General features: G+C 37.7%; 4 protein-coding genes and 1 long non-coding RNA gene across 6 annotated transcripts; 3 read left to right on the top strand and 2 right to left on the bottom strand.

Annotated features, from left to right (window-relative positions):
* Positions 1-2,827: 2,827 nt before the first annotated feature.
* On the top strand, positions 2,828-29,438 carry LOC139734186 (uncharacterized). Of its 2 annotated transcripts, XM_071644990.1 has the most exons (11): positions 2,828-3,083; positions 3,736-4,057; positions 5,917-6,141; positions 8,488-8,565; positions 8,948-9,235; positions 12,230-12,427; positions 13,993-14,208; positions 15,474-15,680; positions 16,784-16,999; positions 24,097-24,196; positions 25,052-29,438. In XM_071644990.1, exons 3-11 carry the CDS (start codon positions 5,928-5,930, stop codon positions 26,301-26,303), a joined length of 2,769 nt encoding a protein of 922 aa, XP_071501091.1. In that variant the 5' UTR covers positions 2,828-3,083; positions 3,736-4,057; positions 5,917-5,927; the 3' UTR covers positions 26,304-29,438. The 2 variants fall into 2 exon arrangements, with proteins under 2 accessions (XP_071501091.1, XP_071501090.1); XM_071644989.1 differs by lacking the exons at positions 2,828-3,083; positions 3,736-4,057 and having other exon boundaries at positions 5,699-6,141.
* Positions 29,439-33,361: 3,923 nt separating this feature from the next.
* On the bottom strand, positions 33,362-42,527 carry LOC139734155 (uncharacterized). The gene is made up of 8 exons (XM_071644960.1): positions 42,515-42,527; positions 40,976-41,212; positions 39,955-40,032; positions 39,106-39,390; positions 38,424-38,642; positions 34,892-35,043; positions 33,970-34,234; positions 33,362-33,372 (listed from the first exon to the last, which is right to left on the bottom strand). The coding sequence occupies exons 1-8, from the start codon at positions 42,525-42,527 to the stop codon at positions 33,362-33,364; spliced, it is 1,260 nt and encodes a 419-aa protein (XP_071501061.1).
* An 8,507-nt stretch (positions 42,528-51,034) lies between these two features.
* LOC139734120 (uncharacterized) lies at positions 51,035-56,852 on the top strand. Its single transcript, XR_011711135.1, has 5 exons — positions 51,035-51,215; positions 51,767-52,091; positions 54,135-54,359; positions 55,895-55,972; positions 56,559-56,852. It is a non-coding gene; the product is annotated as an uncharacterized lncRNA (long non-coding RNA).
* Positions 56,853-58,694: 1,842 nt separating this feature from the next.
* LOC139734119 (uncharacterized) lies at positions 58,695-64,515 on the top strand. Its single transcript, XM_071644936.1, has 5 exons — positions 58,695-59,407; positions 59,769-59,984; positions 60,617-60,835; positions 61,491-61,590; positions 62,014-64,515. Exons 1-5 carry the CDS (start codon positions 59,140-59,142, stop codon positions 63,947-63,949), a joined length of 2,739 nt encoding a protein of 912 aa, XP_071501037.1. The 5' UTR covers positions 58,695-59,139; the 3' UTR covers positions 63,950-64,515.
* A 5,306-nt stretch (positions 64,516-69,821) lies between these two features.
* Positions 69,822-70,868, bottom strand: LOC139734154 (uncharacterized). The gene has a single exon (XM_071644959.1). The coding sequence runs from the start codon at positions 70,725-70,727 to the stop codon at positions 69,822-69,824; it is 906 nt and encodes a 301-aa protein (XP_071501060.1). The 5' UTR covers positions 70,728-70,868.
* Positions 70,869-72,089: the final 1,221 nt, after the last annotated feature.

Genomic DNA, 72,089 nt, shown 5'->3' with positions numbered 1-72,089 from the left:
AGACTTGTAAAGCAACGTCATTCTTGGTTCTATAACTTCCCCATTAATGTTCACTTTCTATTGTGTATACATACCACTTGAGCATGGAGTTAATTTTCGCTTTCATCTCGCATCGGACACGCCAGGGAGAGAGAGATAGTTGGCCATTGTCTCATATCGCGTGATACGTGACAATCCAGGGGCTGTTATGTTTTATTATTAGGTGATCCGAGAATCCTCTCGGATCACCTTCTGTATCTGTACTGATTCTTTGTTCTTCTTCTTCTTCTTCTTCTTCTTCTTTATTTCTCCGCAAAAGTTGTGTAGAGATAAGCTCAGAAAGTGCATTGCCTATGAATGTCAAACTTATACCATATGTGTATCATGTCCCAAAGACGACATGTCAAGTAAAATCGTAGTGATCAGTCGACCGTGACGTCACTATGACGTCATTATATGAAAACACATTTTCAATCATATCTCATTAATGGAGTGGAATTTCTCAATGAAATTTACGTCACATAAATTTCAATTCAAGGGAATTCTACCCATATTTTCAGAATTCCTCGCATCGTAAAGACGTGCGCGTACGCGCGCGTTGAAATATTTGTATGCTCCAATCAAGCTCAAATTTTTTTTGCATACGTTTCAGACCATTTGGAGCATTTTTTGAAAAATTGAAAAAATTGGACGGACGCGTACGCGCGCGCACATATACGCACGTACAGCTCATATGCAACAGAAATTTCCCGATTTTTTACATTTATCGGATGTCTGAAAAGTCAAGGAATATTTCTAGCAAGTTTCAAGTCAATCCGACTCAATATGACGTCATACGGGACTGTCAAAGTTGAAATTCCGCGCGCGCGTCAATGGCGATATACAGTACAACAATGCCCCAAAACCGCCAATTTTAAATCCGATTTTACTCGTCAGGATGGACGGTGACCCCCCATTTTCTTTACATATTCTGAAAGCTGATGAGTTGTACATGTCAGTTTATGGGTTGGCGATACTGAAAAAGTCATTCAAAGATATCAAATTTCTTAATAAAGTTAAAAAAGTAAATTTTCAAAATGACGTCATCAAATTTCAAGTTCATTCAAGCATATCTCACTTTTTCTTTAATTGATTTACGTCCAAATTTCAATATGTTGTAGCTTATTAAATGGTCTTTCAGATATATAATAACAACAATTTGATTGGATGACGGCATCACCTCGTAAAAATGGATTTAAAGTAATCTTGTCAAATTTGACCAGTTTACGTGTTATCTCTATGGGAGTGCAGTTTTTCTGGAAATGAAAACTGACATGACTATCTTTATCGAGCACTAGCTCACTTATGCTTCGGTGAATTTCTCCCATATTTTAGTATGTTGTAGCTGAGACTTTGGGCTATCGTTAATGTGCCCTTCGTTTTTTCATACGGAGTCGGCATCATGCCCAAAAACTTGGTTGAAATTAAAGCTTATCTTCCATGTATTTTCATATTCCTTTCTTTCTGCAACTTTCTTTGCAATAACTCAAGAAAAACAAGCTCTATCAGCCCAATATTTTGCACATGTTTAGTTTATGTCACGTACATTATTTCATAAAATAACAACTACTTGATCGGGCACCTTCTTGGGTATGTAAATTAGGGTCAAAGGTCAAAAATGTTTCATCCTGTATCTTGGTTAATACATGTCTTATCTTTCCCATATTTTGCATACGTAAAGACCATGTTACAAGAATCATTTCACAAAATAACCACTTTTTGCTCAGACGCCATCTTGTCTGTGCAAAGTAGGGTCAAAGGTCATATGTACTTCTTTCTTTATCTTTATTATGACGTGTTATCTCTATGGGAGGGAATTTTTCTAGATGTGAAAATTGACATGATTGTCTTTATCGACGACTAGCTCAATTACCCTTCGGTGAATTTCTTCCAGATGTTAGTATGTTGTAGCCAATGTAATACTCTTTAAGTTTTGTTAATCAAAGTTTTAATCGGATGATGTCTTCACCACGTGAAAATGGATATAATGTAACCTTGTCAAATTTAACCAGTTTACGTGTTATCTCTATGGGAGGGAATTTTTCTGGAAATGAAAATTGACATGACTTTCTTTATCGAGCACTACCTCACTTACTCTTCTGTAAATTTCTCCCAGATTTTAATATGATGTAGCTGAGACTTTGGGCTATCATCAGTGATTCTTCATTTTTTCATACGATGCCGAGATCACGTAAAAACTTGGTTGACATCAAACTTATATTCGATGTATTGAGATATTTCTTTCTCTCTGCAACTTTCTTTGCAATAACTCAAGAAAAACAGCCCCTATCATCCCCATATTTGGCACATGTTTAGTTTATGTCACGTACATTATTTCATAAAATAACAACTACTTGATCAGACACCATCTTGGGTATGTAAATTAGGGTCAAAGGTCATAAATGTTTTAACCTGTATCTTGGTGAATACATGTCCTATCTTTCCCATATTTTACACACGCAAAGGCCATGTTACAAGAATCATTTCACAAAATAACCACTTTTTGGTCAGATGCCATCTTGGCTGTGCAAAGTTGGGTCAATGGTCAAATATACTTCATTCTGTATCTTCTTTATAGTGTATACCGAATTTGGTAACAGAGATAGCAGACCTAACTCTCTTTTCTAAATGAGAATCCAAATATCACACGTCCAATGTCTCTAAACACAGATGAAACCTATATGGTCATGCCTATTGCGATCAGGACTCGAATCATTGATTAAAAAAAATCGGATCACCTAATTTGTCAGTCTTGACAAATTCCAAGTCTAGTTATTATTATTAATCTATCACGCGAAGGGAAGGAAGCTTGTGAGAGATTCTGTCACTCTGATTTGTCTGAGGTGCGTAAGCTTCACTTGGGCGCTGCATTTACTGACGCCATTTTGTTTGTCACTAATATTGGTGCAACACATGTTTCTCTGAGAGATCTTTTAGCCATTCCGCGGTATTTCATATACTTCAACTAGAGATGAAGACCAAAGTCATGACTGTCACTCTAAACAAGTGGATATTGGTGATAATCATGTTGTCTTTTCCTCCTTTACGCTTATCGGAACTCATAGGTAAGTAGTCTTAAGTGTCATTCCTTGTTCAAACAAAATCTTCCCCCTATTTTCTTCTAAGATGTCTAACAATTCCTACTAGAAGAAAAAAAAATTTACCTGTTAGCCCGGAAGGCAGGGGGAGAATTTTCGAATAACTGTGTCTCTGTACAGACTTCGAAGTCCAACCGTAGTTCAGAGAATTCATCATTGATTCAATTGAATGAACTTCAAAAAATACCAGAGTTTTCTGATAATCTGATTATAAAATGACGGATAAGTTCGTCGTTCAAATTAAAAGTCAATAGTTCTAACTATTGGAATATTGAAAATAGCCATCTTTATTTCATTCGTGTTTCATGAGTTCACTTGGAAAAAAAGATTTAAGATGGAGGAATCCCAACGGATACTATCATAATTATGGACCCATTGAAATCTACTTAGTCTAAAATATATTAGGCAAGAGTTTACACAATTATTGTCACTTTAATACCAAGGACTGTGTTGAAGTTACATACAATGTGTACAAAAAATTGTATTCTGTATCAACCACTTTCTGTACAGTACGTCTATCGTCTACTGATGGGTTACTTTAAAAGTCATGATGAATCATGTTATTGTTTTGTTTTATTTTAAATTTACTTGTGTTGTGTTTCTGCTTTTCTGATTTTAGGTCTTACCATCAACTGTTCGATGTATGTAACCACCGAGTTGAGAGTAGACGATCAGAACAGTTCCGCTGCTAACACGTGGGAAATACGAGCATACGAGGGCCAGAGGATTGTTCTATTGCTGCAATCGTTAAACAATGAGTTTGTGAAATTATCCGCAGAGGATGAAATAGCAAGCACCAAAAGTGTGATTCTGCTTACAAATAATGAAAAATCTCCGCCCATCTTCTCATTTGGACACAAGCTGAGACTTCAACTATATAAAAACAATCTCAAGAAACATATATCCAGTGCGAGTCAACGTCACCGCCTCATGTTTAAAAGGTATTTTGATTTTAGTTCTTAAAGTAATTGACACTATGACATATTGGTTTTCATAATGTGAATGGATATGCATGCCGTTTACGACTTACTGCCATAAACAATTACTATCTTTTCAATTCAATTCAATTCAATTCAATTCAAATCAATCTTAACCGAGGCCACGTATAGTCATTTGATCGATAGCCTAACCTGTTGCAGGTATATTGACATGTCATTGCAGAAATAATGATGAATTATGTCATACTGATTAGGTTTGTGATTGCTCTGGTTTTATGTTTATGTCAGAAGTAATTTGTCTTCAGTATAATACTAACAAGTCAAATACATGTGCAAAGTGTGCAGACTTCAGGTGAATTACGCGGATTACTATGGTGACCGTTAGATGCATTCATGAGCAAATGTCGCTAATATCTTCTTACTTAAGGGAAGGATAGCTATTTATAGTTCATCCCACAAGCTCGACGTCGAAAAAAAAAGGTCCGTGAGTCAGACATTCTATAGTGCCAACGAGGTCAACATTAGGCAAACAGGTCTATGATATAACGAGACCGACATTGCGTACATAAAGGCCAGTGCTGGAATGTGGTCGTGTCGAGCTCATGGGCCTCATTTGTCGAGATGGTGGACCGTATAGCTCATGGGCCTATTTTCATTGATGTCGAGCTCACGGGCCTTGTGCACTTAGCGTCTAACTCGTGAGTTGTTATGACTCGTAAGCTGTATGACTCTTAGGCTATTATGACTAGTGGGTTGCATAACTCGTGGGAGTCCAAATTTATGACATGTACCTTATACATGCATGGACAGTACATTGTATAGGACTTGGCATAATGTATGACTGAATGTTGTGATTGAATATTCACAAAGCAATGGTGAGGTTTCAGAAGTAATTGTGTGAGGATTTTTGGCTTTTATTGTTAAAAAAGGTTGATTTAAAGCGTTTTTGTTTTCAGTGCTTACAGCATTTACAGTGTGTAAATCATGAGTGTTTCCAAGTCATTGTTTAAGCAACAGTTTGGAGCTCTATGTGAATTCTATTTCTGCTAAGATCAGTCACGAAGGGAATACCCCATGGTTATAGCAATTCAATTAAGTGTAGATAAGTAGCTCTAAAACTTCTTTGGACATCAGAAAAGGAGAAAAATTATAAGGAGAAAACGAAATGATTAAAGACCAATTTCATGAGTAACAAATCTATGCGAATATGTATGTTTTATTACCATGCACTTATTAACATTTAGTGTTTTGTTAGGGATTTATGTAGTCAGGCTGTAAACTCGAGCAGTGAATTTAGTTGCTGTATGATTTGAAAATATTTCCATTTTGTTTTGTTTTTTATTTCAAATGTAACACAAAGAAGTAATCGATGAAACAAATAGTCACGAATTCAAATTAAATGTGTAACGATTTCAGCATAAGATACGAAATAAAAACACCACTATAAAAAACCATGAATAGGATAATGCAAAGGGGCCGTAGAATGGAAGATACGTAAGAAAGTAGCATGCATTACATATGTGAATACGCTACCATTAGCAGACTTTCTGAATACGCGGAATAGAACGTGATTTTTTTTTAGTTAAAACATGATGCTTCAGAGAAATTCCAAAGTTAAGGCCGAATGGCTGTTGAAAAAGCTGTTTGCAAACAGTACCCTTCTTACGGATAAGAGAAATGAGTTCCATCGTTTAAAAGGAGTGTACTTATGTATCTTTCTTTTCTTCATGAACATATCTAGAACATAGAAATTATATTGGATGCTATTGCCTTACACTGAATTTGTCCATGAGTCTATGTTAGACTCAGCTTCCTATGTTAAAATCAAATTCTATTCTATATTATGTTTATTTCAAAACAAGGTGAACCGGCCATGAAACTGATTGGCGGACAATCTCCTCTCGGCGGTTTTGTAGTTTTGAGATCAGCTACGGACAACTTTGTTTGCAGAGACGGCTTCACTGACCGCATGGCACATTCCATCTGTGGAGAGCTCGGATTCCCAGCATTTCATACCTTTTCTGCCTCAGTTGTACCTTCTCATCTTAATGCAACAAACTGGATCAAGGTCGAAGATTGTTCGCCATGTAAGTGACCCATTTTACAGTACCTGTAGTTTTAACTGAGTGCAATGCAAAATATGAATATTGTTTCGTTTTAAAAAAAGAGAGAATACCCTTTAATACCTTATCCTAAACTTATAATCACCGCTTCTTTGTAAATTTAGAGAAAACATTTGGCGTTTGTTTCTGTTTCTTTTGTACTATTATGCTTCAATCGACAACAGCAAATAATGCCTTGAACATAATTATTTGGTTATCACCAATTCAATTTCACTATTCATAGATTCGGAAAGGATATCCTGTTTCTGTACCCATAAAAAACTATCAAAATAAAAGTAGAAGATAATATTCATGTTCATTTTAAAACAGAAAAAACAAACAAACAAGCCATAATTTTGCGACTTCCCGTTATCAATAGTAATTCAACAATAACATGACAAAAACAGATATATTGTATAGTGCGTTCTTACTGGCAGAAATTGCCGTATATAATCATATAGTTCCCTATCCCGCCCATAGCTCTAAAAATCTGTCGTGCACGCATCAAACTATATAACATGGATTAGTGACTACAGTCATGCACATGTCATACAATCTAAATGAAGTTAAAAAATATGCAATTGGTGAGCTAATGATGAATGTTGCCTGTTTTACATCCACGTACGGAAAATCTTTATTTGCTTCATGTATGTTCATTGTTCCACTCTGATAACTAGCGATATCGGACACGCATACACACAACATCTTTTAAACTTGGCAAAATGTATCGTCCTTTCTAAAATTGTATACGAAAAAAGAAATATAGCTGATTGCACGCTGGAGAGACTTTTATTTTCCCTTGCCATGTACGCTGGAATATGCGAGGCCTGAAAGTGATTGAAGGGAAAAGCAACACATATAGGTCATCACCTTGTTTCTCTCACCAGGCAGTAGGCCTATACATTACGAAAGAAAATGTCACAGATAATGTTTTTATTCAGTAAATCGATGCAAGGCATTGATGGGAGGCTTTTTTGCGTTTCTTGAGGTAGAAGTATAAAATGGAATGAAAAAAATGATGAAAAACACGAGGTCATATAAAAGTAAAAAGACATCTATTGAAATCAATATATAATGGAACCTGATTTCTTTATTCCTTATGTAAATACGTAATATTATGTAATGTAATGTAATGAGGTAAATTTAAAGTTGAATAAGGAAAAAATCCCAAAATAGTGAGATGACTTTATTATAGTCATCTCACTATTTGGGATTTTTTTTTCCTTATTCAACTTTGAATTCACCTCAACATTCCAGCGTAAATAATAAATGAGGAGGCTTTTTTTACGCTTATTGTTGAAATCAAACTAAAATCTAAGTTTATGATGTATAGGAAGTCTATTTATGTCCACTAAAATGACAGGCTATCTAAGTCTACAAACTCTCCAATAGACTAGTGATATAATTTTTTTTTTTAATGTTCTCGCAGTTTCGATGACAAAACTTCTCTTGTTACTTTGTAAACAGATACAAATTGTATGGTGGGCATTTAATGTTTATAAATAAAAATGACTTCGTATTGATTCCTGAGTCCTCTCAATTTTCTTTCCTGTTTCAAGACTAATTTTCGATACTAAACTTTGTGAGTACATTATCAGTTGATCATCATGATATTACACGAATGTGGCATAACATTTTGCCGAGATACATTTCATATTTTTGCCATAAATCAGAATTAAGGAAATAAGAATAGCAATGCAAAACTATAAAGAATGATATGTTTGAACAACTGTAACTAGATTAAAAAAAAAACACCTCTCATAGTCTACATAACACATTTCAAATGCCTCTTGTAATCAGTTTTTCGAAAGTGACAATGTACTGACATGGTCTGATTTACGTCCATTCAAATCGCGGCATTATAGTAAGATATCTATGAACTGCTTTGTAAATGGGCTGTCTCGTTTAAAAATATTTTCAGCAGCACGTCACATCTATTCAGGAGCCATAGTATCTTTGGAAAGAAAATGGTCCCTGTTCCAGCACAGTCTATTAATCTCGCTAATTTGGATTTTCTTTTAATTGTTCAATACTGATTTTGAAAATTGATAGATGTCACATCAATATTATAAAAAGTCAAATTTTTCTGTTTTTGACACCGGAATATCAACTGTACAATAATTGCATTCTAGGATGTTTAGACTTCCTAATATGGTGCTTCTGCTGATGCTATCGTAATGCACTTCACATATCATGAAAGTCGGGAAGAGTATTGCCCATTGTTACCCTGGGAAAAGCAGTTTGAGCTTAATCAATTCAATATCTAGTATAATGTTCATTCTTGATGATTGATAAAATTCATCGAGATGCATTTGAATTTTCGTATCACAGATTCGCGAAGTATGATGAGCTGTTCTTGGACAAATGCCGAATGTAATTCTGGTACAACAGTAAAGCTAAAGTGCCAAGGTAAGGAAACAAGTGGTCGTACCCATGCTGCCTTTTGGGAAGATGAATTAAGAGACCATTAACTTTCTCGTAGAACTAGGAACATTTTCACATGAAAATCAGTTGATGTTTGTGGACACAATGCAAATCATACACCAGTCTTCATAAGATCGGTGTCAGTTATGAAATCAAAAAGATTGTTTAAGAGATTACACTGGTACGTATGTGTGCTGGTTAGCATGTTTAGGCTCTCGAATGAATGCAGTGAAAAGGCCAGTTTGAATAAACAATCTGATGGAGGAAATAATAGCGTCATATAGTCATAGTCATTCATCAGCATGGCGAAAGCATGATTCATATTCAGGGGGTGTATCATGGAGTATTTATCTATTTCTTATCGCAGAACCAGGTTTTCTTGGATGCTACGTGAAATCACCCGCCTTGCAAAACTACAGTCTTCTTTGGGGTTTGCCAAATCGAACCGTGGAGACCGAAAAAGAATGCGTCTCCACATGCCGACAACAAGGAGAGGTCGCTGATGTTATCGCAGTTATCCATCAAGGCGTATGTGTGTGCGTTCCATCAGAGATATTTGCTGTTATATCCTCTTCTGAATCTTATCGTCACGAATGGTCATGTTCAAGCATCACTGAACCTAAGAACAGTAATGATTTGAATAGTGCATTTAATGGTGAGTGTTGCGGAAAAATGCAAGGATAATAACTACGTATGTACGTTTCTGAATGAATCACTTAAGCTACATTGTTTGCGGTTAACTTGTGGGGAAGCTATAAAGCAACCTGAGAACATATACTTCAAAGACAATTAATAATTCTTCTAGTCAATTATAACAATCAAATCAATTCCACCAAAATGTTAACAGTTTGTCTTGCATTTCATCAGAAAATTTGGCTTACACGTGTAGTTTTCACAACCCGTCGCTGAAACCAAAGACGATTTCATGCCTAACTCCGTGATTCATCAACTTTTAAATCTCTTCAAACTCTGAAGCCGTGGTCACAACTCGCCGTACTTGCAAGTGCGTGCTGTCTACTTACAAAAACGTGGGCAAAATTTGGGGATCCGTACGTAGTAAGTACCGCCTCCGCACGAATTTTCGAGCACGCAGACACGCCGTAGCACTTTTAGGACCCGAGGAACTTTCGCTGCGTTCGGGCTACGGATTCACCCTAAGTGCGGGCAACGTACGTGCACTCTACAGCGAACGTGCGTACAACGCACTGACTCCGTGCGTTTTTTTAAATTTTCCCACCGTCACTTGTTCGGCTGACGGCACACGTAGCACGTACGTGTTGAGCACGTAATAAGTGCGCAGCCCGTGCTTATTCGACACTTCCCTGAGTTCAACTGTTCAATAGAGCACGCAGACTGTACCGAACTTGCCGAATAAGCACCTGCTCCGCACTTAAAACGTAAGTTGTGCGCAGTGATCTCTGCAAGGTACACGAACCGAGCCGACGGACGAGTATCATCATTTTCGTCTCCAAGATGTCATGATGATGGCAATCATATATTCATACTGTTCTATTTCACCTACCGGGCAGAAATTCCCTGTAAGGATTATAGGATCGAAAAAATCGCATACACAGTAAAATGATTGTTATATCACTTGAAAGGGCTTTCAAAACTCTTTCGAATTGTGTCACAAATCGAAATTATTATGTTATAGGACCCTTCTGCCTGGTAGGCGATTAGTAATATATTTATATATATGTATATACACACACTTGTATACACTTGTACCATATTTTGTGGCACATAAGACAAAGTAAAAAACTTCTTGAAGAAGCAAAACATATAGAAATCTTGAGCTCTGAATGGTCAATGCATGAAGTGACAGGATTTTTGGAGTTTAAAAAAAATGTTACATTTAAGATCTGCACAAGCGTGTTTAAAGGCATTGATCATCATTGTATATGCAGAACAGTGATAAAGTCAGTACCATTCTCTGAAATTGAGAATGTGTATATTTTGAAATTAAGCAAGGAAGAATTTTCTATGACAGTATTACCTTTTTAGGGCCTTAATTGCAAACGTGACACCTTTAGTCTCAGATGAAACTGCAAACTCATAGGCCTACATTCATTGTTTTATTGATATGCTGATAAATCTAGCTAAAAAATGCCTCCATGTCTGAAATGCCACCACCTCTGAAACTGGGTATAAAGATGGCAGACTTTAATAACAGCAAATTATACGCATCTTACCTCAAGTGCCAATGTGTTAGGATGTTTTAATCCAAATAATGTTATACAATGTCATTGTATACCTGATATTGACATTAGCATATAAGCCTACATCAGGTATACAATGTCATTTTATACGTGATGTAACCTAGGTCCTATACATAGAGCTGTACAGCTCTATGGTCCTATACCTGATAGCCTATTAACCCTTTCTCTGTCAATGAGTCAAATATGCACACATTTCACATATTTCACTTAGTTTATTTATTTCAATCTCATTTCTTTCAACAGAATATATAAAAACCTATAGACATGAAATGAATATGACACACAGAAGGTTAAACTACCATATACATCCATGGAGAAGAAGTATGATTATACATCTGAAGAACCTTGGAAGGTGGTCCTATAATTAGGCTTACCCCTAGTAGCATCTGACGGGAAGAAAAAAAATCATCGCACTTGCACGCACTTACAACATGCGACAGAGTAGGGATACCTTACGTGAGCAGCACGTGTAATTACAGCCTCCGCAAGAGAACGTAGCAATCTCACGCAGATTGTAAGTTGTAAGCACGTACAACTCACTTACCACGTGCACAACGTACGATGCACGTAACCCCTCATTGCCAGGCGTGGCGCGCGGGCCACGTACTTACATCCTGCGCAACCGTGCGAGTGTCGTGCGTTGACGTACTTCCTCCCTACGCTAGTCACTTCCTCCCCACGTTTTTAGAAAAAACGTGAACGCCGTGGCCTCCGCCAAGAACGTACGGGCGAAAAGCACGCACGGCGAGTTGTGACCAGGGCTTACAGGATAATTTTTTTGACTCAGGGAAAAAAATGTATAGAAGACACCTTTCCGGTCAAGAATACGCAAACATTTGTTGGATGCAGTATTTATTCAACTCCGGCTATCAGAAGTTCAGTGCCTCTTCAAATTTTACCGTTAAACGTATGAAACATTAACATTTCTTTAATTTCTAATTACGTACGGTTGACATGAATCCTCTACCATTTTTTTTTATTTGGTCTATATTCGATAATCAAGATGTACATGGTGTGGAATCTAATTGCTAATGCCATCATCTTTTAACACTATATCTTAAGGTCATTAACGACTTTGTTTCATAGATCTGGTATTCAGCTCATTACTCACGTCACCAGGCAATCTTAACCAATGATTTTAATATATCACTGCGAGGAACACGTATGATTGTGAAGATATGCCTGTGACTGAAACAAAATAATGTGATAACTTTTCTTGAAATTCAGATGTCATCATCGCAGTCATCATCGATGAAAACTAGAGTCTGCGGACATCGATGTCCATTGTGTGTCTGCACGTACGTATGTGTGTGTGTGCATGTGTGTGTGTGTTTCTGCTTGTGGGTATGTGTGACGTGTGACGTGTGGCTGTGTAACGTCTTATGAGCGCAAGTAAAATTGACTCTTTTTTTTACTTCCAATCTTTTTAGTTTCCTATGGTTTTTGCGACAAACTTGACATTGTCCCAAATGGAAAATGGGATTCCAACGTCACGTGGTTTGGTTCCATGGTAACTCTCACCTGTGAGGAAGGTTACGTTATGAAAGGTGGCGCCACACTCCAGTGCGTGGCGCTGCCTGGCCGGTCGACGTACTTCCCAGTTTGGAACTCGTCGGTGCCATCTTGCTGTAAGATCTCAGTTTCAGAGTACTCTTCCCCTAAACGCTTACGTTCTCCTGGATCTAAATCCTTTATTGATTTTTAAAAAGGTCGCAATTTCACTTTAGTCTCATGGAGAAGTTTTCGCAACCATGTTTTTGTCTATATTGGAAGCCTATTCTATAAAATATGCATACATAATTTGTATATAAATGATATTTTAGGACACCACAAAGACTGTGATACCCGGATCATCAAAAGGCATCGTGATAATATACATTGTCATCTGTTATTAGCACCGTCCAGCTTGAGGCATATATTTAATATAAAGATGTTGAGGATATTTGAAATCGCTCTCATAGACAATACCACACATTATTGTAGAGATTCTATGTAGACCAGGAAGCACATGGGATTTGGTTTATTCATTCTCCGTATTGCAACATTTACATTTTTTTCAACATAATCAAACATAATGATATACAAATATGAAACTCATTATAGCTAGTTTCAACAATTTCAACAATTTTGATTACAAATGCATTTAAGACAACATTACAATACATGTGTTACGAATTACCATACAGAACGGTCGCCAATAATAAGCTATAAGCTTGACCCTTTGGCAACCGATAATACAATACGTTAATGCAATAAAAGAAAGGGGTCCAACATGATGCTCGCGGGTTAGGGGGATGATAGGAGAGACAGAAAGAGCAGGAAAAAGAGGGTGATAGAAACCTTCCGATACCAGGCTTGCCAGATCAAACTCACAGTAAATACGTACAGGTGTACATATGATTATAGATTACAGTGATGTATTCACATTTCACGCACACATAGACATGATACTGTGTTGCTATTGTCAAATAAATGGGACAAAACAAAATCTGTGGATATTCAAGGCTTTTAAGGAAATCTTTATAGATTTTCTTCCAACCTTCAGTCCTTCAATGAGTGTATTGATATTCTTATTTCTTTGAATCCATACATACATTATGCTCGAGGAACTTAATTCCCTTTATATCAAACAACTGTCATGCGTAACTCGAGGAGAAAAGCTGACGTAAGAGTGAAAAAGACTCCATGCAATAGAGTAGTTCTTGCCGCAGAACAATTTTAGAACCGAAAGTTATGTCATCTAAACCATAAAATCACTACGTGACTTTTCGCACACTTCGGTTGTCTCGGAACAATCGATGACATCTGATACTATAATAAAGAAATAAAAGACGGACAGACACGTAGCGATATGGTGATGCTCAGAAAACACTTATGTTACTGTCCATAAAAAGCATGGGATAATAGAGCAGTTTACCTCATAGCAACCTAACTTCTAGCGGTCAGAATTTTCACACTAGTTTACTAATCTCCTTTTATCTCTTTAAATCGACGAAGATGTCTCTCGCATTTATTGGTGCCATCCTATCTGATCAATCGAAGAGGTATTGCTTTTAATGATTTTTGTGTGGACAAAAGAAAAAGAATATCGCTGCCTCATACTCTTTGTGAATGGTCTTATTTAGTTAATTCAGTTAAATTTCTTATGTAACGCAGTTGCTTTCTCTCATCTACATCACTTCCCATTTCACAGCCTCTTCGATGTTTTGTGATCAGCCTGGTAACGTATCTAACGGAGAATGGAACTCGACCGTGACGTCACTGGCATCTTCAGTAACTCTCAGTTGCGTTGATAGTTACGTCATCAAGGGCAGTGCCACATTGCGATGTATGAGATCTCCTGACGCCAATCTACCTGCATGGAATGCACCAGTTCCAACTTGCGTTGCTGGCCCGACCAAATCTCAGGGTACTTGCCTCTTCTTTTAATTACATACTGTATGATGCACACATTGCGATGTTCTGTGAAACTTTTCATTTCATTTCATTTCATTTTATTTCATTCTTCTCCTTTTTTTCCAACAGAACACAACACAGTATAAATTAGGAATCATATCACAATCGTATACATACAACTTGCAAATGATATCAAATGATACAATAATAAAGTTACATATTAATTATGCAGGTATACGCAAAATAGTGCAAGGTTATGTTTCAGTTGAAAAAAAAAGAACTGAGAGGTCCACTAAAAAGCAAGCTTGTAGATTGTGAACCACTCAAGAAAAATCTAGCGAAATACTTATTTGCGTATGCTTAGCACAAGTATGATTTAAGACAAGACGGAACAAAATAGGAGACACACAGCAATATAACACTCACAGTCTAATAAAATTATAGTTTTAAAAGAGGGCTTATCTGAAGTAGGCCTACCAACTCGAACTTTGCACAAGTCAGTCACGGCAGGTTGTTCACCGGTCTATATTGTCGTTAGGGTGACAAGACGTAGTAAAATCACTTTCTTTTATCTTTTGTCAGGTAATTACTGGTAGTTAAGAGATGTCCTATCGAGATTTTAGCTGTCTTGCCAGCGAAAATGGACTCGAGCCACCGCTTCACGTAAAGGAAGTAATCCCTTTTGTTACTCTGCATTGGTTGCCATTTTTTTTTTTTCTCTCCTGAACATGCGACATTTTAGGGATACAGGGTATTCCCCTCCCCCCCCCCCCCAAAAAAAAAAGCATTACAAGTATTTATTTGTTATTCAAATTCATGAAATTCTTCCTTCGAGATGTTTTCTTTGCATCTGATTGACAAATTGCTCTACATCGACGTAAATGTAGGACAATTTGTCAATCAGTTGCAATGAAAACATCTCGACTTAAGAATTTCATGAATTTGAATAACAAAGCAGTACCCGCTGCATGCTATAAGGATTAGAACCAACACTTGCTGTCGGGCGAAAGCTCGGTGGTCTAGTGGAGATGACGCCTGTCCGGTGATCAGGAGGTCGTAGGTTCGAATCCTGCTCGAGTATGTACGCCCATGATTTTTATCATGGCTACTACTAAAACACCGATCAATTCAGTGCTTATTTACGTCGATGCAGGGCAATTTGTCAATCAGATGCAAAAAATATTTATTTGTTAGTACTATCATTTCTATTATTATCTTGTAGGCCAGCCTATCTCGATTTCATATTGATATCCTTTATGATCATTCCGTCTTTTCTAGTTAACGAGCCGAAATGTAGTTACCCTGGTAATGTAACGCACGGTGTATGGAATTTCAGTACCATGAAGCTTGGATCGACGGTAACCCTGACTTGTGATAAAGAATACGCCCCCAATGCTAGTGCGACGTTGCTCTGTGTGACGACATCAGATATAACACGACCACCAGTTTGGAACGCTTCAGCTCCATCTTGCCTACCGGTTAAACGTAAATGCTCAATCTCATTAGCACTTTTCGTGATAAGAAGGTGTCTTTCCACAGATATTTTGTAGTTGTTGTTGTTGTTGCTGTTGTTTTTGTTAGCAAATATAACGATATTACCTTGCCACTAAGAAAATATTGAAATTATCATATAAGCCGGCAATGAAATGACCGACGGCTTTACATTTTACCCAAAGGTCATGGCAATGATGATGAACGCCAGTGCCTATGAAAATACATTGTTGCCAAGTGAATTGAATCGAGCACTGTATCATAACGAAGAAAAGATTAGGAGGGGACTAAATTCAAGGCATTTATAGAAATCATGGACTAAAAAGCGCCAACTATACAATGCAAGGGAGAGAATACTTCTCTTGTTGTTCCTATCTACGTATAGCAAAGGAATATCTATATTTAACTCATGTTTACAAAGTGGCCTAGTGTGTTTATGCAGCCAGATGTGGACAGAAAGAAAGAAATATCGACAAACATTGCTTACAAATACATTTACGTTTGTTGAAACAGATAGTTGCAACATGTTCTCGTAAATGTTTTACTACAACCACAACGATATTGTGATGCCATTCTTGGTATTGATACAATTAATTTCAAATTGGAATCATCCTTCATTCTATATTATCCACGATGTGACTCCCTATAAAGTAAAGATAGTTGTAGGACTATTGTATAGAGCACATGAAAATTTCGAGTTCAATATTATGATAAGTAACGTAAGTTTGGTCCTGAGAACACAAAATCAGTACAAATTTGTAATTAAGGAAAATACATATGAATACAACTACAAATATTTTGTGTCTTGACACATACAAAATCAAAATTTATTGAAAATTGACCAGACTGATATAAAACAGAGCTTATAGTCTCTTCTTTAATGTGAATGATAACGAATTGCTGGACCAACAATAGTAGGCAAAATGCCTTTAGAAAGAAAAAAAAAAGAAAGGAAATGCACAAACAAATTGTCCTAATCCTAAAAACAGTGAGTATTCAAGGTAATCCAAACGGAAACCAAAGCCCTACTTTTGTATCTTAAGACAGGCCTTCCTGGCTAATGATAATGTCATCTACATTTGTTATGTCTTCTCCAGGTTACAAGATGAAATGTGAGCACCTGCTTAACGTTTCGCATGGAAAATGGGATTCAAACACGACGCAACTTGGTGCCACAGTAACCCTAAATTGTGATGAAGGTTACATCCTTAATGGCAATGCAGCCTTGTCTTGTATGATGTCATCTAACGAAGGTCAAATGCCACTGTCACCAGCCTGGAACGCATCAACCCCATCGTGTCAAGCGGTCAAAGGTAAATCCTTAATCTAACATCTTTGATCATAAACATCAACGGAATTCGTCTGATTCCCTTATGCACTTTGTCTCAATGAGAGTATTTCTACTTCAGCGTAGCAGTTAAGAAAGCAATAATCTGTTCCCAACGACAGCATGAAAGTTTCTTCTCTCAAATTACATAGGAATTTCAAAAAGTCACCGGGAAGTAGTCAGAACTTCCTCTAAAGAGGCAACATAACGACCAACAGCTATTTTTAAGTACTCTCCTTAATAAGGTATAATGTATTTTATACGTCCGGGGCCCGGGTTCGCAGTTTTCCCTTCATGAATGACCTGAATGATGATAGTGTTGAATTCAAAATGGAGCCACTGCTGCACTTAGGGTAATAGAAGTCCACAACTAGGTCACAGAAGCTCATCCGTTGGTTTCACTAGAAAAAATCTGGAGCTAAATTCCAGGGAAATATACGATCTTTTCTGTGGTATGATATACCACAGAAAAGATCGTATATTATACTAAGTAATACGTCCATGTAATGAACACACGAATATATCATATTCGTGTGTTCATTACATGGACGTATTACTTAGTACTTAGTAAGTATTCCCGAGATCCATGGACAATAACGTCCCTCAGCCCTCTCTGCCCTTATGTTAAAGGGAAGCAGTCCTGAGATTTTCACTGTACTGATAATTAAGAAGAGTAAAAAATATAAACTTTCACCAATTTATACGCTTGGACATCAAAAATTGTCTCCGTACGCGATTTTTGAAAAATAATTCTTGCAAGCGATCGTGAAAGAGCCGGCAAAAAGATGCTACGTAGTGCATGCCCTACTCACCAAGTTGACAGCCGTGCCTCTAAAAACCAATTTAAGTGTTCAAATGATTAGTTGCAATTTTATCATATAATGTGAAAGTTTGTGGTTTTATAATTTCAAACAAAATATTTCAAGCTTAGATATATATAATTTACGAAAAATTAATATTGTAAACATAAATTTATATGTATTTTTAAACCAAATATACCATGAACTTGACATCAAATAGGCACGGTCGTTTTCTAGCTTCCGTCCGTGTTGCATACTTCTTAGCGTAGAAACCACTCTCGCGCGCAAATCCTTACCATACCAATGTATAGTACATACACATGCACAGTATACACTCGACTCCGTCCAGTCGATTTTGGCATTCAAACCGAAGATAACCTGTGCATGAGAGAGTCGAATTCTTCAAAGAAAATATTGTTTGTATCTCAATATTTCTGTAAGTAGTCAGATAATCGCCTTTCCTCGAAAAAAAAAATATGACGTGAGCCGGGAAGGGTAAACACAGGGGTCGTAGGGATATGATTTTGCTCCACTTTGCCGAGCATGTCCAGTCGGCACTGGCAGCGCAGCTAGCTCAGTGGCACTGTACTGCAGTCCAACCCCGGCTGCAGGCCCACGGTAAATTAAACATAGCTAGCCACTTTCCTTACCTCTCTACGCTTTTTTCCCTCGGTTCTCTTCGAAGTCGATGCTCGAGGTGTTTCTGTTTTATAACTCATGTGAGCAAATGGTCAGGATTGCATCTGGTTTCAGGAGTTTTCTCGGTTTATAACCGAGGGCCACAGCCTGCCGGTCCACGTAAAAACATCGCTTCACAAATTGTCCACGCACAGGTAGGTCACAACACGATTTCGAGATTTTGTAGGCCCTAAGTTTCTTATGTTCGGCATCGTTGTACCGATATTTCCCAGCCATACAGCTCACCTTTCACAATACTTTTGTTGGTCTGGGACGGAAAAAAGAATTTTCCTGGGAAATTTTCTGCACGATTCGAGCAAAACTACTGATGTAAGATAGCCTGACCAGACGACGCTGAATGCGGTCGCCCCTGTAGTGTGTACTAGCAGGCCTGTGTAGAATCGTTTCTACCTACAAATATGTACACTCTGACTGTACGTACTACTATAGAACATGCATGAGCGGCGACAGGTAGGGCTGCAGCTGCGCTTGAGACTGGAAAAGTGCGAAGGGCAAACCGCGTACGGGGTGCGTACGCGTATCTACCGTAGATCTATCATCTAGTTGTACCGTCCACACGTGCGAATATAATACACAATACATACACACACACACACACACAACGTAGAAACAATGTCAAATACGAGTCGGAGTAGCCACCGACGTCTTCATGCATCCGGGTAAACTAGGGAGCGTACGGATAACGAGCAGAACACGGCTGGGAAGAGTTGTGCATCGACGACGTATGACTCTCCGCCAAGACTTGCTCATTAGCATATTCACCATGCAGAGTCACACTTTTTCAACCAAAATGTACGAGCTTATTTGGTGATTTTAAAGTTTGTTTTTGGTGAAAGTAGTTAATTGGAGGTACCAACAACAACATATTTTTTTAAATTTCGTGAGGACTGTGTCCCTTTAATAGCAATGTCCTGCGTGTCCAGAGTCTGTCCTTGAGTAACCGGGGGGCCAAAAGCTAAAAACAGAGGTCGAGTTCCACTCTCTCTACAAACTAAGACGACCATACTTATTTTCAAGTTTTTATTGTAACAAACAACATTCCACTGGTCTACCTCAAAAAATTGTTGCGAAAGCCTCCAAATCCAAGATGGCATCCAAGATGGCCGCCATATTTACAGAATTTGTTATTTGCATGATAGAATTCGATAGAAACATCAGATTTCAACAAATGTGATGTCATATGAAAGAGAATAAAATTTTCTACAAGTTGATACCATTTTTGTGGGTTATTGTTATTGAGATTTTAAGGAAAAAACACTCATTTTTGATATTTTTCTGAAAAAAAGGAAAATCATGAAAATGCTTGATTCGGCATAAATCAGAGAAAGACTGAGGTTTATCTTGAAAAGTTTCAGTAGTTTTTATGACATATTATTAATATGTGGCGAAAATTAGGGGTCAGTACCGTTTTCGGTTCAGGAGTTATAATGTCTCAAACTTGAAAACTCACTGTGTAAAAATAGTCAATTTAGTTGTGACAAGACCTTGTTTGTAGTAAAAAAAAAAGCCTGAGCGCGCTAAGACTACTTCACGCACCACTGGCACTGGCGCTATAGCAGTGCCAGTGGTGCGTGTAGTAGTCTTAGCAAATGCAGACTTTTTCTTTGACAAACAAGGGTTTGTGCCCGCAAACTAACTTTTCATACCAAGTGGTAGCTCAGGTGACACTGATCGCTATTATTTCAAAGTAGATTGTTCTGAAGCAGATGAGATGGAGCAAAAAATATCTTTCAAATAGAGGTAGTATAGCTTGAAACTTGGCACCAATCATGTTATAGAATTTAGATCAACCGCTCCAAAAAAAAAAAAAATCAAGATGACAGCCAACAAAGTTGACATAGTGTATTGCGCCAAATTAAATGTATTATTTCGATTTTGATACAATTTTGTCTGTTGTGCTATCTTAATTCGCCTTAGCCTCTTAGGAATCACTCGTCACTCTTCGAGTGATCCCCGAGTTCACTCTAAAATGAATGAAAATGAACATTTTCACTCTCGAGTGATCCTGATATCTAATATGGGAAAGCATCTACCAATGGCATACGTTTAGGTCAATTGGGACACCATAACCCACATGATATCAGCCTAAAAACAATGTAAGAAAAATCTAATAACAGTAAATACAGTTTCAGCGTGCTTTAAATATTTGTAAATGTGAATATACAGCACGAATAATCAATTTGGACAGTTTTATTCGAACAATATACTGAAAAGTAATTTCGCACAACACATTTAAAGAGCAAATTTGAGAAATTGCCGCCATGTCGGATTTTTCGGGGGGGGGGGGATCGGATCAGAAGGGCTTTCAAGGACATCTACGGATCAAACTTTATTACACATATACCATCATCATTAACGTTTCCACAACAGCAGAGTAACATACAAGTAAAAAGCATATCTTTGATACAGAAGCATTTCTTTTTTATCAAAGATTTGGCCTTACCCAAACACTGGAATGAACTCCACCCCCACTCTCCCCCCCCCCCCAAAAAAAAAAGACCCTCAATATGGTTTACACAAGTACAATATCGTTCGGATGTATATAGAAACATGTAATACACAGCAATATAAGAAGATTAAAAATATATCAAATTATAAGTTATAAGTTGAGATTTAACTTTGACGCAACACACTACAGGTATTGTTTACCATTGGGAGAGATATCACATTCGATTTATATGTGCAGGTTAGTTGTATCACAAAACATTCTACCATGTAAAAAAATTATAATAAAGCCTAAAACATACGGAGATATCCCCATTTCCTTTCAAGAAACAATAACCATGATAACTGTTGACAGTTTAGTATAAAAACAAAACATTGCTATCAGATCTACTTTGTATATCTAACAATATTTAGCATTAATTATATACTGATTTAAGTTTGTACAATAGTTGTTCTATCCCTAACTCACAGTTTAGAAATAGTTTGAGGAATTAAGTAAAGCTGGATTTTTGTTTTACGTGCACTAATGGTAAATAATGCCTTGAACGACAACCTCGATTAATTACCGCCATCTTAAATTTTGTGTGGATACTATTTTTATCGCTAAATATTACACATTGGCAAAAATTTGTGCCAAATTCCAAGCTCCTATCTCTTTTTGGAAAATACTTTCTGTTCAATCTTATCTGCCTCAGAACAATATACTATGATGAAATGCTACAGTAATAGCGACCAGCGTCACCTACCACTTGGCATGAAAAGTTAGTTTGCAGGCACTTGCAAGTCACTAGACCATTACAGTATTACATGTGACCACGTAAACACATTGTATAAATGCAAAATTTATAATGCATAAATATAATTTTTTTTCAAGTTTTAGATGTTAACTTGTCAACAGTGTATGATATTGTCTGTTATTTCAGAAATATGAATTTTGTCTCAATCTCAGTAAATCTGAATCTCAATGGCAGGTTTCAAAATAATTCTTCAGTTCTTCTTTGATAGATACTAAATCATGCATTTTTACATTTCTTCCTGTTTTTCAAAACAATGTAAAAATATGGATTTCCTACCCCCCCCCCATCAAAAAAAAAAGAGAGAAGCAAACAACCCCCCCCCCCCCAATTTATCACAATATACAGCTAAAGTGGTATCAACTTTTAGGAAGTTTTACTCTCCCTCATATGACATCAAATTTGTTGCAATCCATTGTCTATATCAAATTGTATGTTTGAAATGTTAAATTCAGTAAAAATGGCGGCCCTATTGGACCTCATCTGTACTTTGGAGGTTTTTGCAACAAATCTACTGAGGTGTACTTACGGAACATTGCTTAGTATGCTTAATATTATGTATGGTCTTGTTTGTAGTGGAACTCGAAAAGTAAGCACGATCTTGGATTTGACCCTCTGTGACATCTTTGGGAACAGATGCGTGTAAATACACATTATGTAAAATGGGATTTCAAGTTTGAGGCATTATAACTCCTGAACATAATACAATACTGACCTCTAATTTTCTCCAAATATTGATTATATGGGAAAGATGTTAATTTCTGTATGGTTTTCATAAACATTTTTGATTATATTTTTTAAATACTTTTTAGAGAAATATTTATGGTGCATTCTGAAAACTGTCTCCATAAAAGCCTAAGATGGTTTGAAATAGCATTACAATGTTCAGATTATATAAAAGCCTTATAAATAGACAGCAAAACAGACAAAATTGTATCAAAATCGAAATGATACATTTACTTTGGCGCAATACACTATGTCAGCTTTGATGGCCTGCAATCTCGATTTTTTTTTGAGTGATTGATCCAAATTTTGTTTTGAACTTTCTATAGCAAGGCTGTTTCAAGCTTCTTCCTCTATTTGAAAGATATTTTTTGCTTCATCTCATCTGCTTCAGAGCAATTTACTTTGAAATAATAGCGATCAGCGTCACCTGAGCTACCACTTGGTATGAAAAGTTAGTTTGCAGGCACAAACCCTTGTTTGTCGAAGAAAAAATCTGCGTCTGCCAAGACTACTACACGCACCACTGGCACTACTACAAGCGCCAGTTGCAGTGGTGCGTGTAGTAGTCTTGGCGCGCGCAGGCTTTTTTTTTACGACCAACAAGGTCTTGTCACAACTAAAGTTATTATTTTTACATAGTGAGTTTTCAAGTTTGAGACATTATAACTCCTGAACCGAAAACGGTACTGACCCTTAATTTTCTCCAAATATTAATTATATGTCGAGCAAAATTCTTGAAACGTTTCAAGATAATCCTCAGTCTTTCTCTGATTTATGCTGAATCAAGCATTTTCATGATTTTCCTTTTTTCAGAAAAATATCAAAAAATGAGTGTTTTCCTTAAAATCTCAAGTCAGTTATCACAATAACCCACAAAAATGGTATCAACTTGTAGAAAATTTTATTCTCTTTCATATGACATCACATTTGTTGAAATCTGATGTTTCTATCGAATTCTATCATTCAAATAACACATTCAGTAAATATGGCGGCCTTCTTGGACGCCATCTTGGATTTGGAGGCTTTCGCAACAAATTTTTTGAGGTAGACCAGTGGAATGTTGTTTGTTACGATGAAAACTTGAAAATAAGCATGGTCTACTTAGTTTGTAGAGAGAGTGGAACTCACTCGTTAAGTAAGCGACTTTTTGGGGTTTGGCCCTCCGGGATGTTTGCCGCGCTCTCCCATTAAGTGGCTTCCGGAGCAAAACCGAGTGCAGTGTAACTCAAGGTGTCGTTGAACATCCCCAGCAAGCCTGATTAGGCGCTGCTTTGGAGCTGACTTTTGGCAAATCCCGTGAAGTTCGGCTTAAAGGGAGTAATGATCCTTATTATGTGCTGGCTGATGTAAAGAGCCATCGAGAGCAACCTCATGTAGCAGCCGGCCATCTGGATGTATCTGTGCATAACAAAAGTTTAACACATACACTCAACAAAAAGAAAACACTTTCATGTATTTACTGTTTGATACGAAAAAAAAAAGATTGTGTAATTAGATCACTTGATGGAGTGTGAATGTTAAATTTGTATATTAGTTTACCCTAGGCAGAACTGAATATCATCGTCATCATTGTCATTATAATTATTGTCATTATTGTAACCATTTCCAATCCGCTTCAGGCAAATTTCCTCTTCTGATTGTGCTGACGTCATCATATGTGACTGTCATCACACTTCTTGCCATCATCTATAGGGCTTGGTGCTTATATCAAAGAAAAAGGTGAGTCTTTGCTGAAACCTCTAATTTCGTTTATGTCACTTCCTGTTTCCTAATTACGTGGTTTTAAAGAGCATTAGCCAAATCTTGACACCATGGAACTACAGTTTCTGAAGTCTTATATTATAAAGTAGAATTGGAACCATTGACATGTATAAAGTCATCCACATTTTTGTATTGTTGTGTTCGGATAAAAACAATTTCTTGTTCCTGAAAGAGGTAGCGCCTCATTCCATTCATTTTCCATTGTTATCAAGAATGATCTGCTGCTTCACATGTGTTACAGCTATCTAGGCTATTCATTCGCTTTTGCCCTCCCACCTACCACTCCATCCCCCCCCCCCCCCCCCCCGGGAGAAAAAGCAAAAACATTAGATTATTAAAGGGGATGGATAGTAACTGATTAGTGGGAATCAGTGGAAATGCTGGGGGATGATTGAGGGATTAATTCAAGAGTACATTATATATCTATCATTGTGTGAAAATTATTTGCTTCAGAATGGTCTCATATTCAAAGTTATGTGCAGTTTAATGTTTCCAGGTAAGCATGCCTTTACAGTGACGGCCCATTAATGATCACCCCGTCACTTTACAAGCATGCTAACCTGGAAACATTAAATTGCACTTTACAATATTTCGATATTCTGCTTTGTCTATTCGAGTCTATATCGGGAAATATAAAGAGAACAAATTCATAGATTGTGATTCTTTTCTTCTGTTATTTCATGTTGTCATAATTTACGCAATTGCATTTAAAGAATTGATTAGGCCTTTGAAACTTATAGGCCTATTTCTAGTTGATCAAAAATGGAAGTATATATGTGGAGCTGATAGGCTGTGTCTTCCTGCTCATTGCAGATATAAACCGTCGCAAACTTCAACTCAGAACGATAGTGACCCAAGTGGGGTGCAACCTTCAGTCCAACAGACAGTTCCTGATAATCAAGCTGGGGATGCTGCTTTCCCACTCTGTACCTTGAGGCCTTCAGTCGACCATGCCATATTTCCTGGCGGACACCCTGCCCCTGCAAGGATTGAAGACTCTGCTTTTGATCAAGATGATATTTACCAAAATGCTGAATACGTACGCAGAAATGTTGACAACATGCAGAGGATCTCGGAAGGAGTCGTTTCGGAAGAAGACCATGGGAAGCATTGGTCGTCCACCTCTGAGCAACCAGTTGGTGTTAAGTGTTTTGGGGGAAAATCACATCAGAAGCCATCGAGAAATGTCAAAGAATATGAATGTGACAAGTTCGTTTCAACGGAAATCGGCAGTGTCACATCTGGCGGAGAAACTACGATGCCGCAAGCTCGTCTGTTTGATGAAAAAGAGTACAACTCGCTTGAATTTAATGGGGGTCCTGCAAACGGTCGTTTGGGTAAAAACGCAGAGCCCAGCAGCTGTATCTGGCAGGCTTACGCAGCAGATGAAGAAAGGGCAAAAAATTCCCCCTCTGGTGGAAGATCTGTGGAAACTATTGACTGGGATTATTCTAACAAAGACAATGAATACGATGACATCGATGCAACGGTTGGGCTTCCAGTGGGATCCGTTTTCATTGACATACACCAAGTCACAACAAAAGATAAAGATTACGCCGAAGAACTCTCTGAGCTCTATGCCAAGGTGGATAAAAGAAGAGGAAGTTCTTCACGTGAGAATAGCTGTGTTTCAGCACAGAACATCGAGGAACTGTACGCCAAAGTAGACAAGCGTAGAGATGGACCCTCAAAAGGGCATGATTCCATTGGCAGGCTAAAAGAGATCACACAAGACGAAAGTGGCGTCGAGACAACACCTCTAGAACTCTATGTTAATATGGATGATAGGAGAGGGAGAAATTTCCCCGAACAGGAGAGTTTTGTGTCAGTATGTAGTGGCGAGGAACTGTATGCCAACGTGAATGAGCAGGGAGATGGATGTTCACAAGGAATAAGTTACAATAACGGGCATCAAGACATCACAAACGTAAAAAATGACATCGAAACTGCCGCTGAGGAACTCTATGCACAGGTGGATAAAGGAATGATGTCCCATAAGGAGGTTGGTGATACGGCAGCATTCAGACATGAGGAACTGTATGCCAAGGTGAACAAGCATTTTTGATGGGAAACAGTTTCATTGAAGGGTACAGATTCACCACAGAAGGTCACTTTTGAGGCAAAATCTGTGCCTGTGGAATTCTTTGAAAGAGTGGATAAGAGGAAGGGATACTTTTTATTCAAATGAGGAATGGTATACTAATGTGAGTAAAGATATAAGGGTGCATCTACAAGTTGGATTTTTCCAAGGCACCACAGAAGACCAAAATGACTCACCAAAACTGCAACACTGTTGAAGTCTATGCACAGATGAATAGAAAAGGAGGACTGTTATCCAATTTGGCTAGATCTCGGTCAGCACAGAAGAGAGAGGAACTGTACACTAGTGTGAGCAAGCATTATAGAGAGGAGGTTCAATTTAAGGGGGATCGGTCCCAAACTAGGCCGGTGCCACGTTTTGAAAAAAAAAGGGGGGTAGTTTATATTTCTGGTACCACTTTCGGGTTTATCAGCTAACAAGCAAAGAAAAAAGGAACAGAACGCCTTCAGCGCAACTTTCTGCTGCCACTTCATGCGTGTGATTATTTTTAACGAGCATTTTTTTTTCATAAAACGAGTACCAAAAGCCTTGTTTAAGACTACCGTTGAATCAATGTAAGAATGCCAAAGTGACTACGTGAGCATGAAGAGGAGAGAAAGAGAGAGCGAAACATGATAACAATAAACGTTGAAATGAAATCATTGTACATAAATTGTTTTCATAAATGCATGCACAGTTATTCTGTAACTGCATGTAACACCAAATACAGAATTCGGAAGATGGCACCCAAATGCCTCGTTTATATCATCGCTGAGTCTGTAACTATCTTATAACATAATCAGAGGGGAAGGGTAGAAGGAGGGAGAAAGTATCAACTGAATGTAGACCTGGAATATCTCTATAGAAAACGGAGCGTCACGTCACTGCATCTCTATAGGAAACAGAGACTCCTGTGGTATTAAATGACATTTTCACCATGTTAGAATTGAGTCCACGTGGCAATATAAATAGCACACATCAGTGAAATTTGAAGAAAATCGGCCAATCAGTTCAAAAGTTATCAGTTTTTAAGTTTAGTATCACCGTCGCTGGATGGGAAGACTACATACATAACATGCAATTTGTAAAGATTGATGTTATGTTCAATCATTAATTCTAGTCTTTAACAAAATATTACAAATAAGTGTCGAACACGTCATTTCAGTGTCGAAGTATTGGAAGATGATTTTGCTATTGTTGGATCTGATTCGTTTAATGACCACTGGAAGTTTGACAATGTGATTGGTGATCCTGCCCATTTGAATTTGACACATGTATCATCAACGAAACTTTGCCAACTTTCTGGATGGTTCTTATGGTTTTGGTTATCAAAGTATCAGATTATGTAGTATCTGTACTAAGTCATCCTCAAACAAGTTTCTAACACCCGTCGATCTTTACGTGTAGGACGTTTGACTGGGGCAGTTTGTTCGTTCTTGTTTTGTTGTTATTTGTTCTTTTTTGCAATTACATTGAAGAAAATAATGCAGCGTATCAAAAGTGAGACAAGAATACAAGTTTTGAATACTGCATGAAAAATATGACTTTCCTTATTTTACAGTATGTGGCACAGTAAAAACTGTGATCCACACACTAAATAGAGTATTTCTTAATGTGATATTCATATTAAGTATCGAACTGGAACTAAGTGATGTAGGATAAATCCACTGCTGAATTATTTATAGAAAATCGGCAACGTACATGTATATACAGTCAGCAAAAAATAAAAGACAGTTTACACACCTTTTCAAGTTCTTATTTCTTATAGATTAGTTGACTAATATTAATATTTTAAATGAAATGTTTAAGGCGATCTAAAGACACTATTTAGCATTTGCAAATGAAAGAAAAGCCTAGCTTTAGTGCTTCAAAATAGTTCTAAAATGTTATTATTAGAAGCAACAATGTAAAAATGTTGGCCAGTATAATCAATGAAAAGCATGGTTAAATATAATCAAAAATATGAACAATAGTTATATGGACAGTTACGATCTGTTGAAATAATGATATCTCCTTATATTTTAGGCTTGATTAAAAAATTCATGTGGCAGGATGTTTTGTGATACAACTGACCTACACATATGCATCAGATATGAAAACTCAACCATTTTTAAAATCGCTGCTCCAAATGGTAAACAATACCTTTGATTGGCTGTTAGCCTTCTGGGTCAATAACAGGGGAAAATTTACGCATGAGGGTACACATATTTTTTTTCTCTTTCAACGCACTAAAAGTAAAAATTGCAAGAATGGACAAGTTGTCATTTATGCGTATGTGCTCTTCATTAACAAACGCAAACAAGAGGTAAATTTTACGCGTTTTGAAAAAAAAAGAAGAATTAATTTGCAAAAAACCAACTTACGATCAGTATAATGTATTTATAGCCCCCAAATGTAAAGAAAGGCAAAAAGGGACAAAAATGAAGAATCTTCTTTGAAATCCAAATCCATATCAGAGAAGAAGCAATGATAACAAAAAATGTAGAATTTGAAATGTTATTTGAAATTAAGAAACTTGAAAACGATATTTGGTTCCTGGATTTGTTTCCTAAATTCCATAATTCTTAAATCAAAGGAATGAAATAAAGAATTTGTGCCCATTTAATCGTCTTTCCGGCTTACTCCCTTTATCTTTTAAAGTTTGAGTCGACAGAAATTTCTTATTTTCCCTCTTTAGTTTCCCAATTTGTTTTTGTTTGATGGAGAAAGAGATACAAGAGAACAAAAGGACATTTGCAACATGAATGACAGAATGTCAATTTCTACAATTTTTGCTTTTGTGCCTTGGAGGTCAAAACGAATGTGTTAATTCATATACATAAAACTTCCCTTTGTGTTAACCTATAAAGTTGATAGCCAATAAATTGATAGACTGTTATTTGGTATATAGCATGATAATGTTTAGCAAACATTTTAATGAAAAATATGAACGAAAAAAAGTGCTTACTTTCTTTTTTTCTTCTTTTTGTGTTTACTGAGTGTATGATTCATTAATTAATTTTGTGTGGGTTGATGATGATAAGATAAGAACGTTGTGGTAATATGAATAATCCAGTCTTACCACGCTTACTCTCTAAAAAAGATCGAGTGAAAATATTTACTCTTGAAGGAGTGAATACAAAAAAGAGTGAATTTAGAGTGAAATTAGAGGGAATTTTGAGTGAAAATGTTCATTTTCACTGAGGTCCTCGAAGATTTTGGAGTGATCCCTGAGGTCACTCAAAAAAGAGTGAAAATGAGCATTTTCACTCAAAATTCATTCCGATTTCACTCTAAATTCACTCTTTTTTGTATTCACTCCTTCAATAGTGAATATTTTCACTCGATCTTTTTTAGAGAGTACAAAGAACAATAATCAAAACGCTCAGATTCATCAGAAAAGTACTTATCGCACACTAGTCTTGTTCATAATTTACAGTCGCATATAATGTAAAGCTGGCAATATGCATGGATATCGTATCAGGGCAATTACCCCCAAGGATACTTATCCCCCGGATAAGATACTGCATGGTTAGTGACAAGGTTAGAGTAAAGATTAGAGTTGGGGTTGGGTCTAGGGTTAGAGTCTGGGTTAGGATTAGAATTAGGTTCAGGATTAGGATTAGGGGTTAGGGTCAGAGGAAGGGTTTTGGGTAATTGACCAGGGGTTAAATGCCCTAGACCCATGGAAGCATTATTAAGGAATCCACAATTTCGTGTTTGATTTAAACTACTGTAGGACCTATCATAGTCAAGTAAAGTTATTGACTGATTGAGCTCACAATTTTGTCAACATATTGCACGTATATAGTACTCTCATATTTGACATGTTATAGCAGTACTGTAAGTTACTAGAATTCAGCCAAGCATTCTTCAGATAACTGCATGTGTCCATTTGCTATGTGATTTTCTCCAATAAACACTGCTTCAAACGTGCACCCATGCATTCGTGTCGTCATTGAAAGTAACTTACAGCAATCTACGCACCGTTTCAATCAAATTGTTTAATAGGGCCGCTTCCCTCGCTGAAAAGAATTGATCTCTTCTTTGCTTAGTTGTTAAAGTGTATTTGTGTTGTTGTTGTTTTTTTTTTGCAGTTAGGACAATAATAGATTAAACATTTTGGTATGGATTGCAAAACTGAATAATAAAAGGCACTGAAAAACAGAATTCAAACACGTTTAATACGTTTTCATGTGTGTTTACTTTGTATTTCGAAATTAAAAACATATTCACAAAATATAGCAGCTGTGATGTATGCAATACAACAGTGAGCATTGTATGTTAAAAATTTTGAAGATACGAAGCATGGTCATGAGAACACTTTCTGCCAAGTTATCATTATCACAACCACTCTGTGCTTATTAACACTATTCCTGTACACATAATTTTTATCATAAGCATCCGGCTTAATATTGCGATTGCCCCTGTAGAAGCATGATTTGTTTTGCCAAAAGATAAGACGTGCAGATCACAAAATGGCCTTTCACTGATTGTAAGAAAAAAGGATGAATCATATATATAATGCCCATTAATGCAATATTGGCAGCCAAAGCAATCATTCATAATACAGTAACGACTTTTAAAGGGTTTTATTGGCTTGTAATCATTGAAACAAAAAACAAAAAACAAAACACACAAATATTCTAGCTATTAACGTGTAGGAAAGATGTTACTCATAAGACATCATTGCCCAACATAACTGCTAGCTCATCCATGATTATGTTCCATAGCATCATTTATAACAGGGCGTCGTTTAAATTGCACGCACAATATTGACTAATTTTTATTTATTCCTTGCTTTTTCCCTCAGTGTAACGAAACGGAAACGTTCTTCTTCGTTGACTTTAATAAAATCATTATAACTTGGAACCTTTACGCAATTCTTCGATATGAATGCACCCTGGTGTTCATAAATTGTGATATGTAATTCCAATAAATAAATGTGATCTCTTTTTTGAGTGGATAAACTTAAAAATGTAATATTGATTCATTCCATTTTGATTTACATCGACTTTTGTATTGTTGAGTCTTTGTTTTTGTTTTTCTTTGATTATGTTATTCTCTCTCATTGACAAAAATGTACCACTTTTCCTGCACGATAGTACTCAGCAAAGCTGACAGGAGACGCTCGAGGAAAGATGACATCGTGAAAACTGGGCTGTAATATCATTTGTTTTCTCCTGTATACTCCATCGTATTGTACCGTCTGCTTTGACTGCGTTTGCTTGATGAACTTTCATGTAGTTAACGTAGCTGTCGAAACCGTTCTCACGAGTGTTCTTCATTGATTTTTTTCTTCAATATCAAGGGTGGCTAATTTGTAAGTGAATTGAATTGAATTGAATTGAATAACTGAAACTGGACCGGTCTTACACTCGAGACACAGTAGACAGTTATATAGGTTATGGAATCCTGGCATGGGGAAACTGCTGTACAACTAGACTTAATTCTTTATTATTGATACAGAAAAGAGCTATACGGATAATTAACTTCGCCACATTTTTCGAACACACTAATGTCTTATTCTTTTCCAGTAGAACACTTAAGATCCAGGATTTATATCATTTTAATATCGGGTCATTTATGTATCAATTAAACTCAGGTGGTCTCCCTGATGTGTTTTCTTCGATGTTTGTCAAAAATACTGAAGTTCATTCTTACCCTACTAGACAAAAAAATTCTTTTCATCTTTCTCCTGTACGAACCGTATCTGCTTTAAAAACAATAACCACTACAGGACCTAAATTTTGGAATGAGTTGGATAGAAAAATAATCCAATCTCAGTCTCTTTATTCATTTAAACATAAACTGAAACTAGTTTTTCTGAATTCATATCTGTAGCTATTCTTCAATCCTCCTCGATATTATCTGTTCATACTTCACATTACTGACATTATCGATTATGTAACATGTGCCTCGCTCGTGATTTCTGTATTATCTCCTGAACTTCCTTTGTACACATTTGGTATCTCTGCTATTGTACACTGCATCTGACTTGTACCTCGCTCGGGTGATCACGCAACACTCAAGAAGTCTGTGCCGCGGACATTGTTTTCATTGTTTTCTTTTCTCTTTTTCTTTTTACTTTTTGGCGTTTATATTTCTCCAATTCAGAAATTGTCATTCCTTTAATTACATACCCAAGTAAGAAATAATCTCACATCCGCATCTGGGAATCTACACCCTACAAGCAATGCTTCTATGTAGATTCCTCATATTTCACATGTTTTATTGTCTTACAAGCTGTACGTGACAATTCATCCAGGCTTTTGTATTGTGATGTTTATGTTTTATGTATTTGTTGAAATGTGGAATATGGAACAATAAAAAACAAACAAACAAAACAAACAGTTCCAGCATATTTTTTTTTTTCATATTTCACTTGGGATACATTTCATCGAAATACATTAAAAAGAATACAAACCAAGCAGATACAAAATATGTTATAAATCGGGTCGTGGACAGAAAGTGTGTCAGCGTATGTAATGTACATAAGACAATTCTCTATAACTTGTGAAATATGATGGAACCGCAAAAGCAAAGCTTGTAAACGCAGGTTCCAAGAAAATATACCAGTGTAAATTTGATATGCATTCAATGGAGATAGGACACAAAGTAATAATGACGAAACTATATAAAAACTAAATTATCAAGGTACAAAGGAAAAAGAAAATAAAAGAGATGAAAAAGAAAAAGGGGAAAAAAAGAACCTAAGGAATAAGAACAGGGTAAAAAAAATTTAATATAGCAATAGCATACATATACACAAGTATATACACACATATCAAGAACCCCGAGTGACACCACTCGGGGTGAAATAATTTACGTCATTGCATTACATTCGTGAGTTCTCATTAAAATAATTATCTGTAGGGAGACAGAGGTATCTACTCTTTACACTTTGGTTTTTAAAAGATATGTTCAACTCCTACATCTTTTAAATGTTCATATCGCTTTGTAAGACCTATTCAAATTTTCCCTGATATTGTTAGTGTTATCATAGTATTAGAACAAAAGATAAATTGAACATTAACTAGGTATTTGCTCATGGAAATCACCTCTCACATTGTCACTAAATGTAAAGAGAGAGATAGAGAGAGAAATGTAAGAAATCGAGGAGTTCTTTTTTGACCTGTTATTACATGTGAGGACTTATTCAAGATTCGAGCGTACTCTACAGTTGTGGGTCACCATGAATAATTCTCGTACAGCATCAAATTAAAATCAGCTTTTCGACTTTGTCCCTTTGGAAGGTTTGTTTCAGGAGATATATCAAGTTCATAATGAGATAGGCCTATTTCTCTCAGGGGCAAATTGATATACTTGTCATCGAAAATTTCACCTGTTTTTGCTTCATTCTTCGTTTGTTGTTCTCTTGGTTTATTAGAGCAAGTAGATGGAGAATGAAATGTGTTATTAAGGCCAGCCGAAGGACAGACACGATTTTTACTGTTACTGATATTCGTGCACTCGGAACGAGACAGCGCATTTGATGTGCATTGGTCGGAAGTTATTTCTTCGTACATGAATGACTGCAGATCTTTGTATCTAGGAGAGTACTGTTCAGCTTTGGATTGACTGGATCGACCTTCTCTGGTGGTGTTATGACAGGATGGGGTTTCCATATTGTCACCAGTCTTGGTCGTTTTACGAGCTCCCTGAAGTTTACCTCCTGTAACTCTGCGCACTCCGACACTGGGAATCAGGTAGTCTTCCTCTACATCAATACTATTTTCATCCACAATTGTTTCTGTAGAGTGAGCAAAGATGACACCCTCGGGATCGGGACCCGACCTGTCTACGGAGAGCTTTTTCGTCTCAGTGGCAACATTTTCGCAATCTTGTTTCTTGACGTCCTGAAGAGATCGTGAACTATTGTCAGCTGAGTTTCGAGTAATCCCCTCGCTACTTGTCTCCGCGTTAGGAGCGCAGTCCTGTAAACATGAATAAGGAATAAAAGAAAAAATGGACACTTTATATTGTCGCTTAAATTCTATTATGGCTCAGAGCACACACGAAAGCAAGGAGATATTTATATCTCGTGCATGCTTGTTAACAATGACTTCATCATCCCCAGTTTATAAGGGGAAAATGCAATTGATACTAATGTATCAGGGCTATTAGTCCTCGAGTACACCCCCCCCCCCCCCCGGCTAAATACTTGTTAGTGATAAGGTTACAGTAAAGATTAGGGTTATGGTTGACTTTAGGGTTAGAGTTTGGGTCATGGTTAGGATTAGGTTCAGGATTAGGGTTAGAGTCAGGGGAAAGGTCGAGGGTAATTGACCATGGGGCTGATGCAAGTCTACAACCGATAAAAATATTAACAAACAGGCCTAAGTTTCTGCAAAAACTCATAATTCACTCTATCGTTATTACTCATTATATCCGTCAGTTTAAAACCATAGTCATGCATACGACGTCGACTAGTATTGACAGCGCATAATTTTGAATTTAGCAACCTCCATGCTAAGAGGCACCTTGAATCTTCTTTTCTTTTTTTTTTCAATTCAGCTTAATTGAACCTGAAAGATGTAGATTTTGATTCAGAAAAAACCCCAATCCAGATTAAATAGAGAGACTATAATTACGTTTGTATTGTTGGCACGTTTCTTAATGCACAGTCGAAGGAAACAAATAGCCAACATCGTGAGAAGAAGAATTCCCATCGCCAGCGAGGAGGAAGTGATAGCTGCTGTTTCTCGGATTCCCGATGATGACGTTGTCGTGGGTTCATTACCTTCTGCAATATAAGTTGAACATCATCAGAGAATTGAATTAAAAATCAATTGTATGAGTACGAGTGCAGTCCACATGGTCCAATAGATTCCTTTAAACCTCTGTGTTGATAACAGTAATAAGAGCTACACTAGAAGAGATTTTTTTTTTCTTATACACTCTGTGTATCACCACATTTTCGCATTGCTCATCATGGTCCTTAGCGTTTGTGCCTCTCTTCAAGTAAGGAAAAGAAGGATGTTTTGTTATAGTTAAGTGGATGGAAAGAGAACAACAGCATATCACAGAGCCTGTGATCCTATAGATAAAGTGGCATACGCTTGTTGTACGGTCTCAAAGCATACGATACTTATTAGTGCATTTGGTTAGCTTTGGATTTGATATTAATAGATTGCTTTGTTTGAGTTACACTTTGGAGAGCTTCCTTCCTTAGAGGAATATTTCTTGTTTGGCGTTCTTTTTCATCTTTTTTTCATTTCTATTATACAATTTTTTTAGGAATTCTTTATATCTTTATCAAGTTGTCAAAAGAACACGTATACTTTTAGAATTTCAACGACACAATCAACTCTTCCATTCAAAACAAGGAATACTAGTACTGCACTGTAAAGAATAGACTAACATTTCATTTAACAAAGGACCACAGCTATTTTGATTTAAACAAATCACACTAAGGAGTTCAATTTGTTCATTTTCACGTAACTCTCAGGCAAATGACGTGACAGTTTTCTTTTTTGGTGTAAATTTATGTTTACACCAGCATATCTAGAGAACTTTTTTGTGTTACTTTCTTTATGTCTTATACATTCTGTTTTATTTCCTGTTTCCGCTTTGGAGACAAAACCCCTCCATTCACATTTTTCACACAATTTCAGCGTTCGGGTGCTCTGTATTGTGTCGAATCACCTATCGACAACGTACATTCGAAGTGATAAATTGTTACTTATACCCTCAATGGAATGAAAGTAAAAGCCTAATTTCTTTGTTGACTTCTGTTGATACAGTGGTAATCCCAGAAGAAGAAGATGAACAAGAAAAAGGCAGAAGAAAGTACATTTCATCATACTTGAAATATGCCAGCGTGTATGCCAACACCAATCCTGTCAAGAAAGCAGACCTATCAGGCCGCGTATGTTCCCTTTGTCTTGGTCACTTTGCCGCCAGCCGGTTGATAAACTTGAATTGATTGAATTGAATTGAAAATTGATTGAATTGAATTGAAAATTGATTTGAATTGAATTGAATTGAATTGAAAATGGTGTTTTATTGATCAATATCTTTCGCAGCCCGGAGGCTGAATTACAGACATTGTTAACAAATGGCCATGTATACATTAAAAATACTCACAAAAAAACTTGGCATTACTGAAAGACTGAGATAGTATTGATGCTTCATCGCATTTTTTTTTACTCTGCTTTATTATCTAATTTTCAAAAGAAGTACTGGTGTAAATATGGCGACATATCATTTACCTCAACACTTGCAATATTTCAACTCCGATGATCAGTATGCTCCTACCAGCAGGACCACACAATATTCCAATAATTACGCTAAAAAGCATTTTTACATGATTGATTTTAACAACAGCGTGATTGTTCCGAGTTTATTAATGTCACTCAAGTCAGATTTTGTATACTTCCTATTAAATGAAATTAATATTTTAGTTTGTGCAATCCCCATCCAAACCTTGGGTGACCTCTAGCCCAATCCCGTCACTATTTCTTGTCTATAATTATGTATAAAGCTTGTAGTTCATGTTTATTTCTTGTTATTCATAAAGTTAATAAGTAATTTTTTTAATACCAAACTCTTATATATTAGAATGTTTGATTTTCTTTTAGCCTGGTCACTTCTTTAAAACGAACCTACATCATGTTTATGTTTGTTAATGAAAAGATCATTTTGTAACCCCACTCAACAAGATCTGGCCTGCCCCTAGATTCAGTTTTGAGACAGCTATTGTTACCCGTTTTTGTTAATGACCGCCACTAAACTACGACAAAAGAAAATGTGTTTCTACGTATTGTTGGCGCAGCAATTATGTCACTGAAGAACGAATTTTAATTTGAATGAGCCAGTAACAATGAACATACGAGGACAAGCAAAATCTATTATCGTGAAAGTCAATATGGCAGGTGACGGTAATGATCAATTGAAAACAAAGATAACAAAAGATGGTACCTATTCATTACACAAAATGCCGGATAACAATTCTTTCGAAATTGTTTCGGAGCATCAATGTAAAATAGTAAAAGATCGTTATTCCTTTTTTCCCTTGTTACGTTGGTGAGACACCCCGCCCTTGCAAATGAAACAGAGACTTTTCAGATGCTGAAGCAAATTATTACACTTTACCAGGAATGCATTTTCCCTGCATGGTGCTGCAGTAAAGTGCAGTTGAATACATTTGAAAATGATCAGGAAGCATGATTTTAGTCATGCATGTATCTCGACCAACGCCTCTTTCAATCTCTCTAACTGTATTACAGAGCAGAACTGTAGATCCAACCTCCCTGTATAGAATATTTTATATCAAACATTGGTATCTTTACACGCATGACTAAAGTGTGTGCGTAGACTTATTCCGTCTTTGTTGCCTTGTGTTCTAGACAGTGGTGTAGGCAAAAGGGCACACGTTGTCGAAATTAGGTAAAGCTGAAGAGCTCTTGACGTCAAAACAAGGCAGATGGATTATACAAATCTATCATACGGTTTCGGAGTGACTTACGTTAAGAAACGCATTCTGTCGAAAGCACTGCAGTACCGATCATAGCTTACGAAAGAGCTTTGCTAGGTCTTATCACGGTTATCGATACTATTGTTACATTTTTCATGTAACCTGTTACTGATATATGAAAACCCCTTAGTGTCTGATTATGTCGAACCACAAATTTCATATTTGTCGAGTGACAACTTCACTAGTGTACGGCCATTGTTCATGTTGTACTTCTCACAAACCACTTACGTCCACCCAATAGCTTTCCTGACACATTGTACCATTTTGATAGTATGTGTTAGTATTTTTCAATCTTAGCGTGCCCACTGAACTGTATGTTGAAATATTTCCATTTTGTAGGTACTATGTTCATGCGTACATGTAGGGTCTATTCCATTCGTGTGTTCGTTTTGCTTAGATTGCAGCGAGTACATCAAAATTACTTTAAAAGTCTCCCCAGTTTCAAAACAAGTAAACGCAACATTATTGCCCACTCTGTTAACGCGAAAGACTTGCCTCTTAATGAGAATTCATTATATATATATATATATATATATATATATATATATATATATATATACATATATGTATGTATGTGTGTGTGTGTGTGGTGAGGTAGGTGTGTGTGTGTGTGTGTGTGTGTGTGTGTGTGTGTGTGTGTTACAAACCATGTGTTGTTTGGACTGCCCGGCACGACGGGACTGAAGCGTTCCAAACCGGGAAGTACGTTGACAGGCCAGGTAATCCCACACATTGGAGTGTCGCACTGCCGTTGATGACGTATCCTTGCTCACAAATGAGAGTTACCATGGAACCAAACCACGTGCTATTGGAATCCCATTTTCCGTTTTGGACATCATCGACGTGGTCACAGAAGCCATAGGAAACTATAAAATAGAGTAAACCGTTGAAAAGCAAAAGTTTAAAAGCGTTGTTCTTCATAATCATCAAGCTTCAGTAACGAACACAGGCTTAAAAATTGATTTGTTTTGTCGCGGCTCACAACACATTTCAACCACATAGATCTCTATAATTCAACATTGTGAAGAACAGGATAACGGTGTGTATATTAATATTGTGCAATCTATCCTGTCTGTTTTAGATTTACTTTACTGTAAATTACTCATTGAAGTAGAATCGTTATGGCATCCTGTTATAGCTGCTAAATTATCTATCAGACAATGTAGGTACTTATGTATGATTTGCTACAGTGGTATTGATCTGATTGGTAGCCTGTTAGGTCAACTGCCATTATATTTTATGCTATGTAACATTTTTATAAGCTATTGAAAACTACCTGTAAGACACATCTAGAGAAAGATAATAATCAATTGACACATTGATAGTCACCATTAAATGCATAATACAGATCAGGTTTGTGTTTCAGTTCCGCCATGCTCGGACATGACCACTCGTGAAGATTGGTTTGAGAAGAGGACATGATAGCAAATGTGTCTGATGGGACGCACACGCATGCGCCTTGGTGTATGACAGCTATATCGGCGTCTTCTTCCCCCTCTTCACAAATGGAGACGCACTGTAAATTTGACTGGACGTCATGTCTAGTGAGATTTTGAATGAATGACTTGTCTGGTGAGCTTGGCCGCCTCGTGTAGCATCCAAGATACCCTGGTTCTGTGACGAAAGATTATAGAGAGCAAGGGTAAACATCTAGATCAAGTCAAATCATCTCTCCCCTTGGGAAATGATGACTATTTTAAGCAAGCTAAGAGTTTGTATACTTCGTACTCTATTGATTTAAGAAATTGATACGTTTGTGGAGAGTTTAACGAAAAGAAACCCTGAGAAACATGATGAAAATGAGAGTACTGATTTTCTTCACGATATGATCCTTCGATATTGTCACAAGGCGAGGAACGTTTGCAAAATTCCAAACATGGCGTCTATTAGAGGTAAAATAACACATAGGTTAACTCTTCATGATGGCTGTCATGGTGACTGTGACGTCATTATGTCTGTAATATTCATATTTTGCATGTCTGTGAGAGTATGAATTACTGTATGGCTGATAACTCCATCACGTTACTAGTATAATCCTCTATTGGCTTTATTAGTCGATAATGATTGGCGCATTACATTACACGCTGAATAGCTTATGTATGCAACATGAGGAGAGTAAAATTTCTTCAAATGAAGCACAGGTAAGATCAATAATAATAATTGATAGGAGTTACACACCTCGGCATCTTAGCTGCACAACTTTTCTAGAAAGACATTCGGCAGTTGTCCATGAACAGTACATCAAATTTTGCGAATCTGTGCAACGAAATTAAAAGAGAGCAACTTCACGCCAGATTAGGCAGTCGTTAAATTTACGATATTTCCTTACTTTCTACAGGGAACAAGCAACAATGAAAAAGAAGTCTTTAAAAAGAATTCGATAGAGATAATATCGGTTGTGCTTTGGAGGATAACGATATATTTGCGATAAAAACGCAAAACTTCGAAAAGAAATTCCATTTGCAGCACCTTGATGCATGATATCAATGCTTCCAACAGTGACATAAACATCAGCACATATCATTTTCTATTGTAACCCCTTTGCATCGTGAACGATTTCAACACAGATGAGAATTATCCCTACTGTGAAAAACAAAGAAGAAACTGAATGTTTAAAATTAAAGAAATGGACGAACGATATTTGATATTTTGAAACATGTCTAAGGACAATATCGGTGTCTTACCAAAGAATAACATCGCTTCTTTCTCTTGAATGGTTTTCTCTCCTTGTTGTCTAATTGCGTATCATGCAAAGCTTTTGGCCATTTTCAGTTAATGTTCAACAAAATATAGATAGCAGAATTTCTTCTTTTTTTCCATTTTTCATATATATATATATATATATATATATAGATACATAGATATATTTCTGTTACCCTCCCCCACCCGCAGGGGAAAAAATGTGTTTTTTCTTCTCAAGAAAAAAATATACCTTATTTGCCTCTTGCCCTTACAACTTTAACATATATCTTGTAACCATTTTTTCCCCCTCAATGCTCGATCTCTATTCCTGTTGTACATACGTAGGACCTAATAAGTTCTTAATATTTCGTAAAGTGGAAAAAAAATCTTCGGCTTATTGCATTTCATTTACCATTTAACTTCGGATACATTTTAACATTAATTTTGTTTTACATTCCTTTAACTTGTAACGTTGAAGAACTCAAACGGGTTATTAATGTATAACATATTCACTTACGCTGGGGACATCTTTCAGCTTTGATCCACTTTGTTGCGTTGAAATCCCGGTTGAAATAGGGTGGTAAACTAATGCTAGAAATCCCTTGAAATGTCGGGAAACCAAGCTCTCCACAGATCGAATCAGCAGCCTCATCAGTGAAGCCATCACTGCAAACAAAGCTGTTCGTAGATGATCTCAACGCCACGATACCCTCGAGCGGGGAACGTTCTCCGATGAGCTCAACGACCGGCTCATCTGATGAACCACAACGGAAAAATGTCAAAATAACTACACATTCAATCTTTCCAAGCATACGTGTTCAGTTTAAAATAATAATGATAAAAAAAAAACATATGTCTGAAATGAATCCAGAATATACAAACGTTATAATAGTAAGCTTATAAAATAAGATTAAAACCTAAAAATAAATTTCATGAAATATTCATTTCAAAATTGCTATTGATTATTCTATCACACTACGCATGAAAGACGCAGTATTACTCAAACATCAGGAGGACAACAGAAACGCGTACAGGCCCGTATATAAGTCATTCTTACATCTGTTCGATCTCATTAAGCTAAACGTTTTAAGGTTTTATTGCTGAGTTTATTTCCCTTTTATTTTTCCAGTCATCTTTCGTTGGAGCATCTAGAGATTGATAAAAAAAAAGTCATGCATATATAAAACTTGGTTATTTAGACAAGCTTTTTTGTAAACATTTCCTTCATTCCTTTTCTCATACCTCCTTTTCACTGGTTTTTTTCTCTCTGCCTCTCTTTCTTGCGCCATGAGCATCTTTTCATGATGGATACCGGCGCATTACAAGTGTTCATACTATTATTATTATTATTATTTATGAGTGACTGTCTCACTACCAACGGGGTGCGACCCTAGAGGGCCGTGTATGTAATAACCTTTGGAAAGTTACAGTAGCTATCGCGGAAGAAAATAAATGTTAGCAATCCATCAATCTTTAGACTGATAACACCCAACATCACTTCCTGCACAGCTATTACACATAAGATTCTTGTCATCTCTTATTCTATCGACACAGAGTAATAGTTCTGTTTATTCATATGGTGCTCTCTTAATTCTTTGTATGCATTTTCATTTTCTCTCTATTTTTTTTTTTGGGGGGGGGGGGGGTTGCCTACAATGTGAGCGAAATTCCACCAGTCTCAGCAAATAATACAAAGATTTAAAAAACGCATAATATACCTGAGATGGATCATCGAATGGGTCATCGAACGGATATTCTTGTATTTACCAATTGCGTATATCTGTCATGCTAATATCTAAATTTCAAGCAAGATTTGTCTTCATACCATAAAATTGTCGATGCTTTGATCAGCTGATAGATTGATAAAGCATTCAATCCTGAGCATTGTCTGTCTCAAAGACCTAAATCCACTGTACTCCAGTGTTTCGAAATAGCGGTCTTCCTATGGTGTTAACTTTATCTTGATATTATCACTCTTATATCTTCAGACATGCTATATATAAGAGCGAATGTGTGCGGCCTTGCCCGTAGTGAAAGAATTGTAAAATTATTTCACCTGAAGCAGGCATGGTATACGCACATGGTGTATTGTATGCTTTGGGCACTCTTCCGAATATGCATGACCCAATCAAAACAAACTGGATCTTACAAATTTTGGTATTCGTCGCTGTTTGAATCTCAACGGAGAGAAATTATGGACTAAATCTTTAACTAAAACCTTCTGGTGGTTTTACAGTGTTTCGTATGTTTTTCTCTCTTACCTTTTAAACATGACGCGGTGATGTTGACTTTTACTGGGTAAAGAATATTTCCGAATCGGCTGTAAATGCGCACGCGAAGTTTGAGCTTACTGCCGAGTGAGAAGATAGGTGAAGATTTCTTGTAATTCAAAAGTACAACTTCACTTTTGGTGGTTGATGTCTTATCTTCGATAGTGACTTTCATGTACTGATTGTTGATCGACTGAAGCCGTAGAACGATTCTTTGACCCTTGGGTGCTTGTATTTGCCACCTGTCATTAACTACACGTATAGCGCTATCTGCCTGGATCGTAATGGATGTTAGGCCCTTCGAACAGTCCAGAGTGTCACCTGAAATAAGGCAGCAGGGGCGAAAAAACAACAACAAACAAACGTGGAATATGACCGATGAATAATTCCTCTCAAGTTCTTTCCAACGCATTTGCAGAATGTTAGAAACTTTGTCTAGATGTATAAAGCAACCTAAATCAGGGTCTGACGAGCAGGTGTATAGCTTCTTTTTTCCAACGACATACCGTTAGCACGACTTCTTTTTTGAATCACGGTAAAAAACAAATAAACAAATAAACAAAAACTTGTCTGACCCCCTTTCAGATTGGGCACATTTCTGTTGCATATCGGAGTGCATCTGTTTAAATGTTTGTCTGAAATTTCTCTTTTGGATATTTAAAAAAAAAAAATGGGGGGGGGGGGGGGGGGAGAACACACCAGCATAGGATTCCACAGAGTTGTAAGGGTACCAGTCAACACAGAGGCAACTTTAGAACAATTAATTTTTGCAGAATCATCGGGAGTCAACAAGAAACCAGCGGACAACATCTTTATTTTCTGAATGAGGTACAAAACTTTAAAATAGTATTACTTACTTATCAAGCTTGAAATATTTGAGACAGGGAGAGAGAGTATGATCACAAATATCCATTTGTTGAAAAAGACGCCATTGCCGTAAGTCCCCATGTTTGATTCACTAGCCGAACTTCATCAAAGCATCAACTAGGGAAGAATGAACAGCTCCTATCTTCCAGCAAAACTCTTAGGCCTACAATAATCATTCATAACACTGTAGTAAAAGACAGCATGGCGCAACCCGTCACGGTGAATCAAACTGGGTCGTTTAGAGAACACACACCCTATACAAATCACTCTGTCGCAGGGTATCAGGAAAACACAGACCTTTATGATATCACTTAATGTAATCCACGAGGTTCATCAAAGGGATTCTGTCAAGAACAGTTTCACTTTAAAAGTTCAAGAGTCCAGATGCCAAAGGATCTCTCTTCTCAGAATGAAACTAGAACCAGATCATCTATCAGACTCGTTAACACGAATGTCATTCTCATTATACATGTACTTCAGCGAAAACCTCATAAATCAGGTGGAATGAAAGCTTCAAATCATATGGACTGATAAACGTGTTGTCACATTCTATTGTCTGTTTAATGATTTACAGATATCATTCTGAAAACTCTTCTGACAACTGAGCCCGTTTGTTCTGTAAAAGATCCTAAGATATACCCTCAGTAGTTTAGGGGTTTTGGATCTGTTATTATACAATGTTTTAAGTGTGCAGCTGCAGATGCCTGCTTGATCTTTACGAAATTGTGTTCTTTGATTCACGATATGAAAATAAAGTAAAAGAACAAATAAGCAAACCAAAATGAATGAATGAATGAATGAATTAATGAATTAATGAATGAATGAATTAATTAATTAATTAATACATAAATAAATAAATAAATAAAGTACCCTCTGTTTAGCCCTTTTCGCCTTTGAAGAGCTTGTCCGACTTACCATCTCATTGCTGTTTTTGTGCATGGAGATGATAGATTGTGCAAATCAAGAGACGAAATTATCATTTGAGAAAGCAACATTTTCGACAACAAAAAACAATCTTGTCTCCTGGGTTCTATGCAGGAAAGGAGCATTACATGTTTCATCCATTATATTTCTTCCTTTATGCTATTGCTTTTCTTTCGTCCAAACGGGGGGGGGGGGGGGGCAGTGTGAAAAAACCTGCACCAAGTAAACTTAATACTATGGCAGTTGGTATATCGATATGCAAACTTGCGGATAGTTAAAGGTAGCCAGCATGTGCTTCTTGTTATGCTCCCCCCCCCCCAAAAAAAAAAGAGAGAGAGAGAGAGAGAGAGAGAGAGAGAGAGAGAGAGAGAAAATAAACATGATGGACGAAATATTCAATTGATAGACCAAAATAGGATAGAGTAGGTGTAAATATCAAATCCTATTTTGATTTTGAAGTGGATTTTCTAGTCAACACTAGGCCCACTTAAAAATACAATTCTAGCCAGAGTATTATCGATTGTATGCCGATACATCATGGTTATACCTCAGACAACCTGACTCTTTGTGCTGTTTGCTGAATCAGGGGTTCAATTTTGTTCAGAAATTATTCTCCTTGTTTGTTAGGGTCTGTTACTTCTTATCAATTCCTCCGTTTTCCCTTCCTGATTATTGTCATTCTTATGATTTGAATTTTGTGTTTATTTATGATGTGTGTAAAAAGAGGTGTAGAAATCTATGTCGCCAAATCGAACGTCAAGGAAATAGACGCTATTTAACTAGCGCCACCACATCACCAAGGTTAATGACAGCGATAACGATAATTATATATAGGATAATTGAACGTCAGCTAGTCGGTGCGCACTTTTGAGGCGACTGTGACCTCCGTGGATTCCATGATAGATCACGCTCATTAATTTACATTAACTGGCCCTTAATTTGCAGAAAAGAATGTTTATTATGTAAGCTTACAGGGGCGTCACCAGCTTTTTGTCAAGGGGGGTGCGTTTTGACACTAAATGTTTACGAGATTTTTTGGACAGACATTTTGAATATTAGGAAGCTCTCAATGCCTAAACTTTTACTGGTTTTTTTTTAGGGAAACCAAGCGGGGAAAGAGCACCGGCGTGCCGGTAGCTAGGATTTCATCTTGGGGGGGGGGGGGGGGGGTTAGTATGCGAGGGAGCGAGCAAGGGTGGGGGAGGGTGTGGAAGTGCCGGAGAGGGTTGTACCCCTTATAAATGGATTATGGAATGACGGTGTGAAACGACAAATTACTGGCAGCGATATCAGGGGAATGGCATCACGACTACATGCGAGCGAGCGGAGCGAGCGAGCTTGAAAATTTTGACATTTTCAAACCACAGTCCAAAAACTGCCGTTTGTAGCCATATTTTTTTGCTTTGTAAATTAAGGGGGGCGCACCGGGCGCAACTGCTGGCAATTACTGGCAGCAACATCAGGTGAATGGCATAATGATTAAATGCGAGCGAGCAAAGAGAGCAAGCTTGGAAATTTTGATATTTTACAGTCCAAAAACTGCCATTTGGAGCCATATTTTTTCGCTTTGGAAATAAAGGAGGGGTGGGGGCGCAACGGGTGCAACTGCCGGTAATTACTGGCAGCAACATCAGGAGAATTGCATAACAATTAAATGCGAGCGAGCGAGCGAGCTTGAAAATTTTGACATTTTACAGTCCAAAAACTGCCGTTTGTAGCCATATTTTTTTGCTTTGGAAATTAAGGGGGGTGGGGGCGCACCGGGCGCAACTGCTGGCAATTACTGGCAGCAACGTCAGGTGAATGGCATAACAATTAAATGCGAGCGAGCGAAGAGAGCGAGCTTGAAAATTTTGACATTAAAGTCCCAAAACTGCCATTTGGAGCCATATTTTTTCGCTTTGGAAATAAAGGAGGTGGGGAGGGGGGGGGGGGGGGCGCACCGGGCGCAACTGCCGGCAATTACTGGCAGCAACATCAGGAGAATTGCGAATAACAATTAAAATGTGAGCGAGCGAGCGAGCGAGCTTGAAAATTTTGATATTTTACAGTAAAAAACAAACAAACTGCCGTTTGTAGCTATATTTCTTCGCTTTAGAATTTAAGGGGGCGCATCGGGTGCAACTGTCATGCTGGCAAATACTGGCAGCAATATCAGGAGAGCATAATGATTACATTCGAGCGAGCGGAACGAGCGAGCTTGAAAATATTACATTTTACAGTCCAAAAACTGCCGTTCTTTTCTTAGCCATATTTTTTCGCTTTGGAAATTAAGGGGAGAGGGGCACCGAGCGGAACTGCTGGCAATTACTGGCAGCAACATCAGGTGAATCGCATAACGATTAAATGCGAGCGAGCGAAGAGAGCGAGCTTGAACATTTTACATTTTACAGTCCCAAAACTGCAGTTCTTAGCCATTTTTTCGCTTTGAAAATTAAGGGGGGGCGCACCGGGCGCAACTGCAGGCAATTACTGGCAGCAACATCAGAAGAATGGCATAAAGATTAAATGCGAGCGAACGGAGCGAGCGAGCTTGAAAATTTGACATTTTACAGTCCCCAAATTGCCGTTTGTAGCCATATTTTTTTTTGCTTTGGAAATTAAGGGGGGCGCACCAGGCGTAACTGCCGGCAATTACTGGCAGCAACTTCAAGAGAATGGCATTACGACTAAATGCGAGCGAGAGGAGCGAGCGAGCTTGAAAAATTTGACATTTTACTGTCCAAAAACTGCCGTTTGAAGCTATATCATTTTTTTTTCGCTTTGGAAATTAAAGGGGGGGGGGGGGGGACACCCGGTGCGCCCGGTGCGCCCCTCTCCCTGGATCCGCCACTGGTAGTCAAGGGTGTGGGTTTGTGTTCATGACTGGGGGAGGTATGACCAGCGAGGTGGCGTCGAAGTGACCAAGCGGGGAAAGGATGTCCAAAATCTGCACTTTAGAACATCCCCTAAACTAATTGTGCGTGTTTGTTTGTGTGTGTGTCTTATATGTACATGGAAAAGTTAGGAATTAGCCCAGGTCAAGTCTTTTTATTGGCAATGCAAGACATTTTTACATAGACTAGTATGTAAAGCAACACTGCAAAATCAATGATCTAGCTTTGATATAACGAAGCGTATTATAAGGTACAAAGGTGTACATTCTACATCACATTGCGCAACATTGTAGCGACTCTTCGTTCGGATATACTGAGTACACTGCGCACATCCTGCTTATATACAGAATGCCAACCAGGAATCATGCTGAATCACAATCTTTTGTCGGGTCCGGGCTTTTTGAACAATGTTTCACGCTATATACCTATCTAATTATGGTTAGAAGAAATCATAGAAAAATATCTTATTTCTTGATCACCCTTTCGTTCAAAAGCAGTTTACTAACACTTGAATTACTATTTCGGTAAGTCTTTTTTTTTTTTTTGCCAGCGGATTGGGAGGGGGGCGCACCCCCCCCCCCCCCTCCGTAGTTACGCCACTGCTTTTGGGTGAAATAATTGGACAGATTTCTTGAATTCTAACAAAAAAGCAAGAAAATCTTTTCATCGCGGGAATTATGATTATGTTGGATGGGGCAAACGTGTATAAGTGCTCCGTATCGAAATACGGATGTACAGTACGGTCGATAAATAGTAAACACTGTAGAATACTAATAGACATGTACAAAATCAGTGCTGCCAGAACCAGGGGTGCGAATTGATTTGTGTGTGTGTGTGTGTGTGTGTGTGTGTGTGTGTGTGTGTGTGTGTCCCTGGTGCAAAATATATTTAAAAAAATAGAAAAGAGTAATTACTTAGCGTCCGGCGTTGAGGTCGCTCGCAGACTGATTTTTTTTTTTTTTTTTTTTTTTTTTTTTTTAAGGATCTGAAGGGGGGTGCGTTCGCACCCAACGCACCCCCCCTGGTGACGCCCATGGCTTACTGTACGTCGCTCTGCAAAAAGTGTCGTGACTGCCAAGCATGTACAATGATCATAAAGTACGCTAGTTTTGCTCTGTCAGTTTAGGAGCAATAAAGGGTATTTCAGTTTTATACGAGGCTCACTCTGCCACTCTGTTGTGGCAATAATCTATCATTCGAAAGTAACAAATAAAAAAACTCAAATATATCATATCTGTTTTCGCCTCCGTGTTAAGTATGCGCATATTTACGCGGGCGTCAAATGAGGCGATCGTACAGTGATATGTGAGGTGACAGTACACTAAGATGAGGTCTGGTTATTGGTAGGGTTTGGCGCATACATTTTCCATCTCACAGTCTCACATCCAGTTAAAGAAGTGGAACAATAAACTTAACATTTCCCGTTTCCCATGAGCTGTCATGAGATTTCAGCATATGGGGAAAATGAAGTATTCGAATGAAATTCCTCCATGCGGTATAGTGTTTGTATGGATTCAGACATGACAGATGACTGTACAGTGATGTCAGGGGATAGTCCTGTGAGGTCTGGTTTTTAACGAATTGGACCCATGTTCAGTAGGTCTAAAGTTGATTCTAAAAGGGAATTCTTGAATTTCGATTACAAACTGTTATCTATTTTTGTTTTAACATATCAACATGAAAAAAACCCACCATATTCTCACTGATATTCTTCCTTTCTACACGTTTAGTATACAAGCCGGCACAGTAATTTCGAATAATATAATTGAGATCCTGCAGTAGACATTGGTAAAGGGGCAGTTCGGCCACAAACTGGTCATTATTATTTGACACAACATCAAACCATAAGTAATAATTCTATTAAGAAATCACTGCCATTTTTTTTTTCGTTCGTGCCATGTATTACAGTTCCTGTTTACCTTTGGGAGCAGTGCTTTAAGATATGTTCAAGATATCACTTTTGAAGCATATGTATATATGTCAGTTGTATCACAAAACATCCTACTATTTAACATTTTTTTTTTTAAATAAAGCCTAAAATACAAGGAGATATGATTATTATTCTCATTAAACCACAAGTGTAGACGGTTTCGTATGGAAAATCTGTGTTATAACTATTGTTCACACTTGGTGTATTTAACAATACTCAACATTGATTATATTGGTTCAAAATTTTACATTGGTTATTTCATTCCCTAACTCACATTAATTTAGAACTATTTTGAAACACTAATGCTGGGCTTTTGTTTCATCGGCAAATGGTAAATTATGCCTTTAAATAATTTTCGGATGCTAAAATTGAGGCGACTGGATTCTAATATATTCACCATGATGAATCCACCAAACAACTTTAATCAAATTCATCTAAAGAGGAGACAAACATTCGGCATACATTTCTTATTCACATGAAGACATTTGACCCGTTGGGTCTCTTGTTTAATGTAAAATCTATTTAGAGAGGAACAGTTTAAATGACTATTTCTGAGTGAGTGAGAATACACAGAAAAAAAAAAAAACTCACAAACTTGGTGATTAAGTTTGCTTTTCCCCCCCCCCCCCTGGCAACCAGCGGTATGCACCTAGAATCACCGCAATCTTTACACCATGTAACGTGATTTTCTGTTTGTATTTTGTGTTGAATTAATACCAGATAAATAAACGGATAAATAAATTAATTGTAGTAGTAATAATAATGATAATAATGATAATGATGATGATGATGATTGATAATAATACCAATAATAATAATAATAATAATGATAATAATAATAATAATAATAAAAATAACCTTGAATTGCGGGTTTCCTAATCAAGTTATAAATAAAAACATAATTGGCTGTATACACTTCTGGCCTTAAATGACAAACATCATGAAGGATAACATAATTACGAACTATAGTATTGCTGCATTAGTTTCGAAAGATAATATCGTATATTATTAGTAGAACTAAAATAAAAAACAAACTTCTATGTCCATTTCTTTCGTGGTATAGTTGGTCAAAATGAGTTCATGAGCAATAAATTGACATGCTGATGTCATGTCCTCACAAATATTCCCTTAGCTCAATGGGCGTACAAAATATGAAGTTTACGTTCACTCAAAACAGTACCAACCTTCACCCGCACTTTTAAAAAGTCGGCAATGCTTGAGCATTGTATATCTAGAATGATTAATGTGTTAGTTTCAATTTCTTCTCCATCAGTTCCCTTTAATAAAACGTTCCCTTTAATAAAAAGTAACAAGGATTTGTAGGCCTATGTAAGCAAATTAAAGGGAAATTTGTGTTGCGATTTTAACATATATACCTTCTTAATCTCTGTCCAGCGTCAACAGAAATTTCCACTGCTTTTATTCATCCCATTAAGGATATAGATGCAACTCACCTTTACCGTGAAGTTCACTTGGAAGTTTCGCTTTCATTTCACGCACCTGTTGCGCTATAAAGAATAACGATGATAGATCATTACATCATATCACTGCATAAACTATACATGAGAAAGTTTCGTGCGCACCCACCACGAGCAGGAATGGCAGGGCAGGTATAATAGTGGTCGAGCGATTGTGACGATTTGACATGCGTAAAGCCTGTATTGCATTCACTGACACAAATTGCGCCATTTTCTGTGAGTACATGATCACTGAAACTAAGTGTTGTGTGGGCAATGCTCAAGTCAGGAGGTTTCTCCACGCCAAATGACGTGCCTCGTAGAGTCTGGATAAAGATTACGAAGAATTCAGTCATGGCTGTCAGACTAAACAAATGGATAATTGTAATAATCTTGTCTTCTTTCCCTCTTCTTATTTCTTCGGAGGTGATGCGTAAGTACTTTCGAGTCTTTCACAAAGTTTTATCCATTGGTTTCTTCTTCAGCTTTATAGCGCTTTGCCAAGAACCAACATTTTTTGTTTTAGTACCATTCAGACCATAAACGCATAGAGATATTTAGCACACACACACACACACACACACAAAAATCTCAACGATTACCTCTTTGGAATACACAGTTCAGAAAATTTATCGATGCTCTAGTTGATTTTTTTTTTTAATGGAAGTCTCCAATGACATACTATTAATAGTTGTAAAGATGACAGAAACATTTTCTGGGAAAAAAAAAAGATATGTGTGGTTTATTTGTGGATTTTTCTTCTTTTTTGTCATGCTTGCTTCCCTGAGCTTACAGTATAAAAAAAAAGCAAATTCTTTATTTGCTTTGTGGATACATCAACGTGGATTCATTAATTGTATAGGCCTATCAAAAGGAGTCTCACATCATTTGAGAGAAAAAAAATGGTATATTCATCAAACCTTAAGTTTAAACTAACCAACTGATACTTGTGCCTTTTGTTCTGGTTTTCGGCACTGATTCTAGGTCACACAGTCAACTGTTCGAAAAATGTTACTACCATTTGGATGCAGGCAGATTCTGTAAATCACTTAGTAGCTGACAGGTGGGAAATAGAAGCAACTGATGGTCAGAGAATGGTCTTATGGCTGCAATCAACCAACAACCTGAACGTACGAGTTACCGCAGAGGATGAGATGTCAACCATAAAAAATGAAATTCAAGTGAGAAATTACATCAAATCTCCGCCGATCTTCTCACTTGGCCACAAGCTGAAACTTCGACTATATATACCTGATTTGGGGATACGACTACCCAGTGATAGTAAATGTCACGGCTTCATGTTTAAGAGGTAAGTTTCGTTTTAAATGTTGAAGACACAGTTCAAGTTGATTTCTGAGGTGAAATCACTCTCCATTTTCTTTTCAACGTTCCTTTCCGCTCTCTAGCTCTATTTGATATCTTGGGGCCACGAGTTATGAGATAAAAATGATGATGAATTTATAAGATTAGAAAGTTTCTCACAAAAGAATCAAAAAGACTTAGATGCAAATCCCTTTTCGTGTTCGTGAGAGATAGAACCGATTTGTTTTTTTTTTTAATTACATATTGTTCAGCTGTTGTTAAGCATACGAGAAACTTTTTGCGCTGACTGCAAAGATGTATATGAATACTCTTGTCAACATCAAACACAATGTTACTGACAATGACAAATTTCAATGTTGCGCATTAAATCTCTGTTATGAACCTGGTAATCCTGAAACGTCTCTTTATTTTGACTGAAAAGTAAGAATAAAGATGGGTGATGTATTTTGCATTGTTATCTACATATAGTGTGAAACACTTTGCATTGCATATCATAATGTGATATGCAATGCAAAGTGTTTCATAATCTCATAATATACCGATATACATATGAGTTTATGATATATCATAAACTCAAATATACCGGTACAGGGCAGAAGGCAAGAGGGCATATCTTTTTTTAAGACATAGTACTTCTGATCGTATGACATGGGAGCTACCTTGAGTTACTTTGTAGGCCACACTGCAGGTCTTGCAGTCACGGTGATGAGATTAGTAATGAAACAGTACAACTACTATTATAGATAAGAGTGTGGTATAGCATGGTTAAGGGAATCCCGTGGGACACGCTTAAAAATCCAGTTTGGAAAATTGCTCTTTGAAGCTGAGGAGTGTGGGAGCGTCATTAGCAATCTGTGGTAGTTCATTCCAGGGAAGTTTTGAAGAAACGAGAATCTCTCCTTAAGTACCCATGGTCCGTGCCGCCGAGAAGTTATGCACTTTGGGCTCCCAGGCCCCCCCCCCCCCCCCCCCTCCAGATCTCGGCCGTCGACCGCGCGATCGCGACGAAAATTGGCACACACATTGCCTATGATGTAATCTAAAATATCTTGAAGTTAATTTTTCAAAAAGTTATCATTTATGCTAAATTATGCTAATTTATGCATAATGATGCATGAAATCAGACTATTTGGTATAAATCACAAAATAAAGCTCAAAACAGGCACATTTTTTGTGTAATTTATATTCTTTTTAGTGTCCTTGGCAAATGTAAATTAAAAAAATTGTGATATCACAAGAAATTTGTAAGTATTTTATTGTTTTTTTGAATTTCTTATGTATTTCTGTGTTTTTTCGACTTTATGTTCTTCATTGTTTTTTCGATGAAATTTGTCCGCGACATCGCTCCGAACAAGAAAATATGTTATTCATTGATTATAATCAATAAAACACCAAAATAATCATGCTTTTATGAAATTTGCCTATAAGCACAGTTTGCATTGAAATTGTACTCGAATTCAAGTTTTTGAGCAATTTTTGGTCTGACATGCATGAACATATTTATGCGTAACTTGGGAATCGCGCGCCCGGGCGTCGCAAATTTGGTGTCAAAAGATGCGCGAGACTCGAAAGAAAAAAGTCATGAAACGTCGCGGCGAAAGCTTTTTGCGATTGCGATACATCGCGCGGAACGTCGGGGGGGGGGGCGCCTCGGAGCCCCCCCCCCCCCCCCACCGGCCTAGCTAGGGTTAAGTTAACCAATAAATTATCGTGATTTACTACAGCTTGTCAAGCTTCTTTCTTTCTCGTTGACAATGTTTGTCTATGTCGCTAAAGTTGTAAACAATTCTGCCTTGACACACTTTTCATTCAAATCAATTCACCGCAAAACCAAGAAAATAATCTTATTTCTTAGTAATTGTTTGTTTTTATTTTCATTTTGAGAGGGTTTGTGTGTGCGTGTGTGTTGTTGTTGTTGTTTTCGTTCGTTTTATTCCTTGTTGTGGTTGTTGTTGTTGTTGATGTTGTTGTTGTTGCTTTTGTTTTGTTTTTACTGATAAAAGGTTATTTTGTTGTAATATCGAATTAGATCTTCCGGCTATGCAGTTCGCTGACCAACGTTCTCCTCTCGAGGGGTATGTAGTACAGCAATCAACCACGGACAGCTTCGTTTGCAGTGACGGTTTTACTGACCAGGTTGCGGATTCGACCTGTAAAGAGCTTGGTTTCCCAACATTTCAAACTCATTCATCCTCAGTTTTACCTTCTTTCCTCAACGCGTCAAAGTGGATCAAGGCCAAAAATTGTCCTCAAAGTGAGTAATGTAGATTTTTTTTTAAATGTCCCTATAATTGTAGTTCTCAACGGAAGACTGTTTAAAGTGTGAATATATATATATATATATTTTTTTTTTTTTTACTCAAAATTAATAATACAGATAATGCGATCAGCATAGGAATCATTTCGCATTTTCAAATTTTGATTTTTTTTTTCAAAATATTTTTGAAGAGTGATTAAGAAACTCTCTCTCCAAACTGTGCATATATAAGCCTATACCTGTATGAAATTGTACCATTGCGCTTGTATATAGTCTACACAGCCCTCCTTCATATTCAACAAAAGAGTTATAAAATATGTGTTCAAATGGTATAGTAATGGCCCGTATTATAAATAATACGTATAATAGTCAACATCTCTACTTGATGTCTGTGCAATGTTTGTTCGCAGGCATTTTACAATATTTCTGATGGCATTACTGATTGACAGTTTTGTTACTCACCAGTCATACAACCAGATGAAGTTAAAATGGGTATCTTGGTAGTTTGAAAGACGTGTTACATTGTCATTTGCATGAATTTTATTTTTGCATGCTTGTTTATTCAACGCCTGTTAATGTATGAGGAAACGCTCATTAAGCCTCCCAAATTTACCGAAATGTATCTTCCTCTATGAAATATGCCGATTGTTAATGGATTAAGATTTACGAATTACAGGTTGTTTGACATTATTGATGAGACATTTTGTTGGGGTTCTTTGGTAACATTATTGTGAACATGCAACCTGTGAAAATCTGAAAATAAGAGAAAAACAAAGACAACAAATAGATCTGAAATTACTCCATCCAGAAGCAATTTCAAATATTTTGGACTTCAGACTATACTCAAATTATCCTATTAAATCGTATCGATGCAAATGCGGCTTATGAACTGTGTCAATCTTTTATGAACAATATTTTTGGCAACCTGTTTCTACAAGAGGCATGTCATGATATATTCAGACAAAGCTATTCTTCTATGGAGTGTTTTTTTTAAGGTAATTGGTAATCATGAATGCTTGATTGTAACATTAGATATTGATGGCTACAATGTAAATATGTTACTCTTGTTTTAAGTGAGCAATATCTTCTTCTGAATTATTGTGCTTCGGGGTGTTTAAACGTCCAGATTGTGATGATGATAACGCTTTTATAGGAATGGGAAAAGTAGCGTATTTCATAACCGAGAATACTAAATGCACTTTACAAATGAGGTGAAGTAAGCTAATTTTTGTAAAGAATACTTCATAAAGTCACATGAGAAATACGGGCACATGCTCTTCTTTTAAATATGACTTTTTTACATCGATTGCAGTGCTCTTATTGGATTCATGTCAACTTTGTTATGATGGGGTAAATATGTTGGGTAGTGCATCTCTTTTTGAAGCCATTTCCGCTTACTCGATCTCTGTTTTCTTTTTCTGTGAATGAAATTTCATTGGCCTCTTTAAACGAAGTCTAAACTAGCAGTCTATCACACATACACATTTATTCTGGAATAGTCTTTACTCGAACGTTGGTATCTTGTTTCACAGATTCGGGAAGTGCAGTGCACTGTTCGTGGACAAGTACCGAATGCACTTCTCATACAGCTGTAGAGCTCAAATGCAGAGGTAGGAAAGTCTATAATACGTAGTTTGACGATGAGTTCTAAATCCTTTCACTTGTTCTTTGGATATGATGTATCTAAATTTCTGGAAGAATGTACTGTGTTAAACTATATTTTGCGATCAGTAATGCGTTTACACGTACCTGTAGTTGATATATCACACGCACGCACACAAACACTCAGACAAACAAACACATATCAATTTTGTTGTTGTTTATGTTGTATCGATGCTCGTCCACCGGTTACTATAAGTTATCTGATACAAGTTTCAAGCTATCGTCTAAAAATTACACAAGATTGTAGCTGTAAGTATCGAAAGTTTATTATTTCTATCATCACACTGTCAAACATACTACCCTTCTGCCCATGGACAACATCATAGCAGTCTAATCAGTCTAAAACACTGCAGAAATAAACCAACTTTCAGATTGGTAGATTGTTACTTGTTTGATAAAAATCTCTGGTAAAGGCTGTACGCTGAGGATGGTTAAACTATTTGGTTGAAAGAATATTCATGTCAGTATTTCATCAAAAATCAACGGGCGTGCTGTATTTCTGTTATCCTGGAGCATCAATATGTCCTCTCACAGAACCAGGTTTTCTCGGATGCTACGTAAAACCATCGACCTCGTCGAGCAGTGATCCTTTTCAGGGAATACCAAAATATGACGTGGAGACCGAACTGGAGTGCGTCTCCATATGCCGAGTACGGACACGGAGACAAATCGGTGACATAGCAGTTATATACCAAAGAACCTGCCTTTGCGTGTCATCAGAGACACTCGTTACTATTTCTTCTCCTCTGGGTTACCGTTACATTCACGAATGGTCATCATGTCCAACCATGGCCGAACTGAATGTCAGATCCGGTGTATATAATGCATTTGATGGTGAGTGATGTTCAAGAATATCCCAGTCAAAAATTGTTAATATTTTGCTGTATAGACGACGGTCGTGTCGGATTGGTAGTTCTATAAGTGACATGACAGCAATCTATGATTGACCTGAGAGATACTAAAAGATTAAGAGCTGACTCCATTCACCATAAGTGAGATACAGAAAGGCACTGGAATTCATCTCACAAAGTGAAATTATAAGGTTATATTCTTACGTAAGGTGCTTCTTACCATAACTTTCAGATTGACTGTAATGATATCGAATGGGCGGGGGGATTACAGTGATAGAAATTCCGTCGCAGTTGTACACAAAAGTAAAAGTTGTAGCATTTGTTTTCATGTAATGCAAACATATCGACAGAGTTGAGCATATCACCACTTCACAACTCACCTTTTATTTTATTTATTCATTTTTTACAAAAATACATGTATTACCAAAGTGATTTTACTTTTCGATAAAGCTAGTGCAACATTTTAGTCCCTGGAAAGTGTCATTGTTACACGGGAATTGCACAACATATTGCAATATTTCTTATTTTGTTACTGATTTTCTGCCAAAAGGAACAAGTGAATGTAGTGAAAATTTGAGTGGAGAAAAAATTTTAGGACATGATGCAAGGGAATAATAATACAAACATTGCTCATAATTATTGCCTTGATTTGTAGTTTCCTATGGATTTTGCGACCAACTTGACATTGTCAAACACGGACAATGGAATTCCAGCGTCACATGGTTTGGTTCCATGGTAACTCTCACATGCGATGACGGTTACGTCATCAATGGTAACGCTACATTACAGTGTGTTGGACAACCTGGACGGTCGACTTACTTCCCAGTTTGGAACTCGTCGATACCATCTTGCGAAGTGGTCGAGAGTAAGACCTCAATTTTAAGAGCATCTTTGTGCAAATTGCTCTTTTCATTTTCCTATGCTTGTGACTGTCAGATGCAGTTCCTTAGTCCATATAGACGGTGAAGAAAAGGGTCTTTTATGATTTATTTTTAATTGGCAAATTTCGAACAAAAATATTATATTTCCTGGGAAGTCGAAGGAGCATCGACTTTCAATTTTAGATTTAAATTTAAACTCTAAACTCGCGCTTCCAGGATTCATGAAAAATGACAATTGCCTCAACATAAGTAAGTAACAAGTTACGAAATGAGCACTCAGCTCTTTTACATAAGCTTTATACCTTTATCATAAAGCCACTATTGTGACGTTTACATATTGTAGAGAGAGGGCTGCACATAGATAAAAACACCATAAACGATTAGTGCCACTTTTCTCAAACATTTTTTTCCGAGTGTTTGCCTAATCTTTCTTAATTCCCAGAATCCACACATTATTTTGGGGAGATTTCCCTTAAAAGCCATTGGAGTTGCAGACATTAGAAAAAGAAATGTGAAGCTTCGTCATTAACATAGAATCAACGAAGAAGTGTTGTCATCGTTGCAAGCCACTTCTGTAGTGACGTAATTTATCATATCGAAACCAGGAAGTCACTCTGCCCCTCTCACATTTGCATTGTCTTTCAACAAGAGATCAAATCGAGCACCAGGCCAACACAAACAGAAAACAGACAATGGAAAAAGACAAATGAAAATCAGCGATGTAGCGGAAAGGTTTTATCTTACCAGTGGCAAAACTTTCAGCTCTCAAGATTACCCGGCTGAATTTGTTATGTTACTTCATCTTGTCTCTCTCATGAAAATGGAGAATGTCAAATGCATGTTTTGCATAGTCTTCTTCATTTAGATTAGGAGGATTCACATGCAATCTTATTATATACAAACGAAAATAAGGATTGAAGACGGAAAAATGCTTTGAATATTTTGGAAGTCTTCTTCCAATTCAAAGTCATTGATTGACACAATCCTTCTAGATTCCAAATTCAGTTTCAATTTCATTTTTTTAATATTCCTCCAGATAATGATATGCAAAAATAAGGATTATAACAAATAATACACAAGTTACAAAATACAAAGTAGGCGAAACATTCCGACATGAAATAAAGCGTTATGATTAATTTAGAAGTATGCATGACTATGATCTGGCAAAGTAGGGGAAAAGGTATTATGATAATAGGGCTCAATAAAGACAAGCTGCGTAAAGTCGAAGGCCCTGGTTATAGGTACATGGATTTGTGGGTTACTGAGGACAATTTAGAGCAAAAAAGAAAGTAGGGAAATGTAAGAAATAAAACAAAACAAAGCAAAACGAAAACTTTTGTAATATATGACAAGACTCAGAGAAGGTAAATAATGAAACTGTAAATGATGCATTACTCCCTTTCCATGTCACGTTCGACAATTTCAGCGCCAAGGATGTTTTGCAATCATCCTGGTAACGTGTCTAACGGAGATTGGAACTCGACCGTGGCCATGGTGACGTCACTAGAATCTTCAGTAACTCTCATTTGCGATGATGGTTACGTCATCAATGGTAGTGCCACATTGCTATGTGTGACATCCAGTGACAGCAACCTACCAACCTGGAATGCATCAGTTCCAACTTGCCAGCCTGTGGAAACCGAGTCTCATGGTACGTGTTTACTTCTTTTAATTAAACCATGAAAGGCGAATACCGTGACAGCAGACTAATTATTTGCCATGATTTGCAACTGTCACTTTAACCAATAAGTCATACCAGTGGCGGATCCAGAGGGGGAACACCGGGCGCGTGCCCCCTCTTTATTTATTTATTTTTTGGTTAAAACAAAAGAAATAAAAAGAAAAAAGTGGGGGACACGTGCGCCCCCTCTCCTTTAATAATGTAAAGGCGCCTGTGCCTTCTACGGAATTTCTGGATCCGCCCCTGCATACTGTAATTGGCACGAGATGTTTACGCCAGTTTTTGTTTGCCCAAAGTGCTTCCTATAATCAATGTTCTATCATCTCCGCAGGTAAGGAGCCGAAATGTGATCACCCTGGTAACGGTTCGCACGGAAAATGGGATTCAAACAACACGCTGTTTAGATCCACGATAACGCTGACTTGTGATGAAGGTTTCGTCCTCAATGGAAGTGCAACGTTGCAATGTGTGGCGTCATCCAACGATAGTCTGTCGTCATACTTACTAGTTTGGAACGCATCGATCCCATCTTGCCAAGAAATTGAAGGTAAAAACTTAATGCTCAATTCTAGGCCTTCATCATTTACGCCTTCTTTGACTCGACAATCTCCGCACTTGCCATACACGTGGCAGTAACATTCATCGTTACGTAATTGTTCAACGTCAAATGTGAATATTTAACAAAGCCACTAACGAGTGAGCGCTGACTGCTTTAAAGGAGCAATCACAATACCGACGGGTTTTAATTCTCAGCTGAATGACAAGGCAGTGAAGATAAAGTGAACAAGGGAATTCAAGAATGAGAGTCAATTCTTTAGTTACGAAAGATCAAGAGGTTAATATAAACTGTGGACTTTGAATGTAACCAGTAATGGAGTGCTAACCGTGAATTACTGTCTCCAGCATGTTTAGTGAGGCGTAAGTGAATCTTCTTTACGCAAAGTGACACAAACAAGACAAGAGATATCGACACACACCCATTGCAAATATACAGTATCTATTGTAGTGATTCGTGCATAGATTGGAATTTTGGAAATAGAGGATCATTATAGGTTTATGAATATCTTAATGCAACTCCTGGTGATAAAAGTGATAATATATATACATATATATATATATATATATATATATATATATATATATTTGTGCGTGTGTGTGTGTCCCCTGTCGCCTTTCCAGGTAACGAGGTGGAATGTGAGCATCCTGGTATTGTGTCGCACGGAAAATGGGATTCAAACACCACCCAGCTTGGATCCATGGTAACACTAGACTGTGATGAAGGTTACGTTCTCAATGGTAATGCAACGTTGTCCTGTATGGCGTCAGCTAACAATGGTCATTCGACACCACAGCCACCATTTTGGAACGCATCTATCCCATCGTGTCAAGAAAGCAAAAGTAAATCCTCAATCTGACATCACTGATTAGTATACTGCACCACAGGAACTCCCCATATTACCATAGGCAGTAATGTACAATTGCAAAATATAGTGTCTTTATCTCGATCTTGGAGGCTAAAAACAATTTCCAATGAGAATATTGGGGGTTCTGGTTATTAAGAAAATTTCATACGGAAGGAGGTAACACGAGTAAACACGCATCCGACAGTCGCAGGTCTTCTCCCTCGGGTCAATTGAAGTGCCAGATATACTATTATTGCTGCAGTCAAGGGAATCAAACGTTTTAAGAATGGACGTCTTCAGTTATATCAATTCTGTCACTAAAGTTCATCTCCTGTACTTATACAACAAACATCGGAAAATACATTTTAGTGGTGTATGGGATCATAATTAATTTTACGAATTGCACCGGCAAGAATATTTTGCGTGATGCTTGTACCACATCGACATAATGTATTTTTGCACAAAGAGAGAAAAAAAAAAAAACAGATTCACATCCTTGAGGATCTTTATATTTTTTCACTTTCAGGCACAAAAAAGGGGGAGTGTAGGACTATCTGACTAGATGGAGTAGCAAATGTTCGTTTCATAGCGTGGTTATAGGCTCCACTAAATATAGGCCGCTGAATCGTGATATTTCTTCTCCTCTTCAGGCAATTTTCCTGTCCTGCTGATTTGGCTGATAGCTTCGTCTGTGGCTTTCATCACGCTGCTTCTGCTCATCATTGCGGCTTGGTGTCATCAAAGAAAAAAGTAAGTCTTTCAGTTTGTTCTGGTTTCAAATTATAACTTTAACGAAAAAATTCTAAACAGGATGGAGACCATGAAATTGCAATTTCTGAAAATATTTGAAGCAATTACATAATTATAAACTTTGTCTATGTTATATCTTGTTTTCTGATAAAACAACCTGTTGTTCTCGAGAGGGTTAGCTTCTCACTTGATTATTGCTCTGCGGTCAAGAATGAACTCTGCGATCTTTGTTCCTAATTAATTAGCCACTAATGTCATCCATCTCCTTCCCCAAGGGAAAAGAAAAGAACATTTAACCATCAAAATTGTTTTGTTTTGTTTTTTTCTCGATAGCCTTGGGAGAGCTTATAAACGAAGCATTTCATAGTCACTGGTTTATTTCAGTTTTATAGTATTATGTGTCTTGATGTCAACTCATTACAGATACAAACGCTCGCACGATCCTACTCAGATCGATGGTGACATGACTGGTATCCAACCTACAGGTCCTGTTAATCATGCTGCTAACACTACGTTCTCACTTTATACCATGATGCCTCCAGTCAGCCATGCCATAAGACCTGGAGAATACCCCGTGCCTGCACGAGAAGAAGACTCTGCATTTGATCAAGATCATATTTACCAAGATGCTGACGAGGTACGCAGAAATGTTGCCGAGATGCAGCGAATCTCGGATGGAGCCGTTTCTTCAGAACTGAGCAGGTATCACGGCTCGTCCACTGCACATCTTATGTTGGCAAATGAGCAATCATTTGGTAGTCAGTGCCTGATGGCAACATTGCCTCGAAAGCCACAGAGTGGAGTTGAGGGATGTGAATACGATAAACTTGATTCCACGGGTATCGGCAGTGTCACATCTTGTCGAGGGACTGCGACGAGGCAAGTCCGTCTGTTTGACGAAACAGAGTACAACTCGCTGGAATCTGCAAAGGGGCCTGCAAGCAATTGCATGAGCAAACGCGCAGAGTCCGCCAGCTGTGTGATGAAAACTTACCCCACAGAGGAGGAAAGGCCAATGAATTCCTCATTGAATGGACAATCTGGAGGAGCTCTTGAATGGAATGCCTCTTATGACAATAGTGAATACGTCAGCATCGATGAGGCGAACCCAACGGACGACGAGCGCAAACCGACCAAGTACCAACCGACGTCTGACTACACTTTAGTGGAAGATTCGACAGTAAACACCACGAGCTTCCCTTTCAGCACGGCTCATCACCATTCAATCCCCGATGAAGTCCTCTACGATGAAGTGGACTCAGGTAATCCCGATGACATCACTATCTGCCAGGCACTACAGTTTCTTTCTGCATTCGATTCGGATGACTACAGCCTGTTGAATTCTTTCCCAAACTCTCCACGACAAGATTATAACTGCGATGGCAAGGGCTGTGAGAGTGAAGACGAAATGACAACGACTTCTTCTGTCACAGCACGTAGGGGCGAGGAAATGTATGCCAAAGTGCATAAACAGGGAGGTGGAAGCTTTACTAGAAACAATTCCACTGACGGACATAAAGGCACCTCAGAAAACGAAAATGGCGTTGAGACTACACTTGCTGAACTCTATGCGAAGGTGGACAAGAGAGGAGGAAAGTTGTCAAATGAGGCTGGTTCTGTTCCAACATATATGGGCGAAGAACTGTATGCTGAAGTGAGTAAGCAGAGAGATCTACCTTCAAAGGGAAATGGTTTCATTGACGGACAGCAAGGCACTTCAGAAAACGAAAATGGCGCTGAAATTGCACTTACTGAACTCTATGCGAAGGTGGATAAGAGAGAAGAAAAGTTATCTAATGAGGCTGGTTCTGTGTCACCATTTAGAGGCGAGGAACTATATGCCGAAGTGAGTCAGAGAGATCTACCTTCAAAAGGGAACGGTTTTATTGACGGGCAACAAGGCACTTCAGATATCGAAAATGGCGTCGGAACTGCACTTGATGAACTCTATGCAAAGGTTGATAAGGGACAAGGAAATTTGTCAATTGGGGCTAGTTCTATGTCATCTTTTGGAGGCGAGGAACTGTATGCCAAAGTGAGTAAACAGAGAGATCGACATTCACAAGGAAATGGTTTCGGTGACGGGCAACAAGGCACCTCAGAAAACGAAAATGCGGCCGAAACTGCACTTGATGAACTGTATGCAAATGTGGATAAGAAGGAAGGAAACTTATCAATTGAGGCTAGTTCTGTGTCATCTTTTAGAGGCGAGGAACTTTACGCCGAAGTGAGTAAGCAGACTGCTGGAGCTCCAAAGGGAAACGGTCTCAATGACGGACACCAAGGCACCTCAGGCGGCCAAAATGACGCCAAAAATACACTTGCTGAACTCTACGCAAATATTGATGCGAAAGGATGAAATATCTAGTAGGCCTAAAGCCCTAACCCTGTCAAAAATTAATATTTTCCTTCCGTATTGTACACTGTAGTTATACAACTGATCGAGAGGGGCAGACTTGAGGCTTCTTCAAGAATTGGTTTCAGAATTAAATGTATTATAGGTATACACCCTCTCCGCACACACACTACACATTCACCATGCTCAATAATACACACCATAAAACCCGATGACAGAATATTAATCAAATAAAGTATAATGCACATGCTCACGGACATTGGCCCAATGCATGATGATGTAAATTCGCATTTGCGTTAAAAGGCATGACGTGAACACGTGGTACATGTAATCTAATCAGTATTGAAGTACATTCCTAAGAGACTGAATAACATACTTCATCATTATACATAGGGACGATAATGTATAGGGGCCTACACGTAAAACAGAAAAAAAATGACTATAATAAGCACTTACACTATTTATACTGTAGATGATTCACAAAATTAATGTCTCTTTGAGTACACAGCTGATTCAATAAACTTATATAATTCTAGTGACATGAAACAAAGATAACCTTGTTGAAAAGAAGAAAAGAAACGAAATTATGTACCCAGGAACTTAAATGTAAATACATAATCATATATATATATTTCTTTTTCATTTTGTACCGTATACATGCATATACTGTACGTGAGCATGTAAAAAGCTGGAAAGATGACTTTCAATATGCTTCCTTGAGACCATTGCTAAATGGATAAACCAGTAATCTTGGACAGACATGTGAGAAGAGAGAGAGAGAGAGAGAGAGAGAGAGAGAGATTGAGATAGGGGTGGGACGGGGAGAGGAGATCTGAAAATCAAATGGAAAAAAAAAACCGAAACGCTTTTCCGTCTCTGAAGTAAAAGTTGCGCTGGACTTTCTGGTAATTTGTATGTCGTTATCGGTCATTTTTTTATAGTTTCATCGTTTCCAACATCTTTATCTCCTTTGTTGTTATCGTCAGTCATTATAACATTTATCATGTAGAATTCTGACTATTTCTTTCTGGTTTCGTGAAATATGATGTGTTCATCCAAAAACTGTACACTGGTAAACAAATATCACGAGTGTGATACCGAAAGTAGAATTAAGAGACTGTAAATTGTGGTATAAAGAAGAGATTGAAAAGTTTGTCTCACAGCTTGTTTTTATAAGAGCTACACATTCTTTGCTCTACAGACCTGAAACACAGACTGATATGATTATTATTATACTAACAATACAATTTATCACCTTTAGCATGGGGCCACAATGACATATTGTGAGCATACAACTTGCTTTTTGCTATCTGGATAAATATAGATAATCCCATGCTGTGATATCAATACATTATACGGTATAGAATACTTCATGTATAATTGCACTTTGTCTGATTTTCTTTTGATATTATTTTTTGGTATGATATTCATTCAATGTTGAATATAACGAGTTGCAACGAGATTATTCACAAACAAGCAGTCTTAAATTTTATGATCTTCCCATTGTTCAAAGTGTTTTTTTCTCTTTATAGAATCCTCGTCTCCCCTCCCCCCCCCCCCCCGCATCTCTTTTCCCCTTCTTACATTACAAGTTTTCAAGTTGCCGTTTACCTCTCGTCCAATATGATTTTCTTTCCAAATCACCTTCCGTGATTTGCCAATCTTGTTTTTCCTTGTGATGCAACTTTGCCCACGCTGGCACAAAATAGTAATGATAACAATAATAATAATAATAATGATAATAATAACAAAAAATAATAATAAAATCAATAATGATAATAATGATTGTCATCTTCATTGCAGGCGTTGCTGCTCCTTTGCATGTTAAAAAACAACGCATTTTCATCCAGGTAAATCTTACGCGAATTCAGTTAAACAGTATGTGTGTGTGTGTGTGTGTGTGTGTGTGTGTGAGACGGAAGGAAAACTTGTAGTATAGACGTTGCAGTGGTGTTCAGTCTTGCCTTTGTTCCCCGAGCTTTCGGCTATTTCACTAGCCTTTTTCAAGGGCTTGATGAGACATAACATAAAAGCAAAATAGCAACCAATTTGCATGCATTTGAACAGAAATAGAAATAGAAATAGTAATAACAAGAAGCCAATCAAAATGCAAATGCCCCCACGCCACATCACCCCTCACACTTCACTGCCCCCGCATTACATGTACGAACCCCTCACACTCACCCTCCGGACACCACACACACCACACACAAGCAAATCCCCACGCCCCAAAGGTAACTAATGTGCTTTAATTTATGTTGGTTTATGTATTACCGTTGGTATTACCTATACTAAACTACTACTACAACTGTATTTTTTCACTGCAAGTGTATGTGATAATACTACCTTTCCGTTGGAGCGAATGTAATATTGCTGCCCATGTTTCTTTTGCTTTGTTTTTTGTTTTTGTTTTTGTTCTGTTGTTTGCCTTATTCTGTTGAAATGTATGCGAATTGGTGTCACTGCCTACATTCCGTTTGATTGGCTTCTTGTTATTACTATTTCTATTTCTATTTCTGTTCAAATGCATGCAAATTGGTTGCTATTTTGCTTTTATGTTGTGTCTCATCAAGCCCTTGAAAAAGGCTAGTGAAATAGCCGAAAGCTCGGGGAATAAAGGCAAGACTGAACACCACTGCAACGTCTATACTGCAAGTTTTCCTTCCGTCTCACATATACCAATGATGCAGTACCCACCACGTACGAGGCCAAGCCCGCTTCACATTATATATATATATATATATATATATATATATATATACAGGGGAAACTCGATATAACGAACACTGCTATAACGAGATATCGGTTATAACGAGGAAATTTTCTCGGTCCCAAATTTCCTTCCACACAAGTCTATGTAAAATGCTACTCTTATAGCGAGATCGGCTATAACGAAATAACTGCTATAACGAGATGAATTTTGTGACTTCCAAACAAAGAAAAACATAGTAAATCAAACCTGCTATAGCGAGGTAAAGCAAAATGCCTTCGGTAAAGCTTTACTTCGCCTGTGCTATCATCTTCCGAGATTGTAAAGCTTGATGCGCCAAAAACTGTCTTGTACACACATAATCATTTTCTTCAGTGCACCAACTAGCACTGCATGTTGTAGTAGTAGTACGTGTGAAGTGTGTGTGCACGCACACTGATACATGCAGAAAAATGTGGTGGGACGGCCATATGTATACATGACATCATCGTGACGTTTAGCAGGTGTGAGGCACTCTGATGCTGTGATTGGCCTTCTACTTAGGGAATTCCCCGTCTTCACACACACGCAGTCATAATGTACAGAATGTGTCACATACACACACAGCATTGTGCAGACCATATTCAAGCTTTCCACACAACACACACCCATACGATATAACCACATACCAATCCACAGACGATCTTGATACAATCGCAAGCTATATAAATTTACAAATTCAAACATCTACATTTAATAAGAAACACATTCTTGATATTGGATTTCCTTGGCGAAAAACATCTTCTTACCCATAAAGGCGAGTAATTCCCTCACACACAATATCAAGTTATCAGTATTGATTGAAATATGATGGGTAGTCCCACATGTACAAATTAATGTCTTTATTTTATGCCTTCTTTTATGCCTACTGATATAACGAGATATCGGCTATAACGAGGAAAATGACTCGGTCCCGACCATCTCGTTATATCGAGTTTCCACTGTATATACATATATACACACATACATGTATACACACACATGTATACTTGTATATATATATATATATATATATATATATACATACATATATACACGTATATATACATACATATTATATACGTATAAACACATTTGTAGATAGCCTCTAATTCTCCGTGCAACCTCTAAGCATTTCAAAGTTTGCATTACACAACTTCATGAAACTCAGAACAAACGAGACAAATCGACATGACACAGATCTTAAGATCTATTACGTAAAGGAAGCTTTTATGGGACAGCCATTGCATCACACTGTGGTTGTATTTCACGTTTCGCAAATTTCACATTGACATCATTCTCATCACAGTATACCCTAATGATTACACTTGCATTATTGCTTTGAGTTTTACAGTGCAGTCTAAAATACAGCCACTTGCCAATCTCAAGGTGGTTCATAGCCTTTAGGTAAATACAGAAGATTATTTCAATTCATCCTATACACAGCATGCGACTGCCTTGAACCTTTTTCCAGCGTACTTGCTTTATTTGTGTTGCATGCTACATTCGCTTTAATACCCCTGTGAAGACTGCCGATTGGGTATAGTTTTTTCCTGGGCCGTTCGCTGACAGTATCCAAAGAGTTTATGGTCCAAGGATAATGGTTTGAATATCTAGCGAGAGTGGAGAGATGAGACGCTCTCTTCACAACACGAGGCCGAGTTGAACTGAGAATCTTGATTTTAATAATCGAATGCGAAATCTTGTTAGCATTGTACATTTATAGAAGTTCTACTGTATAAATTCACGATTTGTTTTATACAACATCCCGGATAATAACCGCTGATACCGGGGGTGGCCAAACCACGGCCAAGGTATACCATCAATTAACCATTTATCACGGCACAACTATCAACAAAATAATGAAAAAGAGCGAATTTGATGAAAGTATGTGTGTCTTTGACTCTCATAGGCCTACAAGTTTACGCTGACATGCTCGACAGCGAAGGGTACATTTTTAGCGAATAATAATAGGACAACTTTATCGGATGAACAGTGGACGGACTTGGTAACAACATATAACTTGTACTAGTAGCCACAGCACCGAATGCGAGCTCATCATGAAAGGTAAGATATTTTGAGGAACACTGTTAGACACAATGTATTAAAGGGACTGTACAGTACTGGTTTAGGTGGGGATCCATGTTTTGAACATTCATAAGTGATATAATGAGAAACCTCTAATGAAATATGAAAGGGCATGTAATTTTAAGAAGGATTCAACATTTGTTTGATGGAAATTTGTTTTCAAATGGCAGAGATATAAAAAAAAAAGTGATAATAATCAAAGGTGACAGGCCACGCCTTTCATTAGGATGTCTTTGTTTCACCTTGTTTTTGGATATCTCGGCCATTTTAAAACCGATTTTCATCAAATAAAGTTTTGATACCCATTAGAATTGCATGCTCTCTGACATCTCATAGAGTGGTTTCTGAATATCTCGCAAAACGTTAAAAGCTAAATCCTCACCTCAACCAGAACTGTACACACCCTTTAACAACCTATACCTAGAACTACATGCAACGCTTTGCAATAATTATTGACTTGTAATAGGACTATAACACCAGACGACACAGAGTTGCCCCTCTCTCAAAAGCGAGAGTTATAGCCCAACAAAAATTTAGACATGACAGCTCAAATTACGTATAACCACTAAGCGCTTAGACACATCAGTTCGTCACATATTATATTCTAAATCATACACGCATGTTGCGTCGCACCTAACATAGGGGAATTACTGGAGTTCAAACGCAACGACAACATGACAAGCTTCCATCAGTATTATGAAGAAGTTTTGATGAGTGGTTAATACGCATTGCAGACCAGAAGTTTTACAACTATAATAAACTACAGATAAAAGTTGCAATTACAACATGGATTACTAAAATGTGGCCAGTTGATTGGTTGATACCTATCTGTTGACCACGATAACTACCCATGCTGTATCAAGATGATCAATTATTTTAGATGGAACGGGCTCACATAAAACAAATATAAAAAAAAAACATATAAAATGTCACTGGACTTGGGACTTTCGTCAAATACTGGCCAAGGTTACAGGTATTGGAATGAGCAGGAATGTTCATCTCCTATAATACATGTACATATCATTTTTATTATTTTGAATTGTCTACCTGAGCTGCTTATTATTCTTTGTTAAAGTCACATTTAACGTGTTCATCGGCCCATGTGGCCTTGACCATATCGGCGGGAAAGTCTGGAAAATGTTTCGCAAATGCTGTCAGGATTTCGTCTGGAGACCGGAAATACGACTTTTGAACATGCCCCTTTTCGATCTCTTGCAGAAGGGTGGCGTCCTTGATGCAGACTAGGCGGCGATTGGGCCATGTCATGCAGCGGGGGCTTGACAGGTAGGGAGGTGACGGCAGCACGGTGGTGTAAATCCGCGTCATGACGGCGTCGAAGTAGGATATTTTCTTTGGCTCTTTGTAGTGGATGTAAATGAAAGAATACCAGCCGTCCTTGACACGGTCCGGCCATAGGGCTGCCCTCGGGTCGGTGTCGGCGTGATGCTGGCGGATGATAAGGTCCCCATCGCGGACGAATCTGTAGCGGAGAAATGAATCGTGGTACTCGGGAGACTCGCGCTCGAAATCACACGGGACGGCTGTGAACGTCGGGTAGCCGCTGCCGACGTCGACCATGTGCATACTGCCCTCGGAAGTGAGATTATGCGCCATAATGATGACGTGGCTATCTGCGAAGCTGATGTCACATGTAACAAGGGTCACGTTGTATCCCAAGGTTTGCATGAAAACATAGAAGAAGACATTATGGACGTAGCAGAGTCCGCCTATTTTGGCGAAGACGTCTTTCTTTATCTCTTCAAAGGAAGGCAGGTGCCGCTGCTGCTGAGGCACAGCGATCGCGCTGACCGACTGGAAAGGTATGTGTTGCTTCCAGGCGTCTATCAGGTCCTGAAGGAAAGTTGGACGATCAGCTTTGAGCCTACTCTCCGGTGACGTCACATCCAAGACGTCACTAATGAACCAAAGAGCTTCTTCCATTGTCATCTCTGCGTTATCCGACATCTTTGGGAACTTTGTAGGAGCTTCCTGAGAGATATTTACCCACCTGGAATGCACAGTCGCGCCAATAAAGAACCTTTATTACAAAGTAATCACAGTCTTGCGGTTATGAGGAAAATACATGCGTAAAAAAGGATATCAATAATGACAAAAGGCCTATCTTGCTCAAAGTAACGAAGGGAGTGCGTTAGAGAATTAATACAACTCTCAGCGGTTTGTCATTAGGCACTGCAGTGGCCTACACCAAAGAACGGTCACGCTCGTTATCATAATGCCGCCACTTACTCTAACAACATGACCATGAAAGTTTCAACTTTAGAGCGCTGCCGAAGACAGAGATCTAAACAACGACAATTCTTGATTCTCGCCAGTCAAATGGCTATCTACAGCTGTACTGATAATTGCCACGTTTCCTTAAAGCATTTGCTTCGCGTTTCCGGAAGACGATGATGAACGTGACAATTAAGTTTCTATACGGTGCTATCCCCTTGAAACATGTCAAAACTCATTTCTGTCACATAACAAAACAAAAAAAAAAGAAAAAAAATGTTAAAGGCACTCGAGCAAGCTTTTGCCTTTCTTCACTCCAGCATTTATTTTGATACATCATACGACCACAAATTTCACTTGGGTCTCCTGTTTGTAAATTTGAAGGAGCCATCTAATGGAGCCATCCTCGAAACGCTGTTTACACAATTTGAACTTCAAGCAACACATGACTATTTGAACTTCATCGACCAAAGCACTTTATAGATACTCCAACATAATTTGGAAACGTTTGACTCATTTAATTTTTCGTGAAACTAAATACAGAAGGCACTGTCCAACCCTGTTGTTGGGGCGAGTATAGCCAATGAAAGAATCATACCTGAAATCAAAGTGCAGTCGATTCTACGACGTATTTCTTATTTCAGACTGTTTATCAACTGGTTTAACTAAGTTGGACTCATCTCACGAGTTGAAATAGTATTCCTCATCAGGACCGTACCGCAAAATGAATGACTTCAGACGCATTCACAACTCCCTGACCCTCCATCTGCCAGATGCCCTTTTCCAAAGAGGCGGGCTTACCCTCATGCCCGTTTCATTATTTTTGTTTTGCTTTTCCCCATGTTGTTTCCTTCTTTTTCTCAAGGGAAGATAAGGAACAAGTACAATGCACTATTCAAATAGGGTTGACACAGAAGAAAAAGAAATTCCCAAAGAGGAACCCGATTTCCGAAGTCGCGACGACGGCTGCATAATATTCACTGATGGCAGCGCTGACATGATTTTTGGTAGTGACAGCTTCTTCCATTGCAGGGATCAGGGTCATTTATAGTTCGCGTATATTGCATCAGCTTATCGCGATCACGGGCAGTCAAG

The sequence above is a fragment of the Diadema antillarum genome, unplaced genomic scaffold (genome assembly GCF_040938485.1).
Source record: "Diadema antillarum isolate AM-2024a unplaced genomic scaffold, OU_Dant_1.0 seq00000512_RagTag, whole genome shotgun sequence".
Classification (NCBI taxonomy): Eukaryota; Metazoa; Echinodermata; class Echinoidea; order Diadematoida; family Diadematidae; genus Diadema; species Diadema antillarum.
Note: the sequence above shows the minus strand (reverse complement) of the source record. Positions and strands in the feature narration are given on the sequence as shown.

Bases quoted from the DNA above. Each gene is read 5' to 3' on its own strand.
- LOC139734186 (XM_071644989.1), top strand. From the start codon at position 5,898: ATGTTTATTTCAAAACAAGGTGAACCGGCCATGAAACTGATTGGCGGA. The intron at 14,209-15,473 runs GTACTTGCCTCT...CGTCTTTTCTAG, and splicing joins TGGCCCGACCAAATCTCAGG to TTAACGAGCCGAAATGTAGT. The intron at 24,197-25,051 runs GTGAGTCTTTGC...TGCTCATTGCAG, and splicing joins TGCTTATATCAAAGAAAAAG to ATATAAACCGTCGCAAACTT.
- LOC139734155 (XM_071644960.1), bottom strand. The intron at 38,643-39,105 runs GTGACTATCAAT...TCTATTTTATAG, and splicing joins TCTGTATTATGCATTTAATG to TTTCCTATGGCTTCTGTGAC. The intron at 34,235-34,891 runs GTAATTATAGTC...TCATGTTTACAG, and splicing joins AACGTGCCAACAATACAAAC to GACTGCGCTCCTAACGCGGA.
- LOC139734119 (XM_071644936.1), top strand. From the start codon at position 59,140: ATGATGCATTACTCCCTTTCCATGTCACGTTCGACAATTTCAGCGCCA. The intron at 59,408-59,768 runs GTACGTGTTTAC...TCATCTCCGCAG, and splicing joins TGTGGAAACCGAGTCTCATG to GTAAGGAGCCGAAATGTGAT. The intron at 59,985-60,616 runs GTAAAAACTTAA...TCGCCTTTCCAG, and splicing joins ATCTTGCCAAGAAATTGAAG to GTAACGAGGTGGAATGTGAG.
- LOC139734154 (XM_071644959.1), bottom strand. From the start codon at position 70,727: ATGTCGGATAACGCAGAGATGACAATGGAAGAAGCTCTTTGGTTCATT.